The 70,250-nt window shown below is 46.9% G+C and overlaps 4 protein-coding genes across 4 annotated transcripts; 1 reads left to right on the top strand and 3 right to left on the bottom strand.

Moving 5' to 3' along the window:
- Positions 1-7,509: 7,509 nt before the first annotated feature.
- On the bottom strand, positions 7,510-17,739 carry LOC142017631 (uncharacterized). Its single transcript, XM_075002713.1, has 4 exons — positions 17,670-17,739; positions 16,081-16,203; positions 15,572-15,688; positions 7,510-13,368 (listed from the first exon to the last, which is right to left on the bottom strand). The coding sequence occupies exons 2-4, from the start codon at positions 16,145-16,147 to the stop codon at positions 11,870-11,872; spliced, it is 1,683 nt and encodes a 560-aa protein (XP_074858814.1). The 5' UTR covers positions 16,148-16,203; positions 17,670-17,739; the 3' UTR covers positions 7,510-11,869.
- On the top strand, positions 17,115-25,175 carry LOC142014454 (uncharacterized). Its single transcript, XM_074997067.1, has 3 exons — positions 17,115-17,145; positions 17,783-18,279; positions 24,078-25,175. Exons 1-3 carry the CDS (start codon positions 17,115-17,117, stop codon positions 25,173-25,175), a joined length of 1,626 nt encoding a protein of 541 aa, XP_074853168.1.
- An 11,497-nt stretch (positions 25,176-36,672) lies between these two features.
- LOC142007110 (C-type lectin domain family 4 member E-like) lies at positions 36,673-49,841 on the bottom strand. Its single transcript, XM_074983648.1, has 6 exons — positions 49,805-49,841; positions 47,407-47,505; positions 39,956-40,054; positions 38,205-38,356; positions 37,829-37,959; positions 36,673-36,820 (listed from the first exon to the last, which is right to left on the bottom strand). The coding sequence occupies exons 1-6, from the start codon at positions 49,839-49,841 to the stop codon at positions 36,673-36,675; spliced, it is 666 nt and encodes a 221-aa protein (XP_074839749.1).
- Positions 49,842-56,568: 6,727 nt separating this feature from the next.
- On the bottom strand, positions 56,569-68,409 carry LOC142007109 (C-type lectin domain family 4 member A-like). The gene is made up of 6 exons (XM_074983647.1): positions 68,343-68,409; positions 67,531-67,635; positions 65,533-65,634; positions 59,704-59,855; positions 58,657-58,790; positions 56,569-58,364 (listed from the first exon to the last, which is right to left on the bottom strand). Exons 1-6 carry the CDS (start codon positions 68,407-68,409, stop codon positions 58,205-58,207), a joined length of 720 nt encoding a protein of 239 aa, XP_074839748.1. The 3' UTR covers positions 56,569-58,204.
- Between the last annotated feature and the right edge of the window lie 1,841 nt (positions 68,410-70,250).

The raw sequence follows: 70,250 nt of genomic DNA, 5'->3' as shown, positions 1-70,250 counted from the left end.
CATTTCAGTATAGCTTCTACTAGATGCACATTTTGAGTGGAGGTAAAATGAAAAAGTCCAGGGTGCAACACTCCATCATTAAAAAAAAACAACAACCACCTGTTTTTATGATTTGAATGATCCAAAAAAGGCTATTGGAGTAACTGGAAAAAAAAGATTAAAGGTCAGAACCATTATCAAGATTAAGAGCAATAACCAGGAGCTTATGGTGGAGGGAAAGGTATGCTGTCAGTGGAGAAAGGACGATTTTGTGGGGATGGTGTCTTTCTTATTTGTTGGAGGGGTAGCTGTGTTAGTCTGGATCTGTAACAACAACGAAGGGTCCTGTGGCACCTTATAGACTAACAGAAAAGTTTTGAGCATGAGCTTTCGTGAGCATCTGATGAAGTGAGTCTTTGCTCAGAAAAGCTCATGCCCAAAACTTTTCTGTTAGTCTATAAGGTGTCACAGGACCCTTCGTTGCTGTTTCTTATTTGTGTGTCTCTCTAAGTCTTGGAAAAGTCACGTATTCCCTCCATTTACCCTCCATACAATGGGAATAAACTTTCTTTTCTGTATTCCTTGTTCATTTAGTTCATACTTTCATCAGAGTACAGACCACCTATTATTTTGTGTATGTACATCTCCAGCCTAGTGTGGCCCTGATCTCAGTAGGTGCCATAGTCTGTGCAGACTGAAGGATGCCTACTGGTAATGATACTGGAAATCCCATCCACTAATTTTGAAGGACAATCTCATGGTTATTTACTGGTAACACAGCCCCACACTGATAATATTTGAGCCTCAATAGGAGGATCAAGCCACCAAATTCCATTTGTGGGGGGCCAGGAGATGGACCAGAGTATGGACCACTCAAACATGGACAGTGGAGCATGTTTGAAGAGATGAACTGTCATCCACTTTAGTAGTAGGCATCCTTCAGTCTGCATAGATTATGGATCGCGCCCTTTATAGTTTCAATTGAGGACTTCATTTACAGCGTCTACTGTGACTATGAAGACCCACATGAGAGTGACAGTCCTTGCTGCATCTGTTGCAGATGTGGTGGGTGTCTGGCAAGTCCTTAGTGTGCTTTCTGTGCGCTCGCTTCTCCTCTGCTAGCTGTCTGATCCTCATCTCGCCCTTCTGAAGGCCCTTGTGTAACCCCTGCCTCCATCTGCTGCGGTCATCTGCTAGTTCTTCCCAGTTGTCCAGCTCGATGTCTGCCTCTCTGAGGTCTCTCTTGCAGATATCTTTTTAGTGCAACTGGGGGTGTCCGGGAGGTCTTTTGCCAGAGGCTAGCTTACCATACAGGATGTTTTTTGGAATCCTTCCATCATTCATCCTGTGGACATGGCCAAGCCAGTGGAGCCGACGCTGCCTGAGGAGGGTGTGCATGGCTGGGATTCCAGCTTGCTCAAGGACAGTGGTGTTGGTCACTCTGTCCTTCCATGATATTCCAAGGATGCGCCTGAGGCAGCGCAAGTGGAAGACGTTCAGCCTCTTTTCCTGGCGGGCATACAGGGTCCAAGTCTCGCTGACATAAAGGAGGGTGCTGAGGATGCAGGCTCTGTAGACTTGCATTTTGGTGTGAATGTACAGCTTGTTGTTATTCCACACTCTCTTGCTGAGTCTGGACAGAGTTGTGGCTGCTTTTCTGATCCTCCTATTTAGCTCAGTGTCCAACGACAGGGTGTCAGTGATGGTGGACCCGAGGTAAACGAACTCGTGGACGACCTCTAACGTATAGTTGTCAATGCTGATTGATGGGGATTCAGCAACATCCTGACTGAGTACGTTTGTCTTCTTTAGGCTGATGGTAAGCCCAAAGTCCTTGCACACTTTGGAGAACTGATCCAGCAGTTTTTGAAGCTGGTCTTCTGTGTGACCCCTTTAGGTAGATATAAATGAATTAGAACTTGAAAATGAAATAAAATTTGATGTTAGAAGTTAACATTGTTAGTCTCAACGTTTTGGAATCATGTAGCTTAAAAAACTATTGATTGCCAAAAGAAAAAAATATTGTACCCTGTGGGAAAGTGTGGAGTTATGTGATTATTTTGTTAATTAAAATAAAACTCAGCACTATCTCTCATAACTAGCCCCTTGTGTGCTGAGGTTATCATGGCACTTTAGCACGGTTTTGAGCACTACAACACTGCCTTTCATCCTATGTTTTCAAATATTTCCTACAGCTGAAAGTGGGGGGCTGACACAGAGCCAGCGGAAGCTAGTGCTGGTTGTGGAACGTGTGATGTACTAGGAAAAGATCTGCAATAAAGAAACAGCCACTTTGTCACACACTAGGATAGCTAAGAAATTATTCATCCAGTTCAGTACCATGCTGGCGTTGCAGAGCTGATGCCTATTTTGGTTTGCCATATTGCACAGGAGTAACAGCAGGGCTCCTTGCACTCCATTTTTGCATTGCATAGCTATCAGTAACAGTAGGAACTATATTCTGTTTCAGCATCGTAGTGCTGGCATCACAGACTGTAATCCTGTCATGTTTGCCACAAACCAATTTTATTTCCCTGAGAGTGACCCAACACCCCATTATACTATTACAGGATCACTACACTGACATCACACAGATATGCCATCACCTTGACACCAGTACAGTGGCTGGTTGCAGCATTCTAGTGCTGATGCTGAGGACTAGCACAATAATCTATGCTGTGTCATTGCATGGACAGAAGTGTGAGCCACTTGTCAGAGTTCAGGGTAACTGCACTTGTATTTTCCCTCTGTGGCCAGTAAAGGCAACCGCCCTGGCTCTTCAACCATCACCTCTCTTGGGTGGGGACTCACATCTCTCTCCATCTTGATCATGTGTTTTTTTTTTTTTTTTCAGGCTGCACAGCTCCCAGCCTATGCTGTGGTTCTTCTCAGCAAATTCTGGCTGCCTAAGCTGGTCTGCTTTACTTTTCTCCTCTGAGTGGAATTGCCACAGCTAAGCACATTCTTGAGTTAAAAGTTTTAGACACAGCCCATTTTAAAACATCAGGGGTGCATCTACATTAGCTGGCTACTTTGAAGTAGCCAGCACAACATCAAAATAGCACACGTTGCATCTACACGCACCATGTGCTATTTCGACGTTGAAATCGACGTTAGGTGGTGAGACATCGAAATCGCTATTCCCATCCGAAGATGGGAATAGTGCCCTACTTCAACATTCAATGTCACAGTAGGGTGTGTGTAGATGATCCGCGTCCTGCTACTTCGAAATAGCGGGGTCCTCCATGGCGGCCATCAGCTGAGAGGTTGAAAGACTCTCTGTCCAGCCCTGTGGGGCTCTATGGTCACCGCGTGCAGCAGCCCTTAGCCCAGGGCTTCTGGCTGCTGCTGCTGCAGCTGGGGGTCCATGCTGCGCGCACAGGGTCTGCAACCGGTTGTTGGCTCTGTGGATCTCGTGCTGTGCAGGGCAAGTGTGTCTGGGAGGGGCCCTTTACGGGAGTGGCTTGGGGCTTTGCTGGCCCCTTATTTTGACAGGGAGCACTTGTGTGTGTCGACACTCCGCATTTCCTTCTGGGGCGGCTCCTTTCAACGTTCTCCATCACTACTTCGACGTTGAACGTCGATGGCACGAGGCCTGGAGGACGTGTAAATGATACACGTCGAAGTAGCCTATTTTGATGTCCTTACTTCAAAATAGGCTACTTCAACGTAGTATGCTGGTGTAGACGTAGCGCATGCAAATGGCCATTTCGAAGTTTACTAATGAAGCACTGAAATACATATTCAGTGCCTCATTAGAATGCCGGCAGCTGCGGCCCTTCGAAATCGATGCGGCTTGCTGCTGCACGCTCGCCCAGACAGGGCTCCTTTTCGAAAGGACCCCACCACCTTTGAAATCCCCTTATTCCTTTCTGCTGTTAAGAATAAGGGGATTTCAAAGTTGCCGGGGTCCTTTCGAAAAGGAGCCCCATCTGGACGAGCGTGCGGCAGCAAGCCGCATTAATTTCCAAGTGCCGTGGCTGCCGGCATTCTAATAAGGTGCTGAATATGTATTTCAGTGCTTCATTAGTAAACTTCAAAATGGCCATTTGCATGGCCATTTTGAAGTTTTGGGCTAGTGTAGAAACAGCCCAGAAGATTCTAAACATATTCTAATAAGCTCACCCTCAACTCCAACAACGGCTGGCCAGTGAACAGTCCTTCAAGCCCCACCCAGGGCTTTTCTGGTGGTCACAAGCTCATCACAGCTTTTACTCAAAACTAGCACCACAGGGTTATGCCAGTTACTCCTTTAAAGTTGGCTTTTGAACTGTCTGCATGTAGCAGGTGTTTTGCAGACAAAGCTTTGGCTGAGTCTTAGTGCAGGTTTGCTATCCCCTCCTCCCCAGCACTCCCTGGGAACGCCACTTCACGCCTATTGTCCCAAAGGACCACTCCCCTTTACTACATTCTTCAGCCTCATCTTTTGAAGCCCAGAGTATTTCCCAGAGCCTGCATTAATCTCGTCTTCTTCCTAAAGAGGTTCCAGCCAATCTCACAATAGCACATGACTTATGTATTTTGTCATACCACGAACACCTAAAATGCTGAAATTTTATCAAGGACAGAGCCTCTCGATCATTTTCTTTTTGACCCCCTCCCTCCCCATCCCCATGCACTAAAAATTCCAGGTCTTCTTGGGGCTTCAACCACTAGATGGGGCTTTGGCCATCGGTGGAGAGAGAGAGAGAGAGAATGTGTGTGTAGGACACGGTGGGGTTCAGCCAGCTCTGGGTGGCAGGGCCAAAGGAGTGAGCACCACTTTCACCCCTGATATGCATAGCAGACCACCCAGCCTATCTGCTTTGGAAGAAGTGCAACCAAAAATGATAGGTCAAAGAGTGGGAGCACCTCAGCTCACAAAGTCTGGAAACCAACACTGGGGTAGCTCTGAGTGCAAGGAAATCGGTGAGGTGCTCCCTGAGAGCTCTGCTAGTCCCAAAGTTAGGTTCTTCTTCCCAGCCAGCTCTTACTGGGTGCGTAAGCAGTAAAAATGACTGGGAGCTGAGGAGCAGCTGCAGCCCAGGGGACCACCAGCAGTAGCTGATGGGGGGACACTGTAAGCACCCACTCCATGGCACCAGTCAGAGCAGCTGCCGCCCTGCGTTACTTGACTCAGCTTTCTGCTTCCAACCTGGAGTGAGCAAGGAAAAAGTGTGTGTGTGTGTGTGTAGCTGCCCCTGGGTCTGTGCTGCTTCAGTTAAGCGCACGGCACTTGGACAGCAATGCTCTCCTATGTTGCCCTCCAACTCTGACCAGGGGCTTAGAGCTTCTGCCTTATGAGTGCCAGGGCTTGGAGCTTATGGACCCCCTGAAACTGCACATCATGTCAGAGATCCCTAATCCAGCTGCAGAGTCTACACAGAGCTCACTGTGCCCCCACAGCCAGGACATCAGCCAGGGCAACTCACTTCCCCACTGCAGGAACTCCCGTTTCCATCCCCACCCCGCGTGCTCCACAGAGGTGGGACACCAAAAGCTGAGAAGCTGCTGAGGCCCAAAAGCTGCCAACTCATGTATTGCAATGATCCCTGATAAACTAATCGCTGGTGGCTGTGGGAAAGTGTCCTAACACAAAGGGAGAAATAAGGCTGCCACTCCTGGAAACCTTTGGGAGAGGACTGCACAGTAGCTCCATGACAGTGTCATCCAGAGCTCTCAGGAGGATTCAAGGAACATCCTTTTCTACATGAACAAACTGTTCTGCCTGCCCCTCGCCTAACTCGACAGGGGAGTAAAAAGCAGAAAGCAATGCTACCCCACTGTGCTGTATCATCACATCTTCCAGCAAACGTACATTAATGCTCAGTGGAAAACTGCCCTCTTAGGCACCATCATTATAATGGGAAATGAATGTATACGCTTATCTAGAGAGCCTTGCTCTGCATCAGGCTCACCCATGCTCAACTGCCAGGACTTAGACTTGCAGAGCCCCAAACAAGTCCTGGCTCATGGCCTAGCTGGACCCTCATCCCTCATTCTGCATCTTTCTCCTTTCCCTACTCCATTTCCTGCTTTTTCTTGCTGTTCAGCGGTATCCATGACGAGGGTGAGTTGTCTGTTGATGATGGCAAACAGCTCTCCGTAAAAGTGGCGGGTTTGTGGCTAAGCATGCCATCAACTGTTGACCTCCTCAGCCTTCTGGTTTCAGATTTCAGCATCGCCCTAAAGTCCTTTGGCTTTGCTGCCTGTCATCTGTCTGCACAGAAAAGAGCAAACAACCGTCAAAAGGCAGATTCTGTATGGTCTGTAAATCTACAGAAGGTACATCAGGAGCTTCTGCTTTCCTTATCCCGTAACACAACAAAGGGAACACTCAATGAAATTAAAAGATGGCACACTCAAAACCGATAAAAGGAAATTCTTTGTCTCCTGTAATTAAACTATAGAACTAACTGCTCTAGGAAATCATTGAGCTCAAGAACTTAAGATTCAAAAAGGAACTGGATATTGATATTGATGTCAAGACTATCCATTGTTAATGCTAACAATGCTTTGGAAGGGATATTATACCTCCTGTTTGAGGATATATGTTAATCTCTAACAATTAGAGCTTAGGAAGTGACCTAATGTGTGTAGGGGGGCAGATCACCCACATCTGCCTGCTGCAGGATTCTTACACTTTCTTTTATTTAAAGTACCTGCTGCTGGCTACTGTCAGAGACAGGATCCTGAAATAGATGGACCCTGGGACTGATTCAACCTGGCAATTCCTATTTTCTATGGAAATTCTCACTCCTGCTTCTGCAGAAGCCAGTGGTCTGTCAGAAGGTAGATCTGACAGTTGCTGGCCAAATGTCTTTTCAGAGAATTCCAGGCCTATGAATCCAGGTGCATCCAGGAGGTGAATGCCTGACTACTGATAAAGAAACAATAGCTGCCAGTACCAGGCACAAATGGTTCAGAATTGCTCGGGAAACTGGCACTGAGAGACTCAGAAGTCCCCATGCTGCTGAAGCTACCTCCAGAGTAGATGGTATTGGAATAGCCTCTTGTGGCTGAGGCATCAATATCATTACTGAGAAAGCAGATGGAGACACTTCACAGTCAATCTCAGTAGGGCTGGGGCTGATGCCAGACTTGACTCTCCCCTCAACTGACTGTGTTAGTGTGTGTCTTGAGTTCACATAAATAATAAAAATAATAATAATAATAATAATAATGACATCAGTAATAACAAAAACAATAGATTTAGTACCTAAAGGGCAATTCCCCTAGGGGAATACAGTGCTAAATTTTAATTCTTTAAACTCTTTTTTTGCTATTTACTCAGACACAAACAAAATATGAACACACATCACACAACTCATATTTTTATATCAGCAGGGGTCTCTCCCGCACCACAGCAGCCAGACCTGAGGCTGGGAAGGACGGTTCTCTCTCCCCAGCAGCTGCAGCCCTATAGCTAGGGAAAGTCACCTCTTTCTCGCCTGCTGAAGCCCTGCAAGTCCCAAATTCTCCCCACCCCCTCTTTTCTCTCCCCTGCCCCTGTAATCAAGAGTGAAGCAGCAGGTCTGTACAATTTTTGAGGTTGCCCAGTCCCCCACTTGTTTTGTAAACTGATATATATTTTTAAAATAATGTAAAAATGGACTGGAGACAGTAAGCATTAAACAGTTTCCCTATACTGCACAATATCACCATTGTAAGAAAAACATATTTAACTCAGGATATCAATTTTATTAATGCTCTTCTGAATAGGAAAACAACCACTCTTGGATCAATAACTCTCAAAAGCAAATACTTCCTAAAACTAAAACCAGTATAGACCCATCTTTTGCAATGTTCTTCAGAAGGCACCAAATACTTTTTGTCATTATTCACTTCTTGACATGAATTCATTCAGGAAATTTGCAATGTCCAGTTCAGAGGTAGAGTTCTTATGAACGTGCAGAAATGCTAAATAGTTCAAATGTCCTCGGCACGTTATAGTTCACAAATAATTTCTCAGTCTGTGCAGCTAACTGAATGACTGCTCAGCAGTGCAGGTTGTAGTCAGTATTGTGTAGAATAATTTCAGAATTGTAACTTTTGGCGCCATGTCACTCAAGCCTTTGTTTTGTTTAAAAAATGGCTTCACTTTGCTCACCAAATTAAGCTGTTAGTGTGAAGTATGTTGAAAAAAACCCAAAACTGTAGTGTCCTTGAGGACCCAGTATACTTTGAGTCAAGCTAATCTGGAGAGTGACTAAATTTAGCTAGACAATTCATCATAGCTTTGTAGTTGCTGAGCACTGATTTAATACTGCTGATCATTCATGACCATAATTGGCACAATGATCATAAAGAAGGCTCCACTATACTATGCAGCTCTCTGTATGAAGCCATATGCTTTCGTGACTCCCTGAAGACAAAGATGAGCTATTTTCCCACTTGAAGCAGGGGCCTGGTCTCAATGACCTCCTGAGGTCCCTTTCAGCCCTAGGATTCTATGATTCATCATCACAAACAAAGCACAGCATTCTGGACTATTATTCAGGTCAAACTCTGTGGCCAGGCTAAAGCAACTTGTAGCATGGTGCACAAATTCCGCTCTCAGCTCTTGATCTTTCACTCTGGCATAGACCCCAGTAAATCTGCCAGACACATTACTGGCTTCATCATAACACTACCCCAGCAATCAGAAAAGGGCAAATGACACCTGAGAAGTGTATCTTCCACAACATTAAGAAGAGAGGCAGCGCCCACTGCATTAATTTTGTAAAACCCAACAAACTTCTCATAAATCTCTGTCTTCACTAGAAAAGAACTTTAAAGAAGAACTTACTTGTTCTTTCCTCAACAAATCAATAGTCTCATCCCTTATAATGGCTTAAACTTCGAAGCCTTTATCTTTTGTATAATTTGTCTTAGCACCCTCATTGCCCTAATTTCAACTATTTCATTAACAACTTCATGGGACAGCCATTTTTACTTTGTGTGACTAAGCCACTGCCTCAGTTACTCTGATTCTGTTCTGAGTACCAACAATGGCTGCAGCAAATTTGAATCACGCTTATTATGTCTATGTAATGCTCATCCTAGTTGAGCTAGGTACTGAACACTGGTAAAAATTATATGGAGTGCCTTTTTAGCTGATTTTGCTTCTTTTCTGCAACTGGTCAACAATAGTGCAGAATCATCTACTTGAGACTGCAGAGCAGCATATTTCATTAACACCTCTTTGCAACAGGAGGATTTTTTATGTAATGTAAAACCATGCAATGAAATAAATATTGGTTTGGCCTTCGGAAAAAATATTAAGATCTCCTTTCCAGAACAATTTTTGCAGACTGAGCAAAAAGCTCTAATTCACTACTGTACCCCAACCACATAAATCTTGATAGTCATGATTGCGGAAAACTCCTTACCTTGTAGATATAATTGCCTCTCTTTTTGTATAACTTGAGTTTGCAAGTTGGATGTCAAACTCAGGCCATCATTTTATGAATCACTCTTTTCTTCTTTTTGTCAGGGTACCTTTATTAAGAATTTGTCATTGTTGATGATTACTGGACCTACAAACCAAGATTTTTGTTGCCAGGATAAAATCTTGGTTTGGTGCCAAAAGATTACAAGAGCCACTTAAAAGTGGAATGTCAGAAGCAGCATTCACCTGTTACAATACCCTAGAGGTTTTTAAGTCCTGGCTTGACAAAGTCCTGGCTGGGATGATTTAGTTAGGGTTGATCCTGCTTTAGGCAGGGGGCTGGACTAGATAACCTCCTAAGGTCCCTTCCAGCCCGAGGATTTTATGATTCTATGAATACTTTATATTTTGTTGTATCTGTATACAACCAATTATGTACTTTAAAGGGTATTAAGTAATCAAGTATTGTGCGAAACATGATCATACCCTAAACTGACAGTTGAATTGAAGTTGAGTGTTTGTTTCTTGAGGTGAGGGTGGGGATGAGGGTACAGAAGGGGGCTGGGGGTTGAAGTTAGTTTTCCCTGTAAGATGAGCACTTGGGCGACCACCTGGGAGAGAGTCAAATGCTGCCCAGCTGATTAGCAGAGGACCCACAATGTTTCTACTGATGGTGCACATTTGCACATGCCTCAGTGTGCATAACATTTAATCCATGCATGGATGGACAAAATTAAGAGGGATCACTGGGTGAAGTGCACGGGGGTGAGAGCTCTGGCTGTGGGGGTTGGAGGCTCTGGGATGGGGCAGAGTCAGGGATGAGGAGCTTGTGCTGTGGACAGCGTGCCCCTGGGCTAAGGTGAGAGAGAAGGACTCCTCCCAACCCTCACTCTGCTGTCAGCAGCGAGATCCAGGGCAGGTGCTCCCTTCCTGATGCCCAGCAACATACTCACCCTGCATCACTGTCATTGCATGTGCTCGTAGGGCTCCTCTCAGAACCATGAGGCTGCCTCCCCTGTGCAGTAGGGGGTTGTCATTGCACGTGCATCACCTCCTCCACTGCTGCCCCTTACCAGTTTCACACTGGGGGTCGGGGACAGAGCTGCCCCTTCGCCATTGTGGGGCAGGAGTGATGGCTGCAGGCAGGGGGTGGTAGAACCAAGCTGCCCATATCCATACACTGGGGATGGGGAATGGGGCTGGATTGATGGCTGTAGGCAGGGTGGGTGGGGAAGACACCGCAAGACACGCACCCAAAGAAGCCCACCTGGCAGATGGTTAGGTGAGGTCCACCCCTCCTCACTCCGCGGGAAGCCCCTTCACCATTGTCTCCTGGTGGGTGCTGGGAGAGGGGGGGTGCCATTCATGTTGCACCCTCTTCCACTCCTCCCTCTGACCACACAGGTACAGCAGCTGCGGGTCACCCACTGTGAGCCTGCTGCCACCGCTGCTGCTCTTGTGTGTAGCAAGCAGCATCACCCAGCCAGGCAGACAAGGACACACATAGGCAGCTGGCAGCTCTCAAACCCAGTGGGGACAGAGGCAGCAGCCACCCACAGGCAGGGATGCTCTGGAGCCAGGGGAATCCTGTGAAGGCAGTAGAAGGAGGCACAGGGACGTGCAGCAGACAGGACCCGGGAGAGACCCAGCTCTAAATATTGCTGGAGCTGGGCCACTGGCCTGGAATATTCATGGCGTGTGGGCACACGGGCCCATATGACTTATCACCTAAGCCTGCAACTACTTCCTATTTTCCCCCATCTTGCCCCACTGCCCCCTCTCATTTACCTCCTCATTCCTCCAAAGCCACCACCTTACTTTATGTGTGAAGGCTCACGTCCAGACCACTAACTAACGGAGCCAGGCCTGTGAGCCACTAATTAGGTGGACAACTCTTCATTCTCTTGTGTGCGGCTGTCCAGGTGTGCACCTTAGAGGGAACTATCTGTGGACCACCTTAATGGAGCTCACAGACCACTGGCCGTCCACAGATCATAGTATGAGAACCTCTGAGTGAGAACACCCATCTTTTAACTTGTAAATGGAGGAAATTTGATCTCAAAGCACTGAAAGACAATGAGCACGGAACCTCATAATACCATTTTTACACGGTTACTTTCAGCGTAGATCAGATTTGAAATAAAAACCTCCACTGACATTTTCACTTATGCCTCTCCCAACACTGGGGGAATGCCAAGCATGCCTTGGCAAAACTTGTCAACTCAATATGGAAGCCTCTCAGGAGGCCAATCCCTGCCACACAGAACAACCACAAGAAAGCTGGAGTAAGGTAACAGAATGAGTTTGGAGGTAGGATGGGCATAGGATTGCACCCTCCAGACACTTTTCCAGGACATCATGGTAAGGATATGGCCACTGGTGAAGACCCTGCATGTTATTCAGAAGCTTGTCCACTGGACCAGGGAGGCTTTGGGAGAAGATAAGCTGAGTGGATTTCTCAGATTCCTTATAACCACAGTTCCCTCCCTTCCACTTCACATCACTACACACACAGGTGATAGTGAGGAGTGTTCCAGCCTCCTACGGTTTCAATCTCTGATGAAGCCTCTGACATTTCACCAGAGAGGACTTCTGGATGGAACCCTTGTTGCTGTGGACTTTCATATGCTCCACCAGGTCCCACTGCTCGCAGAAGATCTTGTCACACTCGGTACATTTGTAGGCCCCCTTCTCTGCATGGTTTTTCTGGTGCACAGAGAGGTGAGAGATGCGCAGGAGGCTCTTCTTTCTGCGGGGCCAAGGGGCAGACCTCTCCCCAGGATGGGTTCTCAGATGCTTGGCCAGGTTTGACTGCTCACTGAAGCTCTTGCCGCAGTGTGGACAGATGCACGGCCTCTCACCTGTGTGGGTTCTGCAGTGGGTGTTGAGGTTGGAGAGCTGGCTGAAGCGTTTCCCACAGTGGAGACAGGGATAGGGTCTCTCACCGGTGTGGGTCCGGTGGTGCTTCCTCAGACTCGACTGGTCACTGAAGCTCTTCCCGCAGTCAGCACAGACGTAGGGCCTCTCCCCCGAGTGCATCCTCAGGTGGGTGGTGACGTTGGAGAGCTGGCTGAAGCGCTTCTCACAGCCAGGACATTTGTAAGGTCTCTCCCCAGTGTGGGTGCGCTGGTGCGTAATGAGGTGGGACCTGTGGATGAAGCTTTTCTTGCAGCAGGGGCAGGGGTAGGGTCTCTCTCCTGTGTGGGTTCTCCGGTGCTTGACGAAAGTTGATTGGTCGCTGAACCTCTTCTGGCATTCAGGACAAACGTACGGCCTCTCCCCAGTGTGGGTCCTCAGGTGGGTGGTGAGGTTGGACTGGTCACCAAAGCTCTTATCACACTGGGGGCAGGTGAAGGGCCTCTCCCCTGTGTGGGTCCTCAGATGGGTGGTGAGACTGCTCAGGTTACTGAAGTGCCTCTCACACTCAGGGCAGCTGTAGGGCTTCTCCCCTGTGTGGGTTCTCTGGTGCCTAGTGAGGTTTGAGAGGTGGCTGAAGGGTTTCCCACACTCGAGGCAGGAGAAGGGCCGTTCCCCTGTGTGGGTTCTCTGGTGTACAGTGAGATGGGAAAGCCGACTGAAGCTTTTTTCACACTCAGCACAGGCGAAAGGCTTCTCAGCTTCATGGAGCATCATGTGTGCTGAGAGCTCCTGCGTTTGTCTGAAGCTCTTCCCACAGGCCCTGCATTTATACGTTTTCTTTCTTGTGTGAATGCTGCTTTTGTGGCTGTTCAGGTCTTTTTGCCCCTCAAAGCTTTCCTCACACACAAGACATGTGCATGGTCCCTCACTCATCTCTGGCCTCTCTGGCACAGGTGGCTTGCTCAGTTCCCTTAAAGTCCTTTCCCGTTTCCTTGTGGTACCTTCCTCTTCTCTGGCTGTGTTTCCCTTCTGCTTTTGTGGCTTGTGCTGCCCCTTACAGGCAGTTTTCTGGTCAGGTCTCTGGGAAATTCTCTCTTTTGACTTCCCCAATAACATTCCTGGCACCTTCACGTTCTCAAGACCTCTGTGTTGCTTTGTAGTTCTGCTCAAGATCCCACCATCTGCAGGGATGAGGAGAAAAGCTAGATGTGACTTCCTGTGCTGCTGGCAAAGGAAACCACTCACCATTTTCTGCAGTAAAATCTGATTGTGGGAGTTCCTCATGCCCTGCTTCCTCCCAGAATATTACCCCAAACAGCACTTACTCCAGATGGCAAATTATGCAAATGGCTCAATGATCCAGGGCTGCTGCTGGTGTTAGGACTGGTGAAACTGTTTTAACGGAGAAGGAAATATTTCACCATAAGCACAGATGAGAGAAGAAAAAAGAAAATACCCAATTTTTCAAGAGTCCACTAACTTAGGGTACCCAACCTGAGGCTATGTCTACACTAGGCAAAATAAGTTGACTGCAGAAACACAATTGTAGCTGTGGCAGTTGCTTAGCTAAAATCGATGCATCTGTGCTCAGCTTACTTGGCTGTGCCTACTGAACAAGGTCATATTTCTCCAGTCAATCTCCCTTATTCCTCACGTCTCACGAGGAGCACCCTGAGAGGTTGATTTCACATGTCCCTACAAGACACGCGAAATCAAACCCCAGAAGATCAACCCTGAGTAGGTTGATCTTCTGGGCTTGTGTAGACATAACTTTAGGGCTAGATCTTCCAGAAGCCAATGGGAGCTGTGAGGATTCAGAACTTCTGAGCACCAAGCCTCAACTGCTTGGCTTTTCAATCCCCATTTCAGAGTTTGGGAACAGCAGTTTTGTTCTGAAAGAAAATTTAAAATAAACTCTCAGGATTTACATATAGGGAGCACAGAACCTCATTCCCACTATGCTGCTAAGAAAATCGAGGGCCATTAGAAAGGGCTTTGGTTTCCAGACTCAACAAGAAGCCCTGTGGCACCTTATAGACTAACAGATATTTTGGAGCATAAGTTTTCATGGGCAAAGATCCGCTTTGTCAGATGCATCAGATGACAAAGCGGGTCTTTGCCCATGAAAGCTTATGCTCCAAAATATCTGTTAGTCTGTATCTTCGAGAACAACAAGAAGTGCTGTGGCACCTCAAAGACTAATACGGCTACCTCTCTGATACTGGTTTCCAGACTGGGATCCCAGTTGTTTCAAGGGGAACTGCACTGAGAAAGAAGCCTCATTTCAGCTCTAAAATCTCCACTGATTGTTTAAAAATCTCTGACTGCCTGCTCAGTCTCATGGCTTGGTGCCATACGGGCTCTTGTGGTTATGGGGAATTTGAGGATATCGAGGGAAAAGTTTCATTTTAGTAATAGTTGAACATGCTCTTTAACAGAGCAATCTGTACAGTGTGACTTCACCTAAGGAGAAGAATTCAACACGTACAGTTAGGAAGAAACACCTGGATTGTTACAACCCTTTGATCAGTATTTTTGTGCATAGGAAAGAGTCTCTCAGCAGCATGCAATAAGAAGGCAGCCTGGCTTCTTTGCAATGGGAAAGAAACAATGCTGAAGGTCTAAACATTACAATGGGTCATATGACTATTTAAACTGCATTGGCTAAGTTAACAAAGATATTGGAATGTAAAGCTATATACTTCATGTGATACTTCACAGGTATGCTGCCTTCCCTGTTGGAAGTCTTTTGTTCAAAGGGGAGATACGTTGCGTGACAATGCATGCTGTGATACTGGTGGGAGTAGATGCATGATCTTAGATTTCACTTTTGTATTAGCTGGAACTAGATTGCAAGGGAAAGCTGTGTCTCTTCAAACTAGCTGTGCCTGGCTGCTTCTTCTGCCAACAGTCTTCAGGGAATGCAGCATGCTCTGAGGGAAGAACTATGTTGCCTCATATGCTACATAGATATCTTACCATTGGGAGACATGACCAAGAGGCCCATCCATTTTGATGTTATCTGAATTGTTCATTGTTGTGTTACAGCATAAAAATTGGATGAAAGGAGAAAACAAATGTTAGAGACTGAGAAAGATGAACATTGTCTCTATTCTCCAAATGATATAGTCACAGACACAGGAAGTCAGAAAGATGAAATCTGATTCTCTTTTGGCATGATGCTAACAATATCAATCGAATTACATCTGATGACTTAGACTCACTAGGGATAAGGAGGACTGAATTGAAAGAGAGAGATAGGAAGCTTGTCCGGCTTTGACCAAGGCACAGCAAATCCTATTAAGGAAATCCACTTCAGCAGCTTAGAAAGGATTTACTCTTTTACCTGAGTATTTTGAAGACACTTGGATTTTCTGCACTCACCTGGGGAGGGACTTTCAGAAAGAGCTTCATCCACTGAGTCGTGAAGGTGCACAGCATAGAGCTCTGAATCCCTTTCTTCTATTGGAGATAGCAGTTTTGGTTTGGGACTTTTCCAGCCTGTTTGTGGGAAATGAGATTGGGAGACATTATGCTTTGATTTTGGGTCCCAAGAGCTTGTTACAACAGTATGTAAACGGTCTTACACCAACACCCTTTGTTGGAACAAAGTGTGTTCTCTTCACAAAGCCAAACATGCTAATGGAGGCCATGAGGATAGGGGAAAGGATGGAAGGGCGCTAATCTAGGATTCTAAATCTAGCCTCTGTTCTCCAGCTCTACAATGGGGATAATAGCACTGTCATGCCTCACAGACTATTATGAGGCTACACACAGTAAAGCTTGTAGGGCACTCAGATACTACATTAATGGAGAGGCATATAAATACTGAAGAGAGACAGAAAATCCAGATATTCAGAGCTGTGTAAACTCTGAACTAAAAGAAAGCTTACATTTACCCAGTGAAGACAACCTTATATATTCTTCCCCATCAGGCGTTGACACAGCTCCTTCTGCCATTCTCTAAAATCTCACTCTTCAGAGGAGAGGCAGATTTCACTTGATTTCAGCAGGATCTGAAATCACAAGCATTGCAAACTGCATTTTCTGCTTCAGCCCCATCCTGACATCTGCAGCTCTGAGTCTCAGCTGGAGAAATGGTCTCTATTGGAGTAGTTCTCAGAGATGACCCAAGGTCAGCACAGCAGGTATATGCTAGGGGATTTATTTGTCTCAGATATTTCATCTCTGATGTGGGTACCTTCAGCAGTCACATAGGGAAGAAACAGCAGCTGCCCTTTAGTTTCTATGCAGATCAATCAGTGAAATCTGAAGAGCTCTTGGTGGTCTAGATGAACAAAAGGAAACACACTCCTTTTTTCCCCTTTTCCTTTCTGATTCTCCATTTCTCAACTAGTTTCCATCGCTTTGTGGTTGCAATTCGTAGTGGTGGTTTTTATTTGTAGAGATCTACGTGTTTGGAACCTAGCTAACCTAATGGCTGTCTCTGTCCATGAGCCACCACAATAGCTCAGATCATCTCTCTCTTTGCTTTGGTTACACTTGCATTCCTGGGGACAGGGAGCAGGATGTCTTAGGGTGAAGATCTGGATGTTTTTTCTAAAAGCTAAGCTTAAATAGGAATTATTTCGGCCAAGTCCTATGCCTATGGGTTACACAGGAGGTAAGACTAGATGATTACAATGATCCCTGCTGGTCTTAAAATCTATGAATCATTGAGAGTTGGCCGGGTCCATACAAGGGAGAGTGATGCTGCACAGCATGGACTGTGGACAGACTGATGTACAGACCAGTTTTGGTGAGTATAACTGCATGCATTTACTACAACTATGTACACCAACAGAGCATTTGACAGTGGAAATATCTGTGTTTTGCAAATCATAGTTATATAAACTGAATGAGGATCTCAGTTTGTACAAGGTCTTGGGCTTCTGTCTATTTGAAAACCAGACTCTTAAATGTCAGCATGAGTTTAATCTATGCTGTGAACCGAGGCGGTATGTTGCTGTGCACATACTGGAAAAATAATCAATAAATGCATAACATCATATTTCTGCATTAGTATTCTTGACTGAAAAAAGAAAGATCAAAGTGGAAGAGAAGGAAGTGGACACACAGAGCCCTAGGCATGAAGTGGAGGGGGAGAATGGAGCACAATGGTATGTGGGGATGCAGACATGGGAGGTGCAGATTCCTTGGCATGTGGCAAAGGGTAATGGGGGGCCCAGCATGGTGAGAGGTGAAGAAAGGGGGACAACCAGAGCCCCAGGCTTGAGGGATGGAGTAAAGGGGTTGCAGCAAGCACCTGAGACATAGGTGACTTGTGTAAGCACTTGGGAGATGCACTCCCCCCATGCCCCTGCCACAATTTTAATTGCTAAATGGGATGTGCACACATGCCTTCTGCCCCTCCTGGCAGCCCCTCCCCCCCACAGGCACCAGTCTCTCCTCCCCCCCACCCCCGAGGTAGAGGGAATGGGAGGGTGCAGAGCCCTTGAGATGTGCAATGAGCTCGGCCTACCTAAGACCCAAGTCTGCAACCCTGCAGCTACCCTCGTCTCCCCTGATCCAGGTCGTCTCGCCGCCGAGGTCGCTGCCCGGGTGGGGCACTGGCCTTTCCCCTCACCTCCGCAGGAGGCAGCCTGCTGAAGGCCAGGCCCGCTCAGCCCTGCCTCTGCACACGAGCGGGCGGAGATGGGCCGCAGAGGACCCCGCAGAGGCCGGGGGATGGAGACCTGAGGGGCCGCAGGAGACACGTGGGGGTGGGGGGCACACACAGCAGGTCTGTCCCGCAGCACTGGCTGGGACACAGCCTGCGGGTGAGCCAGCACGCGGCGCGCAGGCCCCTCCGGCCCAGGGTGCGAGTCCCCCCCGCCCCCACGCCGCTGCCCGACCGCGCTGCTCCCGACCCGTCCCTGGCGCGCGGAGGACACCGGGCGCTGCGACCCAGGGGCCGCCTGCGAGCCGGCCGGAGTAGCGCCTCCCCGCCGCGCACAGCCCAGGGCGCCCGAGCCGGGCCCGACCTGCAGCGCCACCGCCGCAGCTCCCTGCTGCCCCGAGAGGCGCTGCCTGCCCGGCCGCTCGCTCGCCGCGCCGCCGTGGGGGCCGGGCTCGGTGGCTGGGGCGGGCCGGTGGCGCGCACGCCGGGTCGCTGCGGGACCTGCTGCCCGGGAAGAGGAAGCGGCTGCGCTCGGGCCTCTCTAGGAGCGGGCGGAACTGTTAACCCTCCGCTCGCCAGGCGGGAGACCCCGCCCGCCGCGGGCGCTCTCCAGCACTGCCCAGGCAATCGGCACTACCCCCCACTCCTCCTCAGTGAAACCCCCAGGCCCACACCCGGCTCCGGGGCGTGGAAAGGGGTTATCAGAGGGGCCCAGAAACAGCCTTGAACAGCTCTCCGTTCCAGCCACGGGGGGGAAGTACCCCCAGAGTTACTGGAGTAAAAGTATAGCTGCTTGGGCGGGTGGGGGGTGAACTTAAGTACATATCACCGGTGTCGCTCTGGAAAACTACTGAGTAAAATCCCACACCTGACAGCTTGGTTGTACTCAAGTATCCGGAAGTGAAAGCAGCCGCACTTTTACTCAAGTAACTTTTGGGTACATTTTGCACCTCCAATTCCATCCTACGCAGAGATCAGTGTTCCCTGTAAGCTGAGTGCTCTGGGTGGCCACCCAAGAGAGATTCGCCTGCTGCCCAGAGAGAGCCCGCAGCCAAGAGCACATTTCTACCCATGTACAGAAAAAATTGAAGGGAAGATTGCCTTTGATGTTTGCCAAGGTATGTTTAGTGACAGGGCTTGCCTACAGTTAAAACACAACAGTCAGCACCATGGTAGTGCTGCTGTAGTGCTTCTGTGTAGACGTTACCAGTGCCAACAAGAGAGGTTCTCCTGTGAGTGTAGGTAATGCATCTCCTAGGCTACGTCTACACGTGAACGCTACATCGAAATAGGCTATTTCGATGAATAACGTCTACACGTCCTCCAGGGCTGGCAACGTCGATGTTCAACATCGACGTTGCGCAGCACCACATCGAAATAGGCGCTGCGAGGGAACGTCTACACGCCACAGTAGCACACATCGAAATAAGGGTGCCAGGAACAGCTGCAGACAGGGTCACAGGGCGGACTCAACAGCAAGCCGCTCCCTTAAAGGGCCCCTCCCAGACACAGTTGCACTAAACAACACAAGATCCACAGAGCCAACAACTGGTTGCAGACCCTGTGCATGCAGCATGGATCCCCAGCTGCAGCAGCAGCAGCAGCCAGAAGCCCTGGGCTAAGGGCTGCTGCACACGGTGACCATAGAGCCCCGCAGGGGCTGGAGAGAGAGCGTCTCTCAACCCCTCGGCTGATGGCCGCCATGGAGGACCCCGCAATTTCGATGTTGCGGGACGCGCAACGACTACACGGTCCCTACTTCGACGTTGAACGTCGAAGTAGGGCGCTATTCCTATCCCCTCATGGGGTTAGCGGCTTCAACGTCTCGCCGCTTAACGTCGATGTTAACATCGAAATAGCGCCCAACACGTGTAGCCGTGACGGGCGCTATTTCGAAGTTAGTGCCGCTACTTCGAAGTAGCGTGCACGTGTAGACACGGCTCTAGAGAGACAGTAGCTGGGTTTATGGAAGATTTGTTCCACTGACCTAGAGCTGTCTGCATAGGGACTCCGTTTAGCCTAAGTACCCCCTTCAGCAGTGTAGTTAGGCTGACCTAATTTTCTAGTGTAGACCAAGCCACACACTGGGAAGCATTTTTGTACCTGCAGAATTTAATCTTTTTCAATTAAAACAAATATGTTAATGTTTTCAGCCCTGGCCAAGAAAATCTTCAAAATGTGAATTATTGCTGGGCTGTCTGTGGGCAGGTCTGCACTTAAAAGCTGCACAGGCATAAGACCCTCAGATCTGGGTCCATCTAACCCAGTGCCCAACCTTCTAAGAATGCTTTAGAGGGAATGGAGAGAATAGGTGATCATAATGTGTTAAGAGAAAAATCCACACTCCTGACCTAGCTATGCCAACCTAGCCCTTGGGGTAGACTGTTTGGTGGAAGGGGGAATTTTAAAATCCCCCTGAGAAGGCGGATAATCTACAGCAGTGGGAGAGTTCCCCCCGGTGGGTATAGGCACTGATAGGAATTTCCTGTTCCCAGTCAAATATCCCTCCCAGTGCTGTGGTGTCATCCCAGAACCTTCATTTCCAGGGAAAACAGCAGCCCTCTGTGAGCATGCTAAAAGAATGGATCCCTGGGGAGCAGTGGGGAGTGGTAAGTCTAGGTCGGGGCAACAGTAATGAGAGAACAGGCAGATCACAGCAGTACAATAGCTTCCAGGGAGGGAGAAAGAAAACAGTTCAGAAACCAGGAGTTGCCGGACCACGTTCAGCACGCAGGAGTTGAAGCCTGAGCTGCATCTGCAGAGCAATCAGATCATGAGAGATCATCATGAACAGTATCAGAGTCCATGGGCACTAGGTTTATATAGTTTTGGTGGCTGCCAGAAGAGGTCCAAGACCTCTTTCCCTCTCCTGCCTTGTGAAAATGGGCTGGAAACAGAAAGCATTTAACAGCTTCCTGTGTTGCACAATGTGAATGGGGGGGAAGAGAGGTAGAGTCTCTGGCTGAGGTGTGCAGGCTGGGACTGAGAGGTTTGCATGCAAGAGAGGGGCTCGGAGCTAGGGCAGAGGGTTGGAGTGTGGCGCTGAAAGGTGCTGGGGTGGTAGTGAGGAGAGGGGTTTAGGGCATAGGAGGGGCTCAGGGCTGGGGCAGAGGGTTGGGTACAAGGGCAAGGGCTCTGGTTGAGGGGCAGTCTTGGGTGAGACTGGGGATGAGGAGTTCAGGGTGTGGGCAGGCTGCCCTGTGGCTGGGGCCAGAGGGAGATTCCCCCCAGCCCTCTTTCCACCACCAGAATCAAACTCTGGGGTATGGGCCCCCTCTCTCTGCCTCCCAGCCTACTGATGGGGGTAGCAAAAGACACAATTGCCGAGGGCCACAGGTGATTGAAAGGCCCTGGGAGCCCTAGCTGCTGCTATGGTAGCTCTGCCTGTGGTGGAGAAAAGCATCTCTTGATTCAAAGATGCCTTTGTATGCCCCATGCTGCCTCAGCTGCTCTGGAAGCTGCAGGGGGCATATCAAAAGCCTCTTTGAATCAAGAGAGGCTGTGGCTTTTCATCAGAGCAGGTTGGGTCAATGCAGCAGGACTGTGGTTGTCTTGGATCGCCTTTTGGGGTAAGGAGTGGGTATTGTGGTCTCAGGTGAGGGATGGGGGCAGGGAGTGCCAGCCATCTGCTGCCCAGGGTGCAGGGATGCTCCAGGGGAGGCACATAGAGGTGGTGGGTGGGGGCTGGGCTCCAACTATTGGTGGGGCCAGACTCCTTTGCTCTGTATATTGTTGGTGCACGAGTGGCACAGGCCCATATAACTTGCTGTCTATGTCAGTGACTGAGGTCAGTGTATCTGTAGCCCAGCAGGGTCCCTGTTGCACCAGCCTGTTCAGGAAGGGCTGAGCAGCCACCCCCTAGGAGCCTCCCAGGTTTAGTTTAAAAGTCATTCAAGAGCCAACAGGGAAGGGAGGCTCAGGGGGCTCTACCTGGGGGAATATTGTAGTTGCAACTCTGTGTCAAGAACCCAGCCAATATCTGGGGCTTTTCACGTTTGTTTCTGTTGGGAGGAGAAATGCATTGTATAACTTGGTGCACTCCTGTTCAGGTAAAAAGAACATATAAGAAGTCCTGTTTCCCTGCACAGAGTAGGAACAAACAAAAGCAGCCTGTCCTTGCTTAGCTTTCAAGCCTGCGTTTCCAGTGAACCCTGTGCCCAAAGGAGCTCTGACTCTACTTCTTTTTAGAGTCACTCTCCCAACTGCTTCAGGGGGCGGAATAAAAACACCAGGATTCCAACCAAACATTGTGAGTTCACCTGTTTCTGTCTTATCTCTTCTAATTCTGCTAGACCCAGGCAGGAATCTTTTCTCAAAATATACTTTCAACAAAAACTGTGTTGTGAAAAAGATAATTTAAAAAATCAATATTTTTCAAGGGAAAAAAATCATTGTGCCAAAATTTGTAGTTTTTAAATCAAAATCATGCACTTTATTGTAATCATCCCATCATAGACCTGAAAGGGAGCCTCATGTCCAGCCACCTGTACTCATACAAGGACTTATCAACTTCCTTGACATATTATATTTTTAAATTGACCCTGCCCTGCATCCTTGAGAGGCCTCTTGAAGGCTTGAGCTTGTAACCTTAGTTTTACATGGCTCATGTGCTAACCATTGAGCTACCCCTCCCACCCCATAGGTTACCTCTATACCAGAAACCAGCATAGGCTTTGTGGTGTAGACATAATCTACGGCTGAGAATCCACCACACAGCAATTGTGGGCCCTTGGCTTTGGTTGTCTGTCAACTACTGGGCCACTGCCAAGGGACAGTGGATTCTTCTGAGAAGCCTGATTGGGAGCAAGAGTCTGGAATTTCTCATTTAGAGCACATTGGCTCAGAGAAATCCCACCTTCTTAAATACGGAGGGACCAACTGAAGCTTGAAAGACTGACCAGACCCTGGACTTGTGGGGTGAGAGCAGAGTAAGGGGGCGAGGTGGAATCACTGCCGGACTGTTTGTTATTTTGCAAGGATTTACAACTCTGCAGTGCTTTCTTAGGAGTAAAAGTGGCTGTGGTTCAGAAATACCCTGGTGAAGCCTGTATTTCTTATTTTCTTTCCATGTTTTCTCTGAAGGGGGTAGCTGAGCAGCGCAAAGTGTCCACACCTAGGCTATGTCTACACTAGCCCCAGACTTCGAAATGGCCATGCAAATGCAAATGGCCATTTCGAAGTTTACTAATGAAGCGCTGAAATACATATTCAGCGCCTCATTAGCGTGTGGGCGGCTGTGGCACTTTGAAATTGACGCGGCTCGCCGCTGCGCGGCTCGTCCAGATGGGACTTCTTTTCGAAGGGACCCCAGCTACTTCGAAGTCCCCTTATTCCTATGAGCGGATGGGGATAAGGGGACTTCAAAGTAGGCGGGGTCCTTTCGAAAAGGAGCCCCATCTGGACGAGCCGCGCGGTGGCGAGCCGCATCAATTTCGAAATGCCGCGGCCGCCCGCATGCTAATGAGGTGCTGAATATATATTTCAGCACTTCATTAGGAAACTTCTAAATGGCCATTCGCATGGCCATTTTGAAGTTTGGGGCTAGTGTAGACACGGCCCTAGATGGGGCTCTTAGGGTGAATGTCAGGCCTGGTGTACACCTAAAAAGTGGATCAACCTAGCTACATCACTCAGGGCTGTGAAAAGTTTTGTACCCTCTGCAACATAGGCCAACCTAGCCCTGCTCTAGATGCAGCTAGGTTAACAAAAGCATTATTTGTCACTCTCGCTACTGCCTTTCAGAGATGCAGATTACTTACATTGACAGGAAAAGTCAATGTAGGAAGCATCTAACTATGGAAGTACAAAGGGAAAGCTGCAGTGCTAGAGCTTTGCCACTCCACTGCAGACACACTATAAGCAAATAAGTGCTTGGGTGGCCTGAGGTGCTGATTTTGGGTTTAGCCTGCAGAGCCCCACATCCTGTGAAAGGATGACAGACACGGTAGCTGGGAACATTAACTAGTCACTACCCAGACCTAGGGTGGTTAGAAGCATGTGCAATCCAGTGGTTGGATCCACTCATAAGAGATCGATGTGTGTCCAGAGAGAGGAATTGGTTCCAGTTGTGATAAAAAGCTGAGGTAGTTTTTTCCTCCTGTTTTTGGATCTTATCAAAGGGTCTGATTCAGCACCCATGGATGTTTTTGGAAAGAGTGTTTTGACTTTGAAGTTTTCATATTTGTGCCAACTCTTTGTGGTTCCTTCAGCTGAGGCAGCCGTTCCCCGAGGCCCAGAGATTAATCATGTGTGATTCTCTCTTTATTTCAGCAGGTGAAAATGAGTGATAATGTGGAGATGAATCCACAGCCAGAGAGTCTTCAGACAGAAGAGCCAAATGTAGCATTGTCAGAACAAACCAAAGGAAAAGGTTCCCAGAGACCTGACAGGGAAGAAGAGGGTGAGTGGGAGACAGAAACTCAGGAGAGAAACTGTCCAGGAAAGAAATGGGGTGAATATCTTACCCAAGGGTGGAGCTTCAAGAAACTCAAAAACACTGCTGCTCAGCAGAGACCTGAGAAAAGTCATCAGTGTCCCCGCTGTGGGAAGAGCTTTAGCCGGAGATCAAACCTGATCCAGCACCAGAGGACTCACACAGGCCAGAGACCTTATGAGAGTCCCGAGTGCGGGAAAGCCTTCAGCCTGCACTCAACGCTTACCAGACACCAGTGCACCCATCTGCAGGAGAAACCCTACAAGTGCATTGAGTGTGGAAAGAGCTTCTGGCAGAGCTCAGACCTGATTGCCCACCAGCGGGTGCACACAGGAGAGACACCGTACCACTGCTCTGTGTGTGGGAAGAGCTTTGGGCGGAGCTCCAACCTGAGCCAGCATCAGACCGCACACCTGGGAGAGAGACCCTATCAATGTGCTGATTGCCTGAGGGGCTTCCGGAGCAGTTCGGCTCTGGTGCAGCATCAGAGGACCCACGCGGGAGAGAAACCCTATCAGTGTTCTGAATGCCAGAGCTGCTTCCTGCAGAGCTCGGACCTGATCAAACACCAAAGGGTCCACACCGGGGAGAGGCCCTACCAATGCCCCACTTGTGGGAAATGCTTCAGCCAAAGCTCCTCACTCGCAGAGCACCAGCGGACCCACACCGGAGAGAGACCCTACCATTGCATGGAGTGTGGGAAGTGTTTCTGCCAGAGCTCCACACTTATCCAGCACCAGAGGATCCACACTGGAGAGAAGCCCTACAGATGCACCGAGTGCGGTAAGAGCTTCTGCCAGAGCTCCAACCTAAATCAGCACCTGACCGTCCACATGATGGAGAAACCTCATTGGTGCACTGACTGTGGGAAGGGCTTCAGTCAGCTCACTAACCTTATTGTACACCAGAGAATCCACTCTCGACAGATACCCTAGGAGCCATGGAGACAGCTTTATGGACCTGCCTACACCAGAAAATACACCCCACACAGGAATCAGTGCTGTCGGCCTCCTGAAGAGGGGCCTACTGCAGGCAGTTCAGTCCGGGAGGAATTAGGGATCTCTTTCCCCACCTTTAAGAGATTTACCAGCTGGACAGTCTTGCAAAGAAGGGTCTAATCTGCTCTGTAGCTTTTGTTCCACTCACTGCAGAGTGAAACTATCAGAATCATGCCACTTTCATTCTGCTGCTGGGGTAGTCCTTTGTTGCAGTGTTGAGATCTGCAGAGAGGGGAGGGTGGAGGAGAATGACAGGGAGGGTGAGAGACACACAGAAGCAAGTGGGAATGTAATGTTTCTCAGGTCTGTTTCCGGCGACTGTCTTTATTTTTGACACAGGTTCCATGTAAAATAGAAGGTATGGCAGATATTGATAGATACATGCAACCAGGGTATATTGGTTCCACCTATGTGGAACTACTATCAAGAGGTGACTTACAGTAGCTTTCTCATATGCTATGGATTGGACAGCAGCACATCAAAATGGTCACAAACTGGGTCTCAGGTTGTGGTTGGGAAGGTCCTGGTTGAACATTAGGAAAAACTTTTTCACTAGGAGGGTGGTGAAGCATTGGAATGGTCTACCCAGGGAAGTCATGGAGTCTCCATCCCTGGAGGTGTTTAAGTCTCGCCTCGACAAAGCCCTGGCTGGGCTGATCTGATGGGTTTGGTCCTGCCTAGGGCAGGGGGCTGGACTTGATGGCTTTTTTTAGGTCTCTTCCAGCTCTGTTGTTCTATGATTCTATGAACACAGTATCTAGTGTCTGGATCCCTCAGGGAGAAAACTGAAACAGTGTGGTGTTCGCATGAAGTTCAGCTCACTAGAGGGGTAAGGTGAATGGGGGAAGCCCATAAACTGGTGCCATTGTCAGGTATATAATTACTAGGAATGCCTTCTAAGAACAGGCCAGAAAGCCCTTGGGGACTCACCAGAATACAAGTGGCTGTTGTGGCCATTGCATGCCATCCAACCTCTAAATATGTGGTCTTTCTGTCCCCTCTGCAGTCTTTCTGATAGTAACAAATATGTATTCAGCCATGCTAATGAGCAGCATAGATGAATTAAGGTATATTGAGGCCCTGGGCACAAAGAACATTTGGATCCCTTATATCTAACTTCCACCATGGGAGTCCACTCCCTGCTCTGCCCCTTCCCTCCAAGGCCCTGCTTTCTGGCACGGCCAGAAGCCAGACCACGGTAAGAGCTGCTCAGGGAGTCAGGGCCACTGTGGGCAGCCCTGGGTGGCACAGGCTGGGGGTGGCAGGGAGAAGGGCTGGGGACTACTCTAATTCACTCCTGCCCAAGGTGGGTGCAGGACCTGGTGCTCTTGGGGTCCCTGGGCAGCTCTTAGCACAGGCTAGGGCAGTGGTCCCCAAACTGTGAGACATGATGCCATAGAGAGACATGTAGGAATGTTGAGGGGTTGGCAGGTTCCAACTCTCGCCCCCAATCTGTGTTCAGGCCTTGCCCCCAGCCCCAGCTGTGGTTGTGCTCATGGATGCACCTCCACTCACAGCCCCCTTCCCTTCCCGGGGGGCATGACTGAAAAAGTTTGGGACCCCCAGCCTAGGGTGACCTTTTGGCCTTAGATGTCCTGACGTTTTTGGGGAAACTGGGCATTTCACTAGTTGGCAAGAGCAAATAGGACAAATGTGCAGTGTTTGTAAGAAGGAGCTCATGGGGGTGAGAGGTGGGGCGGAGGGGAAGTGAGTGATGGAGCTTGGAGGGGGCTGATGGTGGGGCTCAGTCCAACCCTTTGTAGGTTTGGGGTACAGAAAGGGGCTCTGGGTTTAGGCCAGGCTGCATGTGAGCAGCAGACTTCGGTGGGGCTTTGGCAAGTGTCTTGGGCCAGTTCAACATGGGAGACAAAGGGGCTCGGGTGAGCCCTTTGTGGGAGGAGAGTGGTTGTGAGCTTTCTACCGTGTGTAGGAGGGGGGAAGGGAGAAGGGGCTCAGAGTAGCTCCATGCTGGGGAGGAGGGGGAGCCCTTGGTCTAGTGTTGTGTGGTGTAATCAAGTGCCATGCTGCACCAGGTCGGGGTGATCTGAGCAACTCACCACGGGACTTTGGAAGCAGCACTCAGCCAGATCGGGCTGTACGTGAGGGAATTGCTCACCTCCCTTCCACAGGATTCCAGCTGGGCTGGAGGCTGGACCCCAGGGGGAAGAGGAGGAGTAGTGGGAGAGGAGCAGAGAGCAGAGCTAGAGTTCCAGCCACTTCAAATTGGCCAGAGCCCATGGCCCATATGGTAATCTACCACTGATGTGAAGTCTTAAAACCCTACTGACTGGCGCTCTCCAAAGCACCCTGTACAGTCTCAGGTTGAGATAATAAAGTGCCAGCAATGGCAGAACTAGACCATGTGCCTCGGCATAACTTTGTGGTAGATGATATTGTGCAACAAATACCCAAGGACTCCCTGTATAATGTTCTCTTAGTAATGCCCTTCACATAGAAAAAGGAACCTATGGCCTGATTCTCCACTACCTAGTAGTGTGTGACATCATTTACATCTGTGTGAAGTAGGTGTAAAACATTACTATTCTGAACGGGCTGAGTTTTGCACTCCACACAAGGATAAGTGGTTATACAAGGAAGAAAATCAGGTCCATAGTAAACTGGGGGACACGATACATTATTATTTAGCAAGCTATAAAAGGAGGAGGCAGAAGGAGTCTGGACACTATTGGAAATGGAGCCTGTGGTGACACTGAGCAGAGGTACTGTAGACTACAAACCTCCTCTTTGTCCAGAGTGCTCTGCAGAAGTAAATCCTCCCTGTGTAGTCACTTTTGGTGCAGCTCTAATTCATGGTAAACTGATAGTAGGAGTGGGCTGTACAAGTCTTTCACATTTCTAAGTGCTCATTTGTTACTGTTCAAGATAAATACAATCTTAATATTATTAATCTAAGTCTGGTCATTCCCCCCTCGAATCAGCAGTCCCTCATAGCTTGCTGATATTGAGAACGGTGTGAAGTGCAAAGCAACTCACTTGTATGGTTTCATGTTGTTGGTCTTGTACATAACTGCTTCTACTGAGGACAATCTGGGCATGCTTGTATCTCTGTACTTAACTGAGAAGGTAGATTCTTGTTTTCAAAAATGCATTTGGTTGTTTATGCTAAATACAGTTTTTGTAGCATTTGTAGTTATGGAATAAAGTAAAATAATTGTTTCCCATGAGCTGCATTATTTTGTATTGCAAAACTTCACTGGATGTTTAGCAGTGGAAAGTTTCTCGAGGGCCTTTAATCTGTTTCTATACTACACCCAAAAGCTATATTACAAGAACATTATTAAGGTTGCAGTTTAGAGCTCTCAGAACTTAAGACATTCCAGAATTAAGGTTGCCTGTGCAATTTGCGTATAACTTATGAGACCAGGAATTTTCCCACAGGACTTCTACCTCATTCAGAGCATAGGCTGGTACTCACTTTTCCCAGTCTACTCTCACCTTCTCCCAGCTTTTGTCCCTTCTGTTTTTGAATTAGACAGTTTTGTCTGCCTTCCTGGCTGAGTGCCAGCAGTGGGGCTGTTGAGAGCACAGGGCAGACAGAATCCCAGCTCTTAGTTCTGGTGCCTGGTTCCTTCCCACCTGGGAACACCTATAACAAAGAACATCCAGCTATGTCTGTGCAACCCTAGGCTGGAAGGAGCATGCTCAGTTGCCCGTGGGAATGGCTCACATAAGCTGCATCTACACGTGCACGCTACTTCGAAGTAGCGGCACTAACTTCGAAATAGCGCCCGTCGCAGCTACACGCGTCGGGTGCTATTTCGAAGTTAACTTCGACGTTAGGTGGCGAGACGTCGAAGTCGCTAACCTCATGAGGGGATCGGAATAGCGCCCTACTTCGACGTTCAACGTCGAAGTAGGGACCGTGGAGACGATCCGCGTCCCGCAACGTCGAAATTGCCGGGTCCTCCATGGCGGCCATCAGCTGGGGGGTTGAGAGATGCTCTCTCTCCAGCCCCTGCGGGGCTCTATGGTCACCGTGGGCAGCAGCCCTTAGCCCAGGGCTTCTGGCTGCTGCTGCGGCAGCTGGGGATCCATGCTGCAGGCACAGGGTCTGCAACCAGTTGTCAGCTCTATGTATGTTGTGTTGTTTAGTGCAAGTGTGTCTGGGAGGGGCCCTTTAAGGGAGCGGCTTGCTGTTGAGTCCGCCCTGTGACCCTGTCTGCAGCTGTGCCTGGCACCCTTATTTCGATGTGTGCTACTTTGGCGTGTAGACGTACCCTCGCTGCGCCTATTTCGATGTGGTGCCGCACAACATCGAAGTTGAACATCGACGTTGCTGGCCCTGGAGGACGTGTAGACGTTATTCATCAAAATAGCCTATTTCAATGTTGCTACATCGAAATAAGCTATTTCGATGTTGGCTTCACGTGTAGACGTAGCCATACCGTCCCCTCACGTAGGAGCTGTGAGGGGATGGAGCATGCTCAGGAAGGATGGACTCTGGAGATTTTAGCTGTTAAACTCTAGCAAATCTCTCCTGGGTATGAGTGAGCTGCAATTTTTCAAAGGCTTTGAGCTTGGCCCAATTTGGACAGATTGTCATGAGGATAACAGGCACGTCTAAGCTTGCCATCTTTCTAATACAGAAAACTGAGTGCACTTGCCCCACCTTGGACCCTTCCCTGAGCCCTGACCCCTTCTGCAAGGCCCTATCTCTCCCCTCCATCTATCAATCACTCTCCCCCACCCTTGCTCACTTGCTCATTTTCATCAGGCTGGGTCAGGGGGTTAGGCTGTGAGAGGGAGGGAGTGCTCTGGCTGGTGGTGTGGGTTCTGGGGTGAGGCTGGACATGATAGGTTTGGGGTACAGGAAGCGGCTCTGGGTTAAGGCCAGGCTGCATGTGAGCAGCAGACTTTTGGGCTGTTGGTTCCCCAGTAGAAATTATAGGAGGCCAGCTGATGTATTTTAACATAGTCTACTGGAATGCTGATGAGGACTGGAATTGTGTGCCCTCCTGTTAGCTCCAATTTTGGGGAGGTAGATTCCTTGCTAGGTATGTTAATGCAGAACTCTGGTAATTCATTTAAACTACAGTACAGAACCGTATTTCCTGCCACACATCAGAAGCTGTTTAAAGGCTGGTGGGAGTCAGGGGTATTGGAATAGCTGAGAGTGAGGGAAGGAATAGCTGGGAAGGAGGCTTGGTATGAACTTGATGGGTTGTTGGCTGCGGGTGGGAAAAGTATGGAGCATATATATTTTTTTTAGGGTGGCAGGGAGGGAATGCTAGGGAGCATCCCATAGCATCATTGAATTCTGGGGCTGGAAGGGACTTAGGAGTTCACTGAGTCCGACCCCCTAATTAAAGTAGGATCAACCCTAACTAAATCATCCCAACCAGGACTTTGTCAAGCTGGGACTTTAAAAAATCTTGAGGGATGGAGATTCCACCACCTCTTTAGGTAACACATTCCAGTGCTTCACCACCCTCCTGGTGAAAGAGTTTTTCCCAATATCCAACCTACGTCTCCTGCTCTATAACTTCAGACCATTGCTCCTCATTCTGCCATCCATCACTACTTAGAACAGCCTCTCTCCATCCCTTTAGAGCCCCCCTTGAGGAAGTTGAAGGCTGCTATCAAATCACCCCTCACTCTTCTCTTCTGCATCCTAAATAAGCCCAGGTCCCTCAAACTCTCCTCATAGGTCATGTGCTCCAGCCCCTTAATCACTTTTGTTGCCCTCCGCTGAAACCTCTCCAATGCATTTGCTTCTTTTCTGTGCTGGGGGTGCCCAGAACTGGATGCAACACTCCAGATGCCCTCACCAGAGCTGAACAGAGGGGAATAATAAATTCTCTAGCTCTGCTGGAAATGTTTCTCCTAATGCATCCCAATATGCTATTAGTTTTCCTGGCTACAAGGGTACACTGTTGACTCATATCCAGCCTCTCATCCACTGTAATCCCCAGCTCCTTTTCTACTGCACTTCTACTTAGCCAGTCTATTCCCAGGCTGTAGCAATGCTTGGGATTCTTCTGTCCCAAGTGCAGGACTCTGCACTTGTCCTTTTTGAACCTTATCAAATTTCTTTTGGCTCAATCCTCCAATTTGTTTAGGTCACTCTGGACCTTATCCCTGCCCTCTAATATATCTAACTCTCCCTTAGTTTAGTGTCTTCTGAAAATTTGCTGAGGGTACAATCCATCCCCTCCTCAATGTCATTAACAAAGATGTTGAACAATACCAGCCATAGAACTGATCCTTGGGGCATGCCACTTGAAACTGACCATCAACCAGACATTGAGTCATCGATCACCACCCATTGGGCCTGACCATCTAGCCAGCTTTCCATTCATCTTATGGTCCATGTATCCAATCCACACTTCCTTAACTTATGGGCAAGAATGTTGTGAGAGACTGCACCAAAAGCTTTGCTAAAGTCAAGGTATATCACATCCATTGACGTCCCCATGTCCACAGATTTAGTCACCTCATCATAGAAGCTAATCAGATTGGTCAGGCATGACTTGCCCTTGGTGAATCCATGTTCACTACTCTTGATCAATTTCCCCTCTCCCAAGTGCTTAAAAATGGATTCCTTGAGGATCCCCTCCATGATTTTTCCAGGGACTGAGATAAGGCTGGTCGGTCTATAGTTCTCTTGTTGACAATTCCCCATGAAAATCCTGGCTGACCTATAGTCTCTCCTATTCAATGAGGCACATCTGTTTCTGTCGCCGCGTGTCCTGGCACCCCGTCCATGTGTCTGTCCACTCCACTCAGACACCTACTTCTTCATCCCTATGTGGCCATGCTTCACCTTCCCTTGTCTCTGTGTGTCTCTTATCTCCACTCAGCCAACCCTTCCATCCTGTAGCTCTGCACCCTGTCTTCCATGCCCAGTGTCTCCCTCTCTCTTTGCCTTAGGCCTCCACGCCCCAGCCTCTGCCACAATCTGTCCCCTCAGCAAGACCTGTCTGATTCTCCCCTCCCCAAAAGCCCATATTGCCTGTCTCCTGACATTGTCTCTCAGAACTGGGAAGAAGCTTCTGCAGTCTCAGGTCCTTATCCTCACAGGCACTGGCCAGCAGAGTCTGCTGTATTCGAAGCCACAGTGTCCTCTGGTGGGCAAAATGTAGGACTACAGCAACTCTACAGCAAAAGCTATTTTCATGGGGAAAAAATGCATGGCACAGGAAATATGCATGTGGTGGTGCAGAATTCCCTAGTGATAACTTGCCTAGCCCCTTGCATATTGTGCGATCCCAAAATATTTACAGAATTTATATGCAGAAATTGTCCCTTTTTCCTGCTTTTGCTGGTGAGGGTCATGGTGGCACGATGGCAGGTATGGAGGGCCAGGTCTCCCTTTCCTCTGCAATAGATTCCAGCTCCTCCTGGGGATTCCCAAGTGTTCCCACGCCAGCTAGGAGATATAATCCCTCCAAGCATGTGCTGGGTAGGCCTAAGATCCTCTGTCCAGTGGGACATGCCCGTAGAATTCCAAAGAAAGAAAAGAATTAGAGATGGGAAAAATATTCAGTGTTTTATAATATGAATATTTTTTGTGAAAACTTTTCAAATTTTTTACAGGTTTTCAACCATCCCATAAAGTGACTGATGTTCACAAAAAAAAAAAAAAGAACCCTGAAAGTTCACTGGCTTTTTTGTGATGTTTCTCCCTTTTTAAAAAAACAAAACAAAACAAAAAACAAAAAACCAAAAAAACCAAAAAAACAGCTGTAAACAAAGCAGAAGCACAAACCAGAGGGAAATTTTTACTTCAGCATATTCCCTGGTATTTGAGTGTGTGACTGTAGACTGTGTGGTGTGTTTGTGTTGGTTTCTGGATCTATGAAGGTAGGTGAGATGTTGTGTATGACTAGCTGCAGGGTTCCACTGTCAAAGCCAATCATGGTGTCATAAACTCCCCAGTATTGTTAAGAACCTGAAATATGGTTCATACACAGCCTAAGATATGCAAAATCACTCCCATGAATATGTGCACTATGCAGTATAATTCAGGAGCACTAGCTAGAGAGCTACCTGCAAAGTGCCAGTCTCCAGACTTGTCTCCAGAAATGTGCATCTTGTACTGCTTAGTTCTTTCCAGATGTGCAGTGCAAGCTCTTAGAAAGCCCATTTCATTCATAGAAAATGATATGCACAAATCGTATCTCAGACTGAGGTTTCCAAACACTGGCTAGAGCTGTGCGAGGGGAACTCAAGTGATGCAGCAGATTGTGCTTCAGGACTCAGGTGCTTTATCAGAGTTGTATGGGGATCCAGGACTGAAATGGCAATAAGCTGGCAGCTAACAGTGCTGCCCCTATAAAGCAGCACATTGCTTATCTGAAAGATTTCACCTCAGCATGTTGAGGTAACTCCACCATGAAGCCTCTGTGAGCCCCATGCCAGTCCCAAGCCTGGGTGAAGGAGGAGGGTTGGTCAGATGTGCGTTGATGCACTGATCATCAAACAACAATACGAATGAAATCTGATGCCAGTACCACTAAATGATAAAAGATGCCGGCTCAGACATTGCCTGGATAAACAAGGTCCGCGATAACAATCGAGCGATCGGGGTTGGGTCATTAAGTTGGCTATCGAAGAAAATTACAACTAACACATATGCTATCCACTGCAACATGGAACATCCGAACACTGTGGGCAACTGGAAAATTAGAGCTGCTTTGGAAGGAGATGGAGAGGTCGGCACAATGGACGGTTCGAACAGGAGAGGCAGACCCCACAGAGTATGGGTAGATGATGTAGTGGATTGGTGCGGAGCTAGTCTACAGAAACTAAGCCACTCCGCACTGGAGAGGGAAAGATGGAAGGAAATAGCGAGAGAGGCATCTGACACCAACGGGCGCTGAGCCCACGGTTATTGATGATGATGATGATGATGATACTGAGGTCCTAGCATAGGGGTGGCCAACCTGTGGCTCCTGAGCCACATGCAGTGATTTGAGCCATTAAATGCCGCTCTTCCTCAGAGCTGTGCACCGGGAGTGCTGTACACCACTCTGCATGCATGCCCCAGCATTTGGCGGCTGAAGTGCTTGGTGACAGCTGTGGTGGCAGCAATGGCTCTGGGGTGGTGGCAGTTGCTCTGATGAGTCGCCAACATTGAGTTAGAGTATGGGGAGGGAGGGCCTGGGGATGCCTAGGTCTGGAGGAGGGGAGGGAGATTGGGTTAGAGTCAGGGGGTGGGGGTGCCTGGTTCTGGAGGAGGGCACTGAGCCTGGTGTTATATATATGTACGTATTTATCTACCAGTAAATATGTATTATATCTGTATACATAGACAGATAAAAATAAATATATCATAAGTGCCCTCCAGCCCTGTGACTCTTTGGCTACATCTACACATGCATGCTACATCGAAATAGCTTATTTTGATGTAGCAAAATCAAAATAAGCTATTTCAATGAATAGCGTCTACACGTCCTCCAGGGCTGGCAATGTCGATGTTCAACTTCAACGTTGGGCAGCACCACATCGAAATAGGCGCTGCAAGGGAATGTCTACACGCCAAAGTAGCACACATCGAAATAAGGGTGCCAGGAACAGCTGCAGACAGGGTCACAGGGCGGACTCAACAGCAAGCCGCTCCTTAAAGGGCCCCTCCCAGACACAGTTGCACTAAACAACACAAGATCCACAGAGCCGACAACTGGTTGCAGACCCTGTGCATGCAGCGTGGATCCCCAGCTGCCGCAGCAGCAGCCAGAAGCCCTGGGCTAAGGGCTGCTGCACACGGTGACCACAGAGCCCTGCAGGGGCTGGAGAGAGAGCATCTCTCAACCCCTCAGCTGATGGCCGCCATGGCGGACCCTGCTATTTCGATGTTGCAGGATGCGGATCGTCTACACGTGCCCTACTTCGACGTTCAACTTCGAAGTAGGGCGCTATTCCCATCCCCTCGTGGGGTTAGCGACTTCGACGTCTCGCCGCCTAACGTCGATTTCAACTTCGAAATAGCGCCCAACACGTGTAGCCGTGACGGGCGCTATTTCGAAGTTGGGGCCGCTACTTCAAAGTAGCGTGCACGTGTAGACGCGGCCTTTGAATGCTATCATTGGTTCTTCGTCCGTAACTGGTTGGCCACCCCTGTCCTAGCAGTTTTTGGGAGAGTGGGGCTCAGGGCCTAGGAATTAACCAGACCATCTTCTGTGTTTTGAAAATGACAATAGAAACACTCTGGTGTGAACTGAAAGCTGTCCTGTGCCGTGTGAGTCAAGGACCCTGGGTAAGAGTTTATTCCAGCAGCACCCTGGGTTCTCTCACTTTGTGGGAGGTCAGGGCTGGTTTCTTAGGAAACAGGCTTCCCTGAATGAATGGGATCAGAATCTATTGTTTACATCTTGACTTTATTAAGATAAACACAATGGTGGATACTGTCCTGAAATGAGCTGTGAATTCCTGGAAGGGAACAATATAGAGATGTAAGAAGTAAGAGATGGAATGGTATGAGGTGATACACATCCAGTGAGAACTTTATACACAGCTTCTGACATTCTGTCTGAACACCCATCAGCAACGAGATGTAGGGCTGTGGCCTCCTCCGAGGAAGTGGTGGAAGAGCCATTGCTCCTGCCATGCAAAACTAGGAGTAGACAAAGATGTGGCAAATGCATGACGAGAAACAATTTGTGAAAAACAAGAATCAAAACCAGAAAAGCCTTCTGGGCAATGGGAAAGGGCTGGGCTTAAAGATCCTTTCTAGTTCTAGAAAATTTGGTCTAGAATCAGTCTCTTGATTGAAAACATGTTCTCTGTTTTGGGTATGAATTGTTCTGTGTCATCACAAAAACAGTTACATTTGGATTGGGTAGAGAACTGTGTGGCATTTTAACAAGTCCCAGTTGGAAGCACAGACACCTGTTTTCAGTGTGGTTGGAACAACAAAGAGTGACGAGATTTGGACATTTACTTCTGCATCAGTCTCCTGAAAGCTGAATCTCTTATCACCCTCAGCAGACACCAGAGCCACATGGACATGACGAGACACTCCCATCACAGCCCCCATATTTCTGGGGACTGACATGTTGGGCCCAAGAGAAGTTATTACATTTAGCAACATTTGCTAAATTAATACAGAGAATAGCAAGTCTCCCTTCAACATTTTAAGGCAAATCCTGTGGCTCTCTCCTTCCCAGCCCACTTTCTGTACTGGACAGCTGACAGACATTGGATGCAGTTTTTATGATATCAGGAGCAGAGCCTGGCTAAAGTCTGCTGGTTTTCCTCTTTTGACATTTTCAGAAGTTTATATATTGGCTTGATTTTTTTTTGTGAGTTCACGCTACTGAGTTCAGTCACTTCCACTCCCACCTTCCTGCACATTTCATGCAGCCAGGACTCACAGTGCTACATCTGTCCAATCTGATCACATGGTGAGATGCCCACGGTGCGGGATGAGCTCAGTCTTGGGTCTCATGTCCATGGGAGAAGGGAAAATTGATTAAATATTTGTTGCTGCAGTTTCACAAATTCGATGAAAAGGTAAGACACAAGGGAAGTTATTCCAATTCCTGTTCCCCTTTTGGGATGTATCTATGGCAACACAATTTTCCACATTGAGGTTATTTGGTTCCCCAGGTATCCAGAACCTGTAAGAGAGAACATCTTATGTACCAGACATATCGTACTGAGTGACAGGGGAAAGAGTTGTAGTGGAAATGATAACCTCTGAATCATCCAGAGAGATTCCCTTAGCCCCCTAAAATGGTTTTGTATCTTCTGACCATGATGCTCTAAGAAACATTCCCTTTGCTGGCCCAGAAACATTCAGCTCCAGCGGGTGACAGAGGTCTTTGTCTGAGACACACACCCCTCCACTGTATTGTCTGTCCAAACAAAAAAGCAGTCCAGTAGCACTTTAAAGACTAGCAAAATAATTTATTAGGTGATGAGCTTTTGTGGGATAGACCCACTTCTTCAGATCACATGAAGCTCATCACCTAATAAATTCTTTGTTGGTCTTTAAAGTGCTACTGGACTGCTTTTTTGTTTTGATGGTATATAAACTAGCACGGCTTTCTCTTTGTTTCTGTTGGGAGGAGAAGTGCATTGTATAACTTGGTGCACTTCTGTTCAGGTAAAAAGAACATATAAGAGGTCCTGTTTCCCTGCACAGTGTAGGAACAAACAAAAGCAGCCTGTCCTTGCTTAGCTTTCAAGCCTGCCTTTCCAGCGAACCCTGTGCCCAAAGGAGCTCTGACTCTCTACTTCTTTTCAGAGTCACTCTCCCAACTGCTTCAGGGGGCGGAATAAAAACACCAGGATTCCAACCAAACATTGTGAGTTCACCTGTTTCTGTCTTATCTAATTCTGCTAGACCCAGGCAGGAATCTTTTCTCAAAATATACTTTCAACAAAAACTGCGTTTTGAAAAAAAAATAAATTAAAATCAATATTTTTCAAGGGAAAAATTCATTGTGCCAATATTTTTATTTATTTTTTAAATCAAAAATAAAATCTAGCACTACTGGACTTCTTTTTCTTTGTTTTGATAGAATACAGACTGACACGGTTATCTCTCTGTCACTGTACTGTCTGTGAATCTGTTGGAAAGAGAAGGAGGATGGCAAACAGTCACTCTCCCAAAAGGCACTCACGCTGCTGTCTTGTTATATGGAGTCATATCCACCCAACCCCACTGGTCTTTCTCCCGTTGAATCAGACCGATATGGTAATTCTCCACTTGAATACCAATAACTGTTCTTCTTGCATAACCGGAAATGAAAGCCTGGATTGAAAGAAAAATCAATTTAAACTTCCCTAGATCCAGTTACTTCGCAAACAGTAACAGGCAGCAATCTCTGCGGAGTGTGAGTCTGGTTGAGGTGTTGATGGCTAAAGAAACCCAGGACTGTGTGAACTGGAACCAGAACAATATGGTCAATTCAAAAGCAAGTGTGTGTGAGTGCGTGTGAAGATCTCTTCTGGGGCTGGGCACTCAATTCCCAATAGAACCTGACCCCAGCGAGTTACCTGCTCAGCTTCTGTGGTGATCACTGCCAGGTGGGAACCCATCCCTGTGCAGTTCCTCTTACTACCACTCCAGGTCATGATGTCTCTAGAAAAGTAATAGCAGCTAGTCTGAAAGAGCTCCCATCCACGTGGGCAGCATGTCCAGACTCGCCCTGTGAGGGGAGAGAAATCCAAGGAGAAGGAGTCAGAATAATTAGAGATGGAAAATCTCCACTAGGTGACATTTTTGCCATTGCCCAAGAACAATGCTGAATTGTTCCCTCCAGTTTATTCTGAAGGGTTTGACCTCTCCCAGCTGTGCAGCTTTGTTTAGACTAAGATGGATGATGAGTTGTTCAAAGATGTTAACTAACACCATCAGTAAGCCTAATGTGGACAAGACAAGGTAGATGAACGTGGGCTAGCTGATGTGTTCTAGCCATGCACCTTTACATTTTCATCTGGACAGAGCCAATCATGACTCAGTTAATACAATGAGGAGTCCCGTGGCACCCTAAAGACTAACATCTATTTGGGCATAAGTGTTCTTGGGTAAAACCCACTCCATCAATTAATACAGGTTCCTCCCCTTTGGTTGGGAAGACATCCATAGTCTAATACAGACAAGATCACTTTTTAAATTTCAGGGCAACCCGGGATCTATCGTACTGCTTTCCTGAGGCCCTGTCCCTTCTCCAAAGCCCTGGCCACTACATTCCCGCCTCTCTGGCTCTGGGATGGGCATCAGGTCTGGGGCAGGAAAGCAAGAGGGGATATAGGATACTGGTTCTGAAAGTGGGTTCCAGGCTGGGGCAGAGTGTTGGGGTTTATGAGGGGGTGCAAGAGGGCGTGCTGGCTCTGGGAGAAGGCTCCAGGCCAGTTCAGAGTGTTAGGGTGACAGACAGGGTGAAGGAGGGGGTGCTGGTTCTGGGAGGTGGTTCTCGGTTGGGTCACAGTTTTGGAGGGCAGGTGAGGTTATGAGATGCTGGCTCTGGGATGGGGTGCCAGGGCTGGGACAAGGCTGAAGAAGGGGGTGTGAGGTGCAAGTTCTGTCTGGGAGGCGCTGAGCACTGGAAGTTCCTGCCAGCAGCGCAGCAGGGCTCAGACAGGCTGCCTGCCTGCCTGCCATGGCCAAATGCCAATCTCTGAAGCAGCAGGTTTGTCTCTATGCTCCCCTGGGGAAGAAGGGGAACAGTATGTCTCCCTGTGCTTTTCCCACCTCCCACACCCAGCACTCTCCTCACAGCTGCCCTGCAGCAGGAATCAGGTAATAGGAGCTGTGGGCGTGGACCACTTGCAGAGACATGCTGTTCCCCTCCCACAAATGGGAGCACACAGACGAGTCTGCAGCTGGCAGGCAGGCAGCTTCTCTGAGCCCTGCTCCACTTGAGTGGCCCAGAGATTGTGATTGACTGGCTGAGGCTCCAGGATTGACAGGTTGGTGACTCCTGGCATAATGGGTATGGGAATGTTAGCACTAGAGAATATTTCTTCATCCTCAACCTGAATTGCTCTTCTTTTTCTCCCTGTATATCTCCCACCTCTGACCATTCTCAGTTGGAAACCGCCCCCACCATCCTTTTTGTTCATACCCTGCCTGCCCTTGCAGAACTTTGCTGTTTCTCTCCTTGGCCTTCACTTAGATGCTGTAGTGACTCCATTTCCCCCACAGTCACTGTCTGATGTCAGTCCAGACCTTGGTGTGAACCAGGCCACTCACCCAGAACCTGGATACAGAGGTGATTTCCTCTCTCTCTTTCAGTGTTACTGACCTTTTCCTTCATCTCGCCCCACGACACATTGCCAGTCTGTGGAACTCTGGGGCAAGGCCTTGTGCACCTCACAGCTTGGATTTCCCTTGAGGAGAGAGACTAGCATAGGAGAGAAAAGAGAGAATGAATCCAATATTTCTCTCCTTTTGCCTCCATGTGCAACATGATTTCTTCTCCCTCCTAGCCAAGCACTGACACAGTGTGGTCACTCCTACCCGTGTTTCGTTTATTTTCACACAGACCAAAACCAATCTCCCATAAGAGGAGAATAGGGCAGCTCAGCGCCTTTCATCTCTCTGCTGGTGCTACAGACCACTTCTACTGACTGAGTGGTGCAAGGCAATCTTTCTCGATCAATGAGGGAAGAAAAGAATCTGGCTCACATGGGAAGTGTTGAGGTGGAAGTGTCCAGGAAACAGTTCATTAACATTGTCATCCCTTGCTGAGCAGTTGCAGATGTTGGGGCCTTGAGTGTGTGGAATCTGGGTATTTTAGCCTCTTTACAGATGTATACAACTCCCTGGCAATCACCTTTCCCAGGCCCAACACCAACATCATGTCATGAAATGTTAGAATTCATAGAATCCTAGGGCTGGAAGAGACCTAAGGAGGTCACTGAGTCCAGCCCCCTGCCTAATGCAGGATCAACCCTAACTAAATCATCCCAGCCAGGATTTTGTCAAGATAGGACTTATAAACCTGCAGGGATGGAGATTCAAGCACCTCTCTAGGTAACACATTCCAGTGCTTCACCACTGTCCTAGTGAAATAATTTTTCCTAATATCCAGCTTACACCTCCTACACTGTAACTTGAGACCATGGCTCCTTGTTCTGCCATCTGTCACTATTGAGAACAGCGTCTCTCCCTCCTCATTAGAACCCCACTTCAGGAAGGTAAAGGCTGCTACCAAATCACCCCTCACTCTTCTCTTCTGCAAACTAGATAATCCTAAATCCTTCAGCCACTCCTCATAGGTCATTTGCTCCAACCCTCTAATCATTTTCTTTGTCCTCCACTGGACCTGCTCCAATGCATCAACATACATTTTATACTGGGGGGGCCCAGAACTGGATGCAATACTCCAGATGTGGCCTTACTAGTGCTGAATAAAGGGGAATAACAACTCCTCTAGCTCTGCTGGAAATGTTCCTCCTAATGTACCCCAATATGACATTAGACTTCTTGGCCACAAGGGCACACTCTTGACATATCCAGCCTCTCATCCACTGTAATCCCCAGGTCCTCTTCTGCTGCACTTCTGTGTAGCCAGTCAGTTCCCAGCCTGTAACAATGCTTGGAATTCTTCTGTCCCAAATGCAGGGCTCTGCACTTGTCCTTTTTTAACCTTATCAGATTTCTTTTAGCCCAGTCCTCCAATTTGTCTAGGTCACTTGGGACCCCATCCCTACCCTCTAGTGTATCTAACTCTCCCCCTAGTTTAGTGTCATCTGCAAATTTGTTGAAGGTATAAGCCATCCTCTCATCCAGCCTTTAATAAAGATGCTGAACAATACGAGCCCTAGAACCAATCCTTCAGGCACCCCACTTGAAACCCACTGCCACCCAGACATAGAGCCATTGATCACTACCTGTTGATCCCAAACATCTATCCAGCTTTATGTCTACCTTACAGTCCATTTATCCAATCCATGCTTCCTTAACTTGCAGGCAAAAGTATTGTTGGATACCATACCAAAAGCTTTGCTAAAGTCAAGGTATATCACGTTCACTGACTTCCCCATGTCCACAGAGCCAGTTACCTCATCACAGAAGTTAATCAGATTGATCAGGCATGACTTGCCCTTGGAGAATCCATGTTCACTATTCCTGATCACTTTCCCTTCTCCCAATTGATTAAAAATGGATTCCTTGAGGATCCCATCCATGATTTTTCCAGGGACTGAGACAAGGCTGACTGGTCTATAATTCCCTATATTGTCCTTTTCTTTTTTTAAATATTGGTACTATATTTGCTTTTTTTCCACTCATCCATGACCTCTCCCAATCTCCACGAGTTTTCCAATATAATGGCCAAAGGCTCTGCAATGACATTTGCCAACAGTCCCTCACTATCCTTGGATGCATTAAATCCAGACCCACACATTTATGTATATCTAGCTTTTTTAAATGGAATTATAGAACACTAGGACTGGAAGGGACCTCAAGAGGTCCTCGAGTCTAGCCCCCAGCCCTCACGGCAGGACCAAGCACTGTTTCGATCATCCCTGAGAGATGTCTAGCTAACCTGCTGTTAAATATTTCCAATGCTGGAGATTCCACAACCTCCCCAGGCCATTTAGTCCAGTGTTTGACCACCCTAAGCGTTAGGAAGTTTTTCTTAATGTCCAACCTAAACCTCCCTTGCTGCAGTTTAAGCCCATTGCTCCTTGTCCTGTCCTCAGAGGACAAGGAGAACAATTTTTCCTCCCTCTTCCATGTAACCCTCTTTTAGGCACTTGAAAACCAGTATCATGTCCCCTCTAAGTCTTCTGTTTTTGCAGTACTCCTTCCTAGGCAGTCACTTCCCATTCTGTATGTATGAAGCTGATTGTTCCTTCCTAAGTGGAGTACTTTGCATTTGTCCTTATTAAACTTCATCCTGTTTACCTCAGACCATTTCTCCAATTTATCCAGATCATTTTGAATTCTGACCCTATCCTCCAAAGCAGTTGCAACCCTTCCCAGCTTGGTATCATCTGCAAACTTAATAAGCATACTCTCTATGCCAATATCTAAATAATTTATGAAGATACTGAACAGAATCGGTCCCAAAACAGATCCCTGAGGAACCCCACTTGTTATGCCCTTTCAGCATGGCTGCAAGCCATTAATAACTACTGTCTGAGAACAGTTATGCAGCGAGTTATGCTCCCATCTTCTAGTAGCCCCATCTAAGTTGTATTTGCCTAGTTTATTGATAAGAAGATGGTCCCAAATGCAAGACAGTATCAAATGCCTTACTAAAGTCTAGGTGTACCACATCCACTAATTCTCCCTTATCCACAACACTTGTTATCCTGTCAAAGAAAGCCATCAGATTGGTCTGGCATGATTTGTTCTTTACAAGTCCATGCTGGCTTTTAGCTATCATCTTATTTTCTTCCAGATGTTTGAAGATGAATTCCTTAATTACTTGTTCCGTTATCTTTCCTGGCATGGAAATTAAACAGGCTGGTCTGTAGTTTCCTGGGTTGTTCTTTTTCCCTTTTTATAGATGGGCACTATATTTGCCCTTTTCCAGTCTTCTGGAATCTCTCCAACTTCCAGGACTTTTCAAAGATGATAGCTGAAGGTTAGATCCTCCTCTATCAGCTCATTGAGTATTCAGGATGCATTTCATCAGGTCCTGGTGACTTGCAGACATCTGATTTTTCTTTTTTTCATTTTTCCTTCTCAGCCTGCCCCCTTCCCACTAGCATTCAATATGTTAGGCATTTCTTCACCCGATTTCTTGGTGAAGACTGAAACAAAGAAGTCATTAAGCACCTCTGCCATTTTCAAGTTTCCTGATATTGCTTCTCTCGCCTCACTGAGTAGTGGACCTGCCCTGTCCTTGGCCTTCCTCTTGCTTCTAAAGTATTTATAGAGTATCTTCTTGTTACCCTTTATGTCTCTAGCTAGTTTGAACTCACTTTGTGCCTTGCCCCTGCATACATGTATTGTTTGCTTATATTCATCCTCTGTAATTTCTCCTAATTTCCACTTTTTATATGACTCCTTTCTGTTGGACTCCATTAACAGCATTTTTTATTTCCGAAGGTGGACAAAGCTACTGGGGGAGCAGTTCTAGTTCACTCACTGGACAGCCTCTTCAGCGGCAGGATCTTTCTCTCCCTCTTTAAACTGCCCGGCCTGCAACCCACTGTCCACTTCACTCTTAATCTGTTCTTTCCCCACCAACAGCTGCCCACCTCCTCCCCATACTGCATTGTCTAGTGCCGTAGCCAGGGACCTGACCTCGTCTGTGAAGAGAGAGGCAAAAAAAGCACTGAGTACTTTGGCTTTTCCCACATCATCTGTCACCAGGTCACCTCCCTCACCCAGTGAGGGCCACACACACTCCCTGATCACCCTCTGATTGTTCACATACCTGTAGAAACCCTAAATGTTACCCTTCACATCCCTTGCCAACTGCAGTTCCAATCTGTGAAAATGATAGATGATCGTTTTCTAAGAAAAGATGCATTCCATATTTTGAACCACATCATGAACAGATAAAGATGAATTAATCACTTGACTGGGACTTGGTGGCTGTGTAGGGATCAGTGATCGTGCCCCAGTTACATTCCTTAGGGGTAAACAGAAGACAGTTCCAGCCAACTATGAGAGAGAGAGAGAGAGAGAGAGAGAGAGAGTGTGCATATGAGTGGAACTGACTGGGAGGAGCAATTTAAGCAGAAAATGGTGATTGCAAATTGGGAGCTCTTTAAGGAGAGTCTATTATGCAGCTTAATGCTTTATTGGAAGTCTCTCATATCAACATTTTAAATATTTTTCTGGGATCAGTGTCAGGCTAACTGGCCCATAAGATATAACTTGCCTTTTGAATACAGACACAATATCACTCTTCTGGTCTTTTCTGAAATTTTCCTGGAATTCCAAGACTTACTGAAAATTAACACTAGTGGGTTAGAGACCTCAGACACATTTTTTAGGACTTTTTGGTGTCTATTGTCTGAGCCTTTGGATTTAAAAAGATGAATCTCTATTAGCTACTGTTTAACATTCTCTTCAGTCACTAATGCTGATATATTGAAGAGGTTGCAGAGAACAGACATAAAAATGACTCAGAAGTGCGAAAAAATGCCTCACAGAAACTTTAAGAGCTCAATCTCTTTAGCATATCAAAAAGATGAAGAGATGACTTGATTATACTGTCTTTATCTTCACAGAAAGAAAATAACATTAATAAAGAGCTCTGTGACCTCATGGAGAAATGCAGAACAAGAACCAAGTAAGTTAATGCTGAGCACAGTTAAGTTAGACATGAGGCACTATTTTTAATAGAGGGTGATCAACAATTGGCACAAACAACCAAAGGAACCAATGGATTCTCCATTTCTTGTTGTCATCGGATCAAGTCAAGATGCTTTTTTGGAAGAGAGGGTTTAGTCAAACACAAGTAATTTGTCTCAATTCCAGAATAACTGAGTGAAATTTGATGGCTTGTGATATTCAGAAGGTCAGCTGATCCTTTTTGGCCATAACATATATGAAAATCATTTCTTCTAAACCTGAATGATGATATATGACATAAAAAGAACTTGTACAACTGTGAATAACAGCATCACCTGAGCCCAGCTATAGCTGCCCTGCCATATTAATCTGAGCGTGCACTTCTCTGGATAGACAAAACATATAGTTTGCTCTGACTTTTAGGCTATGTCTATGCTAGAGAAACTTGTTGACATAAGTTCCTGTTGGACCATATCTTTTGTCAAAACTTCTGTTGACAGATTGTGGTCAGATTGCAAAGTGTATCAAAAGAGCGATTTACTCCGTCGACAGAGAGCAGCTGGATTGCCCAGATGCTTTCTCAACGAAACAGCCAACTGGAAGCACAGCCAACAGGACTTCCTGGTGTCACGGAAGCCCTGTCTGTCGACAGAGGCCTTCCCTCCTCCGGAATGTCCACACTGCCTTTCTGTTGACAGATCTCTGTTGACAGAGGTGTTTTGCTTTGTGGGGAAGCAGCAGAATGCTGTTGACAGAAGTGCCATGTTCTGTTGATTTTCAGTCAGCAGAATGCATTGGGAAGGTGGACGATCCGTGGGTTTTGTTGACAAAACTCTCCAGTGTAGACAAAGCCTTACAGAGGAGTGTATCCACCCATAAATTCCAAACACTCCTGGAGCTGGGAGTAGGACGCAGAGAGCTTTATAAATATCTCAAGTGCTCTAATAGACAAGCAGAATTGGAGTGATTAGAGTAGAACTTTCTTATGCATAGCTATGACCCATATGTTATGCTTGGTTGGAAGTAGCTGACCTGTCTTGCTGCTTGGCAAGAAGAAAAAAATACATCCCATTTTTTAAAATGTTGAGGCCTTTTTACTCAGGTAACTTGAAACTGGGCTAACTGAACTCTCCACCAGTGTATGATGATATCTTCTGATGTCTGAAGCACCTTCATTCCTATTGAAGTAGGAACTGAAAGGGCCAAGTACCTGCAGGACTGGTAAATAATGATATCCTCAGTGAGGACAAATGCTCTGGATATATTGAAAGAAATCTGGTTAATTAAAAACATTGTAAAATATTAGACATTGCAGCTGGGAACAGGTGCCTGGCTGCAAAAAGGCTCATATGCCAGTTCTCCAGAGCCGTTGTAGTCCCCTGGAATGAGGACAAATTGGAACCAGTGTCCAACCGCTGAAAAGCTCTGTATCTCATCCTCTAGTTATCATGCTGATCTCCACAGCTTGGGGTCAATTAAAACTGATGCCCATAGAGAGGAAGGGCTCAGAACGGATCCCTTTAGTCACCCACTCTCCTGAATTAGAATTAATACCCTCGAATGGCTCTGTTTATCATTTTCTCATCCTGCGGAGCCATCTCAGTCTCCACCACTGCTAGTTAATAGCTACGATTTTCTGGCCCTGTACCCTTGCACCATCTTGCCTGCTGTCCATTCCAAATCTCCTCCCCCATTCCTCTTTCGCAGCTAAGGAAGGATTGGTCCCTATACTCTATTCTTCATGGCTTGCTCCAGGCCCAAATGTTTGGACTCTCGCCCAAATCTCTCCTTGAGATGTTTCTTTCTCTCCTCATTGTTAGGCAATGTTTCCTGGCTGTCCAGCAGGGTGTTTCCTCCAGTAGGTGTGCGTGAAAGCAGAGGGAGAGCCAGTGACATCACAGCAATTTTAATTGGCTTCATTCTATTTGGGATGGAAACCACCCAGAAACACATATGTGCTGCAGGAGTGGCGCTGGTGACTCAGAAGGGGAAGATTTTTTTCTCTCTATCAGTGGACACAGTGGGGGATGGAGCAGTGGAAGGGAACAGACTATGTTCCATCCAGCTCAGCATCAACCTTCTGGCAGGGGCTGTGTCAGATGCTTCAAACGAAAATACGATATTTACCTATTTGGCTGTCTGCCCCACTTTATGTTTGGAGGGAGGTTCTTCCTGACCCCTGAAGAGATCATTTGACTCCCAATGTGTGAGGGTTTACTACCTTTCTTTTAATTATGCTGCCCCTTTTATATCAGCCATTGCACCAGACTTGGCTGATTCCCTGAAGCAGGGAGTTCCACATCTTAACTTTACAAGCATTTCATTTTTCTGATTCTAAACTTACCAGCCACTATCTTACTTGTGATCCTTTTGGGGTCTGTAAGATAGGGAAGAAGCAGGGGGAACAGATCCTAAAGAAAAACAAAATCCCTTTGGGTTATACATTTACTGTTCCTTTCCAGTGCATCCAAATAAACAGAATCCAAAACCCACCTGCGCAGATGGAGATGACACAAGCCTTGAGGACTAGGGCACAAACAAGAATGATCCAGGGGCTGAGCCAGCGGCAGAGTTTCTTCTTCTCAGCAGGGTCTGAAATACACAAGGCAAGAGCAGGAATCACACAACTTTTCCAGAGATAAGATTGAAGGAGACACAATGAATGGGACGGACACAAGAGGGAGCACCAGCTAAAGGGTGCCATGTGACCTCCCCATGTGACCCACCATGTGATCCACCCCCCATGACACCTCTCCCTGCCCCATTTCCCCGTCCTTTCCCTTTTCCCAGCCCATCCCATGTTATGTGGATGGAGGATCTATCCTCCTCCCACAGCATTTGGGACTCCTGAGCCACAGGGTTGTCCAGAATAACACTGTTGAGAGGAGCAGAACATCGGGCCACTGGGCTGCCCCATCCTGGTAGTTCTTCTGGCTCAGATGTTCTGCCCCCAGCCCTTCCAAGCAGCTGCATGTCCTGGGGTCTGTAGAGCCCTGCCAGAGGACATGTCGGAGGTGGTCTTGGTGGGGTGGTGCACCTGGGATTGTCAGCCCCCTGCTGTACTGCTTTCACTACTGCAGTTCCCAGGAGAGCCTGCCCGCAGCCCAGTCCTCCAGCACCAGAAGATGCAGCTGTGGGGAAGGTCTGGGGTGATCCAGCAGTGTTGAAGGAACTGGGGCTGCTCCTTTTGCTGCTGCAGGTCCCTTCTGAATGCACCCCCCACCTAAGCCTCTGGGGAGGGGCATGTGGGATCTTTCTGACCTGCCCACGACCCTCTTTTTCCAAGAGTGTCCTGAGACAGAGGCAAGAGATTTTCCTGGAATTATACCTGGACCCGGGCACCTATAATTAAAAGCGGCTCATACACAGGAGCTGGGATTCAGGCAGTACCCCAGCTCTTCTCCCTTTTTTCTCCCTACCCAAGAAACCCAGCTCTCCTCCTCTCTCCCCTTTCTTCCTTCTCTTTTCCATGGCTTGGTCCTCCAGCACCTCCTGTTCTTCACAGAACCTCTCGCCTCATATCTCGCAGCTCTTAGCTCCCCGCCCGTTCCTTCTTTCACTCACTGGACGCTCCTCCTCCACCTCCGTCTCTGTTTACGCCACCTTTCAACCCCTGTCTTCTTTACTTCCCTTTCCTTCCCCTTTTCATTCCCTTTGGTTCATTGTCTGTCCCCCTTTCTCTCTCCGCACTCCACCTTTTCTTGCTCCTTGGGGACCTGTCCACACTTTGATCCAGGGGAGTGATTCCCAGCTTGAGGAAACAGACCTTCGCTAGCTTTGATCAAGCTATCCTGCTTAATAGGTGGCAGCCATGGAGCCGAGCGCAGGGAAGGGTACAGCTGTCCTGATGAGATACCTAGCATCTCTGATGTGCGTACTCTGGTGGCAGCCAGCCCCTCTTGTTGCTTGCACTTTTATGGGTACAGTCTATTTTTAGGGCACTTGCTCAGCCAGAGCTAGCCTGGGTATGTCTCCTTGAATCACGCCCCCAGCTCAAAGTGTAGACATTTCCTTCTGTGCTCATGCCTATAAGACAAAGGGAGGCGCAATTGCAGTGTGGGTAAGGCATCCCTGTGCCCCTTTAATATAGCTGGGGCAGGTAACAGAAGTAATGAGGACAGGGTGGCACGGGCTTTGGCATTGGCTACCTGTGCCAGGGCATGCTCTCTGGGGCCTCCGTGTGGGTGCTTGCATTGTTTACCTCTGCTGGGGCCCCTGCTGCCGCATCTCTGCTGAAATTGTTGTCCACATTAGTGAGATTAAAGCTAACACAGGTCTGATTATCTGGGCTACAATCCTCCCTTCATTTGTGGTGTGCACGTAACCTGTCTCTCTTCTTCACCTTTCACACTAGGTCTGTGCCTGAAGGAATGAAAGTCCAGCTCTGCCCTTTACAGACGATTGCTTATGAAAGTCAGTCAAAGCTGGAGACAAATTGTACAAATTTGATTGTTTACACTGAAAATAATCGTGATTGGGCGTCAAAGCACCTGGTCAGGTCAGAGGTTGGCATGGTAATGAGATGAAAGTTTATAGAAACAGGAATAAATGTTTAGGGTTCAAATCAGCCAAATGTGGTTCAGTTGGTTCATTTAATGGGGTGTATTTGCCACCTCTCCTTGGTCATGGCTTCTCTGGGATCATAGGAGGTCACTGCATCTCTCTCCTAATTTCATTCTTCCTTCCTCAATTCCCTTGGGCCCTTTCTCCAGCCTCCCACATCACCCTTTTCTCTGCCCTTCTATCTCATCCTTTCCAACTATTGCTCTCCCATTTCTCCATGGTCTTTTCCCATAACCGATCTCCTCCATTACTCCTTCGTCACTGCCTTCCCAAATCCTTATTTTAACTCACCCCACCCCGCAGAGTACAATGAAATCCCTTTTCTCACCTGCAGTTCCTGGGCGGGATTCCTTTGTTGAGCTCATGGTCTCTCCCAGAACCTCACTGTCCCCACTAGTGACTCCAGGGTATACACGTAGCCACTAACACAAGGGGCCAGTCTATGGAAGAACTAACTATATTCTGAGCTAGTCAAATACAAATGAGGAGCCTTAATGATGTGTGGTGAGATGGTGAGGAGGAGAGCCAGAGCCTGTAGATAGATACCCTACAGAAGGGAGGAAAAGGGAAGTTCTTAACCAGATGGGTCATTTCAAACCAGAAGTACATTATTATGAGAAATTACAGCAACTAATCTGCCTCCTTAACCCCTCCCCCGCAAACACATACATAAAGTGAAGAAAATGAGGATGGAAAAGAGGAACCATCATCCATCCCTGAAATACTCAATTTCAAAAATATTCATGCTGTTTTGCAACATGTATCGTTGTGAGATTAACCCTCTGGCTGCTAGGTTAGTCCTGTGTCTGTAGGATAGAGGGAGGACCATTAGCCTGTCAAGACTCAGATTGCACATGCTGCAGACTGAGGCGTTTTGATACTGGCCTGGAAGATAGCGTTGGTGGGTTCTGTGTAAGGAACTAAGTTGGAACTTCAGGAAGACGAGAATATATTGTTCATTATTATAGATTCAGTTCTGTAACATGGAGTTTGGTGTTACCGCTTGGGTGGCTGTCTCAGAAGTGCTTGCAGCACCTGCTGCTGGAGCGATTCAGCTAAGCTTGCTACAGCCCTTACAGGAACATAGTCATGTGTAACCCCAGTGGCACTAAGACCACTGACAAGGGAGAGTGAAGTCTCTACTCTAGTGTCTGGGCTGAGAGCCAGTTGGCTTTTAGCACATGTGGTAAAGCATATGGCTTTAGCTCCGAAGGCTGAAGGTTCATTTTCTCCTGTTGACGACCTGGGTGTATCGGTCTTACACTCTTCCCTTTTTTAAACTAAAGAATTTATTCAACATTAATCAAAATGTTGGAGGGAGGTTGTGGAATCTCCATCATTGGAGACACGTGAGAGCAGGTTAGATACCATCTATCAGGGATTGTCTAGCCAGTGCTTGGTCCAGCTGGGAGGCCACAGGACTGGACTCGATGACCTCTCGAGGTTCCTTCCAGTTCTAGTGTTCTCTAATTCTATGAAAACCAAAAAAAAACGAACTACCTATATTCACTTAACTTGGCTTGTTACAACATCAGCAATTCTCAGTTAGTGTCTGAGGTTTCCCACACAGCCTGGTGGCTCTGAATGACAACAGGACTGTATCAGCACCAGCTGGACCAGCTGCCTGCTGCTCTTGTCTCCTGCTTCACTTACCTTTCCATTTCGGTCTTTGACGCTTCTTGTTATCTCCCCTTTTTTTGGGACTATATTGTGGATGTCTCCTGTTCCTTTGTAGGTCTGTCCTTCAGGAGGGGTTACGTCCTTTGACCTGGGAGTCACTGCATGAAGAACAATTGCCCATCAGTTTCCATCATACATACAATCAGTATCCTGAGACTCCACAGGCTCTGGTTCTCATGCCCTCCTGGCACAGGCGAGCCATTTGTCTGGTATTAAATGCCCTGCTTTTCTAGGGTTTGTCCCCTCTCCAGTACGCAGACAAAAGCAGAGGTGGCTTTGTTGGGAATAAGAGACTCAAGAACGTGTTGGTGGGATTGAGGCAGCACGCTCTTACGAATGGAGCCCCCATGTGAGGCGAGACCTTGCATTCACTGTGCAGGGGAAGGCCCAAGTGTTCCCAGAAATACTGGGATGTGTACTGTGAATGCAAACATACCACCCTGCTCTGCCATAACCCTTTTGTTTGTTTGTTTCTCTCTATCAGCTTTTTATTTATTTTTCTTTAATTATATTCATTCTTAACAACTTTTTCTACAAAATTAGGCAGTCTAGAGTTTAGCTCTCTCTTCGATGTTTCCTCTAATCACTTCCATCCATGTGCAGAATAATTTTTTATGTGCACGGAGGCATGTGTATGTGGACCAACAGTAAAAACAAAAAACTTAGCTGTGGGTGCTCTGCTAATCAGCTGAATGGCATTTGAATCTCTTCTGAGAGGCTGCATAAGCACCCAGTTTACAGGGACCACTGCCAACAGAAGAGAATCCACAGTTCAAGGGTACTGCTTTATTAAGCAATTCTAAATCAGAATTTGAATTACTTTTGTTTAGGTGTATTTTTAGTACTTTTTGAAATTTTTACACCATTGTCTACTAGATCTTTTAGCTGTGGCTATCTAGGACTTGCTATAAGATGCTAGAACCCATAGCATCTGGTACAATATTTGAATTCATACCCTGCAGATCGTGGACCGCTGTCTAACATTACCACTGAAGGACTAGCATATCCAGCAAATATTGATTGAATGCATGCTGTTACATGTTTTAACATGGTATTCTCCAGTACGGCAATCTTCAAAAAGTGTGAGTAATAGTTTAAAATCAAAACATTGTATTGGCATGTGTATTTGAATAAATCAATGCCAAATTTATATGAAGCTTACAAAGCTTCCTGGTGTACCAACTTTGGTTCTTTCATGGGTTTAGGCAGAAATTTTTTATGACTCGCATTTCTTAACTGCAGTTTTCATTAGTTTGAGATCAATAGAACACATCCCTGGCTCTTCTTTTGTCTTTTATGAATTCTAAAAAGCACATCAGATTGTAATATTTTGGGAACAATATATGGTTACTTCTAAATGAAACACTGAAACCTCTGAAAGCTCTTATTTAAAGTGAAAATATGGACTAGATATATTTTGTCCAGGCCAACCCACTGTTATAGCTTTTATTACTTTTTGCAAGATCTCATTAGTCCGCATTTTGTCAGAGACAGGATAGTTTTACTTTATAAAATTCACATGCACTGTGTTGGATTCATAGTCATAGTCTGCTACTGTATTGTCAAAAGCTTTGGATAGAGTATCTGCTACCAATAAATCCCTTTCTCGTTTATATTCTAATTGCAATTCATATAACTGCAAGTGAAAACAAAACAAAACAAAACAAAACAGTCTCTGTTATGTGGGAGACTTGTCCGCCAGTCCTTTCTTTGCAACAGATATTAAAGAAGTTGTTAAAATCCCACTGATGCATCCAATGTGGAAAAACTTTTAGCACCAGCCATTTCTCCAAAAAAACACGTTTCCTAATGGGTATGGGAAAATGTGCTCTTAAGGGTTCCAGTTTTCTTTTATAAAATATTTATAAAAATACTAATGAACGAACCTATCCTGTGTCCCTCCTACTATCTTTATTATCTCTAGTACCCCTAATTTCTTTGGCTCCTCTTTTAGTGTCTTTTTTTTTTGCTTCTCAGAGCTAGAGGAACATTCCTAAAGGAATTTACAATGGGACAAGTAGCTCTGTCAAGTCAGTTTTGATATTCTATTGGCAGTTTTCCTATGCCTTTAAAGACATCCTAAAACTGTTCCCAGCTACCAGAGTCTCCTTGCCTCTCTCATGAACACGGTCTCTGTTGTAACCTTAGTATTGTATACATTTCAAGCCCAATATAGACACATTTTTTCCTAGGGCTACTGCAAAATGTATAATTTTTCAATCTTATTTTTTAGCTTTACCTCTAATTCACAAATACCCAGAGTAGAAAACCCTTAACTTTGTCTATTATCAATGTACCCAGTTATTTAAAATATATACTGTCATTGCATTTGTTTGCGCATTAGTATGTAGTTTAGAAGTAAAAAATTCTATTCATTGCCAGTGTGATAGTCCAATCGTTTGTTTTAGCTACTTCATTCAAACTCTTACAGAAAGGTCTTCTGTGCTGCTAACACTGTTTTCCTCATATTACACAGCGAGCATACACTTGTCTTTTTGTTTTTTTATTTTTGGTGTGCATCTGCTGTTGCTGCTTGAGCAATCTTGCAAAATGATGGAATTTCTTGAATGTCTTGCAATATTGTGCAACTGTAGGACATTGCTGAAATTTGCTTCCATGCCTTGTGAAATGCTTTATGTCGTCCTCAACAATTCCTTTCCTGCCATCTCACTTTTTACAGACTTGTTGAATGTTTCTTCTCTTTACTGCCTTTCCTGCTTTCCCTTTGCATTGAAGGTTTGTGATTCTGTCCATCCAAGCACTGTCTTTTTTTCCCATCCGAAGTGCCAATCTGTTCCGAATAAACTCTCCTGCTTGACATATTCTTAAAGTCTCATCCAGGTTTAAATCTGGGTCTTCCAGAGTCAATTTCTAATCTTTGGATCTCAAATACCCATTACTGGTTGATCTCTGGTTATTGAATCTGCGCACCTGGCACATAAATAACTTGCAACTCCTGCTGCAAAAGCTCCTCCTTTCATGTGACATTGGAAATAAGAGGTCCACAGCATCACAGGTCTCCCAGAAATGTAAACAAAGCTGGTCAGCTAATTCCTTAGACAAAGAAGAAGTAGAAGTGATTGGACCTGAGGGCTTGAAAGTGTTGCATTACAGTAGTGCCCTGACATATGTGAGGGGTGCAGTCCCACGCACCCTGGCGTGGCTGGAATTTTGTGTAAGTTGGGGGGGGCAGTTTTCTCCCTGGTGGAACGCACATTCTGCATCTGGGAAGCATCAGGGGGTGGTCTGTGGCTGTGGGGGTTAACCCTGCAGTGGGTTAGGGCTGCAGGGGGCCGGGGAGGGTGGAGATGAGCCAGAGCTGTGCATGGGGGACGGTTGAACCAGGGACTGGGGATTAAGCTAGAGTCACATGCAGAGTGGTGAGCCCGGCCATGGAGGGGGGTTGAACTTGGGGGCTGGGGGTTGAAGCGGGATTGGCGGGGGTGGTTGAACTAGGGCATGGGGTGGTGAGCTGGTGCTGTGCTCCAATCGTGAGCTGGCAGGGGTTTGAACTGGGGCGGGGGTTGGGGGTGGTGGGTGAGCCGGATCTATGCACAGGTGGTGAGCCAGTCCCTGGGGGGCTTGAACCTGGGACATGCGGGGTCTGGGGGGAGGGTGTTGAGTCAGGGCAGGGGGAGCAGGATTTTGAGTTCTGCTTAACTCGTGTTTATTTGAGTTAATCTCCACTCTAACTCGCGCATGGCAAGGGTTTAGTGTATTTGTTTTTGAGTTCAGTTATACGATGAAAAAAGGGCACGTTTGTAAATTCAACTTTCATGCTAAAGAGCTTGTATTACAGTCTTTGTATGGGGTGAATTGAGAACTACTATCTTCTACCTTTTTACAGTGCAAAGTGAGCTCTGTGTGCTGCATGTTCTGTGGTGTAATTGCAATCAATACATTTGAAAATGTAGAAAAACCTCCAAAACTATTTGTAATACATTGCATTTGATATTCTATTTTATTTAAGTGTGATTACAATGGCAATTAATTGTGATAATTTTTAACTAATTTGATAGCTATGAATTTCTAATTGCTGCTGTTGCTTACCTTTCATACACATAACCAATGGAAAAAGGGAAGATAGCATTTAATACAAATAAATAGTTAAGATACATAGCAAACTGATAAGGGAAACTAAAGACACAAGAGGAATATCAGCTGCTTGCAGGGCTTATGACAAGGAAGATTTTTTAAGTATATTAGTAATGAGGGAAATTGTAACAACATGAAGGTCCAGTACTTGTAGACTGGATGAGGAAGTATTTTCCAGTCCATTTGAAACAGGTATCAGGGAGGTGACAGCGAAGGGAGGACAACTGATCACACCAGTGTGCTCTCTATTGATCAGATCTCGCAGCAGAGCGGAGATAACGTTCCTCTTGTCACCTGCATTCCCAGACCTGATTTCCCCCAGGCCTCTCTTGGACTTTGTTCTCTCCGTTAGTGACCTCGGGTTTCACACGCAGCCATGAGCACAGGGACACTGAGCTGAGGAAGTAGGTTTATTTGGAGGTGGCAGACCCAAAAAGGAGAATATAAATTCTCTGCTGGGACAGGCAAGCAACACCAGACATTGGGGAACCCCGCTGTGTGGGCACAAGGGAAAGATGAGAGTTTGCTGTGTCTCATGTCACTTCTTCCCATATTGAGAGAGGAACATGAGGTCACACTCCAGTTTGTTGGCAAAACTAAGCATCTGATGATCAGCTGGCAAAAGCAAACAGGAAAAATGCCCGGCATGAGGATTTCCTTGGCCTCTTTAGCTGATGCATCATTTGTGACAGCTGTTTGCTTGTGTTACATAGGGCCTGTTTCCAATAAACCCTGACAATGTCTATCCATTCTAAACCATCCATCTACTGACCTTAAACCCTATGTGACAAAAAGAAATAGGAGAAATAGGAGTACTGTAGGTACTGATAAGGGTGCAGTGGTAGAGCTGCGGGGGAAGCACTTGACTAAAACAACAGATTGTGCAGCTGGGCAGGGCTATGGGGCACTGGCAGAGCTGTGAGGGGAGCCCAGGGCTGGAACAGCAGAGGGGCTGCAGGGCAGGGCTGAGGGGCACTGGCAGAGCTGTGGGGGGAGCCCAGGGCTGGAATAGCAGAGGGGCTGCAGGGCAGGGCTGAGGGGCACTGGCAGAGCTGTGAGGGGAGCCCAGGGCTCGAATAGCAGGGAGTGACAGAGAGGCACTGGCAGATCTGGGACCAAGAAATGAGAGGTTGAGTGAGAGCCATGCTGTTCAGTGTGGATGAGGGAGACTGGGTAAGAGTTCACCCCAGAACATTGGGGAACTTTGCAGGCAGTCAAGCATGCCCAAAAATCAACCATCTGAGATTCTGTGTATTAAAATGTGACTTTATTAAGATAACATTGATAGATACAACCTCGAAATGACCCCACATGAAAGGAAACTTTGTAGAATTAAGAGGAAAAAACCAGATAGGATTCCACTCAGCAGAGAACCATCTACACAGTACAGTACACCCTTGAGATATACACAACCAAGTTGAACGTGTCTTGGGTTAACATGGCTGCCTCCCCTGGCAGGAGTGGGAAACTGCTCCTGTCAGGGGCAGCAGCAGCATGGCAGGCTGCCATCCCTGACAGGAGCAGTTTCCTGGTCCTCAGAGCAGCAGGGAGCTGGGAACCAGGTGGCAGCCTGGCTCCCTCTTCTCCTTCACTTGCAGAACCAGGAAACTGAGCAGAGCAGTCGCCCTGGTTAATTTCTTGGCTCCAAGGAGTGCTTCCTGGTTTAGCTTCTCCTCTCTGCAAGTGGAGGGGAGCAGGGACTCAGGTTGCTGCCTGGTCCCCAGCTCCACACTGCTTGCTGGACCAGGGAAACTGACCGGCTTGCAAGTGCCAAGCGGTGGAGAGACGGGAATAAAACTGCCCCCTGGTTACCAGGCCACTGCCGCTCTGGGAGCCAGGAAACTGGCTGGTCAGTTTTACAGCTCCTGCAAGCCCAAGGGAGCTGGGAACCAGGCTCCAGCCTGGTTTCTGCCTCCCCTCCACTCGCACGAAAATTCGAGTTATGCAGGGTGGAGGGGAAGGTAAATGTAACCCCATGTAACTTGAGGTTTTATGGTATCAGACATTCAGCCTGTACATCCATTAACAGGACTGAAACTACAGTCGAGGGAAATGGTGGTTTCCACAAACCCTCATTGCTCAAGTCATTCAAAGTGGGGTGAGATAAGCAAGTGTTAAATGTGCTGCAGGGAATGACTCTGTCCTGCCCACCAGACCTGAGTGAGATATGAACTATAAGATCTTTTCAGTACCTAGGAGATACACTAGAATCAGCCTCTCAGCTAAAATTTTGCCTCATCCTGCACCTCAGCACAGCACACTTGTAGCTATGACACCGTCACTGATTTGTTTTGTTCTAGTAAGAACATGTTTAAATTGTTGACAAGATTCAGTGGCCATAAAGTTTGGATTTTTACAGAGGTTTTATGGCCCTTCTGCTCATACAATACTTGTGAATATTTATCACTGACAAGAATGATTAGGAATAATAGCAATTTGGAGTACTGCAGAGGCCTTATTTACATTGCAAATACAGTCAGAGTAGGGGGCCCAGGTAAAAGAGGAATGTCTTCCAACATAGTCACAGAGAGGGAGCTGTGTTAGTCTGTATCTTGACAAAACAAACCAGCCCTCCTGTAGCATTTTAAAGACTAACAAAACAATTGATTAGGTGATGAGCTTTCGTGGGACAGGCCCCCTTCTTCAGATCTGGAAAATTCTGAACCTAGCGTCAGGAGGGCTGGATGCTGTTGATTTCTGCTGTGGGCTTGTCTCCAGGAGAAAACAGCACCAGTTTCACTAAATGAGTTCAGATGCTAATTGGGTTAAATTAGTGCAACCCCCTCTATGGGGACACTGCTATTTCTGCATAAAAGAGTCCAATAGTCGTTTAGGTTAGGTGATTTCTTACTGACTTGGTGTAAAGCATCAGTCCTAAACTGCAATAAAAGTCTCAACACAGTGAGAGACAGGCTGACTCTCCAGCCTCACATCCAGGATGAGGTTTCTTCCCTCAGAACCCAAGTGCTGCAGTTTCACAAATGCGATAACATGTAATCGTGCATGGGATGTTATTCCAATTCCGGTTTCCGTGGGCGTTTTGTTCTCCTGGCACGTGCATGACAGTACATTCCTCAAAGTTTTGTGGACTGGGCTCTCCAGGTCTCCAGAACCTGCATGAAAGAGACGCTCAGGTGTTGGAGATACATCGTTATAAATGTGGCAGGGGCAGAGCGTTAGCTGGCAGTGAGAAGAGAAGAACTGCAACACTTGAATCAGCCACAACCCTCAGCTTCTCCCAGTACAGGGCTCTCTGAAATTCATACATAGCCTCCATCCATGTTCGCACTCTTTCTGTTTGTCGCAGTCACTCACTCACCCATACCCCTATCTCTCTGCGTTGCACACTGATCCTGGCACTTAAGTGGAGGATGGTAGCTGGTTTCGGTGCCAGGAGATACTCACGCTGCAGTATAATTATATGGAGTCTGATCCACCCAGCGCCACTGATTTTTGTTCTCCCGATCAGTCAGACCAATGCAGTAATTCTTTGTTTCTGTGCCTGTAACTGTTCCATTTACCCAAGTGAAGATGAAATCCTGGATAAATATAAAATAAAATCTCCACCAGATGCAGTCACTGGGCAGGCAGTGGGAGATGGGACCCTGAGCAGGGCAGAGCAGAAGGTGCTGGATGTGATGGATGAGGAAGCCCAGGACTGCATGAACACAGATCCCAAACATCCTCTCCAGGGCTGCATTCTAAAGCTACGTCTACATGTGAATGATACATCGAAATAGCTTATCTCAATGTAGCGACATCGAAATAAGCTATTTCGATGAATAACGTCTACACATCCTGCAGGGCTGGTGCCGTTGACGTTCAACGTCGATGTTGGGCAGCACTACATCGAAGTAGGCGCTGCAGGGGAGCATCTACACACCAAAGCGGCCCACATCGAAATAAGGGTGCCAGGCACAGCTGCAGACAGGGTCACAGGGCGGACTCAACAGCAAGCCGCTCCCTTAAAGGGCCCCTCCCAGACGCACTTGCACTAAACAGCACAAGATCCACAGAGCTGACAACTGGTTGCAGACCCTGTGCATGCAGCATGGATCCCCAGCAGCAGCAACAGCAGCCAGAAGCCCTGGGCTAAGGGCTGCTGCATATGGTGACCATAGAGCCCCGCAGGGACTGGAGAGAGAGCATCTCTCAACCCCTCAGCTGATGGCCGCCATGGCGGACCCCGCTATTTCGATGTTGTGGGACATGGATTGGCTACACGTGCCCTACTTCGATGTTCAATTTCGAAGTAGGGCGCTATTCCCATCTCCTTATGAGGATAGCGACTTTGACGTCTCGCCACCTTATGTCGATTTCAACTTCGAAATAGTGCTCGCCACATGTAGACGTGGCGGGCGCTATTTCGAAGTTGGTGCGGCTACTTTGAAGTAGCTGGCACGTGTAGATGCGGCCTAAGTGTGCTGGGGAACATGACTCCCTGCAGGTTACCTGCTCAGCTCCTGTGGTGATCACCACAAGGTGGGAGCCCATCTCTGTGCAGTTCCTTTCGCTGTGATCCCAGGTCATGGTGTCATTAGAGAAGAAGTAGCAGCTGGCCTGGAAAGGCTCCCAGCCCAGGGGGCAACATCTCCAGACTTGCTCTGTGAGGGAACAGAAGAGCGAACCAGGCAAAGCACTTGTGAGGTGATATCCAGTTCAATCCCAGGGCCATAGAGGCTACTTCCACCCACTCCATCTTCACTTCAGGCATATCTTGGCTATATCTACACTAGCACATTATATCGAAATAGCCTACTTTGAAGTAAGGACATCGAAATAGGCTACTTCAATGCGTATCGTCTATGCGTCCTCCAGGGCTGGTGCCATCGATGTTCCACGTCAAAGTAGCGACGGGGAACAACGAAAGGAGCCGTCCTGGAAGGAAATGCGGAGTGTCCACACACACAAGTGCTCCCTGTCGAAATAAGGGGCCAGCAAAGCCCCAAACCACTCCCTTAAAGGGCCCCTCCCAGACACACTTGCCCTGCACTGCACGAGATCCACAGAGGTGACAACCGGTTGCAGACCCTGTGCACGCAGCATGGACCCCCAGCTGCAGCAGCAGCAGCCGGAAGCCCTGGGCTAAGGGCTGCTGCATGCAGTGACCATAGAGCCCTGCAGGGGCTGGAGAGAGAGCTTCTCTCAACCCCTCAGCTGATGGCCACCATGAAGGACCCCCCTATTTCAAAGTAGCGGGACACGGATCGTCTACACAAGCCCTACTTTCATGTTGAAGTAGGGCGCTATTTCCATCTTTGGATGGGAATAGCGATTTTGACATCTCACCGCCTAACTTCGATTTCAACATCGAAATAGCTCACGGTGCGTGTAGACGTGACGCATGCTATTTTGACGTTGTGCTGGCTACTTCGTAGTAGCCGGCTAGTGTAGACACAGCCCTTGAGTTATGGTGACTAACAGAGTTCTTTGTGGTGAGAGTGATTCATGACTGGCAGACTGAATTATTTTTTCTCTTATTTCGTCTTTTTTATCCCTAATTCTTCTCCTAAACTCCTCCTGGTCAGTTCTTTTCCTCTGTGTGGTGTGTACCCTCCTGCTAAGTGTAAGCAGTTAATACGCACACAGGTAGTTCTGTGCTGGACCGTTGCCCTTTCTGCTCCTGTGTTTAACCTGACAGCCTCTCCTACCTGTGCCTGACTCAGGTCTGCTGAACTGGGGGTGAGGGAGGCGGAAGGGTGGACATTGGCATCGGGGCCTGGAGATTCAAAGGGGTCGGGAGCTCCCAGCTGCCACCACTGCCATTGTGGCAGCCGGAGCCCCTGGGCTCTTTTGAATTGCCATGGGAGTGCAGCTCTGCACGGCTCTGAGGTCTGTGGGGAGGGCTGCTATGATCTGGGGGGAGCTAAGGGCTGACAGCCCTTGGCCGCACACTTTCTGCCCAAGGCTCCATCCCTTCCAGTGGCCTGGAGCTGCTCCTCCCCACCAACACAACTTGCCCTGGGGCCTGTGGTGGCTGTCAGCCCCACTGGCCTGACCTCATCTACTCTAGTGACATCATGTGTTGTCTCAGCTGTGACAACTCTCATTCTTACCAGCCATTCACTCTCACGTCACTCCACTGGAGCCCTGAGCTCTTTTCCTCTCTCATTCAATCCCCACTGCCAGTTCCTCAAGCCCTAACTTGGCTGTCTCTCTCCAGTTTTGACTATAGGTCCTACCCTCCACCCCCTCCGGTCTCCTCTGGTTTCAAATTTTGCCTCTCAAATCCATCCAGCTTGCTGGTTCCATTCCATTTCCTGATCCTCCATCCCATTCGCCATCCCTAGAGGTTTTTAAGGCCCATCTTGACAAAGTCCTGACTGGGATGATTTAGTTAGGGTTGCTCCTACCTTGGGTAGAGAGCTGGACTTGATGACCTCCTCAGGTCCCTTCCAGGCCTAGGATTCTATAATTCTTTCCCACTTGAGCCTCTTCATTGGCTTTTGGTCTCTGCCAGTGTTAATTTCTCTGCATTTGAATTTGTAGTAGAGTAATGTGCTTAAAAATGTTTTGGGTATAGAAATGTTTTTCTATTGGATCCCTGGTGTCTCACTTTTTGAAACAGCCTTTCGCAAGAGTACCAATGGAGAATTTACATTAAAGTTCCAGTGTAAAGATAAATGTACGTCCTGCGTATGTCTATGAATGGATGACACATTGCTGGGCATATCGATAATTGCCACAAATGCTGCTTTATATTTTTTCCATTTTGGAATTTCAGAGAAAAATATTTTTGATTCGTAACTGATGTGCGCTGTACCAATTAGGAAGCTCTGCACTAAAAAATAGGAACCTGGCTACTAGCCAGCAACTTTTGGTCCTCTACAGTGACTTATATCTGTACATGTAGGCGGGTTCATCAGAGTCTAATGACCCTATGGACTCGAGTGTCCATGTTGATTTCAGCACATTGCATATTTGAAAGCACCACACTGACTAATTAGGACATATTTACTCTATAATCCTTCGTCTTTCATGCGTGATAGCAGGTTTGCCGCATTGCAGTGGCAGCGTTTAATCAAATGGCATTTCTGTGTAGCTGTGAACACTTACTGCGGCTGCCATGTTCTTCACTATCTTGGCACCAGTCTTTGGAAGGCCTTGTATTATCTGGTCTTTATTTTGCGTGTTTCGTTCACAGACTTTCTTTTCAAAGTAGGAAAATTCACATAGGAAAAACATTGCTTAATGTTACTCTCTTCTGGTTTAATGACATTCTCCTCAAGTGTTGAGACGTTAACAAACAAATAATTGAGGTCACCTCTGTACTGTCCTACTGAGTTAACGCAGGCTTTTACCTGGTTTTATACCAACCCAGCCCCCCAACCATTCCCATCCACATAGAAAAATCTCTGATTTGGGTTTGGAGAAGCTTTAAATCTGGGCCAGTGTGTCTGGCTGCGGGGTGGGGATTAGACCACAGGCTTTATTTTCAGTAGCGATGGGTCCTCACCACTTTTCAGGGAGGACAGGGGCAAAATGTGCGGAAAGTCCTCCCTGCACTGTCCCACAAAAGGAGAAACAAGTTCTCCTAACGGCAATCCAGTTGGCTGGGAAGTTGTCCTATGGCAGGGGTCAGCAACCTTTCTGAGGCGGAGTGCGGAAATGTTACCCTTTCACCTCTATGTGCAGTCTGACTGCTGGCGCGAGACACTAATAGTTCTACTTACAACAGCCTCATTAATGCAGAGCTTTACCGTTTAGGTCATGGTTGGCAGCATTAGCTGGTCTTTTGTTACTACACACGTGGCACGTCTTTGAGCAAGCTCCCGGCTGCAAGAGGAAGAAATGCCGCTGAGCTCCAGCCTTGCCGGCTCATGTGCCACTCTTAGCACCGGCGCAGGGGGTTACTGACCCCTGTCCTTGAGCATCTCAGTACACGGACCCATGTGATGTGGCCCCAGCCACACATAGATGAGAGCAGACACAGTGATGATACAGTAATTCAGGCCCGGCTGTACACACTGGCTAGGTCTACACTAGAAGCATCGGTCGACAGAGAAACCTCAATGGAACCGCTGCTGACATAGTGCCGATACACTCAACCTGCACTGTCGACAGAAGTGGCTGCAGTGCACTTATGTCGATAGTACTCTGTCGACAGAAGGTGACAGAAGGCCCCTGCTTTTGACAGAACTCTCCAGTGTAGACACAGCCACTAAGTCTAGACTCAGACCTGGCCAAGGCTAGGCTCATATCCAGGCTAGACTAACCAGGATTCATGGATTCAGGTAGTGAGCAACCTTGATAGCTGTAATGAAGCTTCTTACTATTTTTATCCACTCCTGCTAAATGTATAACTCCTTAAAAATATGAGTCTCTTTTTGTATTTCTTTGGGGTGGGGGGAATAATTTTTAACAGGTGTCTTCTTCTTGTAAGCTTGTCTGAGTTCAGGCTGTACAGAAGTTCATTCAAGTTAATTCTCTAAAATTGAGACGCTCCATCCCACAGAAAATGCTGATATTTTGACATTTGTCTTCATGCCAAATCAGCATGAAAAGTCAATATACCAAAACCTTTTGTGGAATGAAAAGTTTTGAAAAGATGCGATTTGGAAATGTCAAAATGTGTTCTAGAAGTTTTGACTGATATGAAATGTTCTGCCATTCCCAAAGCAAAACTTTTCATTTCAATATTCCTGATGGAACATGCCATCAAAATATATATTTCCATATGGAATTTTTGTAGTTAGATGAAACTTCATATACTGTTCAGAAAATATTTAGTCTGAATTTTTTCAATCAGCCCTATTATTCTCTTTTCTTTAAAAAAATCCAATCATGAAAGCTTATGTTAAAAGAAGGATATGTGCATTAAACATATGTATTCTCGTATATATGTCAAGAGTAAAGCTGACGGTAGCGTGTGAAGCCTTGGGATGGAATAAAGCATTGTGAAAGGATGACTAATAAATAGAAATGGTAAATTTTTTAACTGGTGTGGGTAGAGAATGGAACTCCGTTTGTTAGCCTGAACTACTTATTTTCTAGCTTTTCAAAGTTTGAGGAGAATAGTCGTAAAGCAGAACAGAATAACCCTAATTCTACACAGAATAAATTTCATGTAATGTTAGTTACCTCAAACAATGAAACAAAAACAAAACTAGATCTAATGAGAGAAGCACTTACCATTAAATCCATCTCTTGACCTTTCACTGGTATAAAGTTCATCTATCCCTGGCCCTGTTCTCTAAGTATTCTTCTCTACCTGTATTCAGTCTAATCCAGAGTCTGTCTAGTAACAGAGAAGGAGCTGTGCTAGTCTATATACTATCAAAACAAAAAAGCAGTCAAGTAGCACTTTAAAGACTAACAAAATAATTTATTAGGTGAGCTTTTGTGGGACAGACCCCCATTAAAGCTCACCTAATAAATTATTTTGTTAGTCTTTAAAGTGTTACTTGACTCCTTTTTTTTTCTTCAGGGTATGTCTGCGTTTCAAATTAGAGATGTAATTTCCAGCTCAAATAGCCAGACTTGTACTAGTTCTGACTGAAGTAGCATACCAAAAAAAAAAAGGGTGGGGGAGGTGTAGTCACTGTGATGTAAGGCCTGGGAGGGGACGGTGCCCTAGTATGTACCTAAGGACTGTCTTGGACAGACACATACATGGGGTGGCTAGTCTTGTCTGCTGCTTTTGCCGCCATAGCTAGACTTCTGTTCACAGTGCACTAAGGGTGCTACGTGGGAATGACAGCCCACTGTCCAGTTTAGATCCTTGTAACCAGTCACAGGTGACAGACTTGGATCCAGGCCCACTGGAGCTTAGTGCAGGAGCTGCAACTGCTTCAGCTGAAAGCTGGCTTGCTCTGAGCTAAGGCTTCGGAGGAGGCTCATTCTTTCTCTCTGTAAATGGTCTACGTGCCACTACATGGGACAGTGAACCACACCGCTAGGTGTGTGGGTTACATAGACTCACAGACCGTAAGGTCCTCGGAGGAAGGACCTGTCACTTCATTTTGAAGTGCTGTGTTCACTTAAGGTGCTGTATAAGTAGCAGATGCACCTCTCTGCATAGTTATCCAATCAATGGATATGCAGTAGTGTAATCGTAACAAGAGAAGTAGGCAAATTAACTTAACCTAACCCTGATATTCCTCGAAGTCTCTATTTGCCAGCATTTACCCTCAACTACAGTACTGTGTCTGTGCCATTATTTCATCAAAAGATGATGTCCCCAAATGCCTCATATTTACTCTTCATGTGTGTCTGAATACGAATGAGGCTCCAACCCCAGCAAGCTCACTCTGGGGCATGTTCTCTTTTCACATTATTGACCTTTCCCTTGAGATCCTTCAACACAGTTCCTCTTCTTGAGATACTGCCTCACCATCTCGTACTCTTCACAACTTTCATTTGTTCTTAGGCCAGCTTGGGCAACTGTAAACAAACAGAGAGAGAGAAAGAGAGAGAGAGTGCACAGGCTGTTTCCCTCCTTCTTGCCATCTTTCCCATGCATCATGACTTCTCCTGGTGTTAACCAGGGACTGATTCTTCTTGGTTTGTTTCCTTTAATGTCACAAATGCCATCAGAAGCCCCTCCAAAGATTAGAAAAGAGCAGTTCTCTTGGGTGTTGTTATTCTGGATACATCATAGGGACAAATTAACCTTGTTTGGCTGAAGAATAGAAATTATTGATGGGTGTTATGCTGTCTACTGAGGTACCAGCTCAGGACAGGGGTGCAGAATAATTTATTTATCTGTTAATAGAAATCAAAGAAATACCAAAAGATATTGTAGTGTAATCAGGCCAATTCACAGTTAGTTTAATTCAAAGGAAATTATGATGATATTCTCTTCAGTTATCTATAAGCTGTTGATTGTTGTTGCATTGCATTAGGTATATCCCTGTAATACATGAACCTAGATCAAAAGTGTGTGTTAGTGTTAAGATGAGAATGAAACTTCATGAAAACTAATGAAGGATTGTTGTTGGCTATTGCATTACCTTTTGCATAGTGTATATCCCTGTAATTAAATTCCCAATCAAATGTGATTGGAGCCTTGGAAATATAAATGAAGAAAAATGCTAATTTCACAGTAAAGGCCATTGTGTTGCACAAAGGAAATTAATAGGCTCAGTTTGCATTTCTGATTCGTCATAACCCACATGGTTAGAAAGACTGTCAGATTGTCTTCTGTGAGAAGATATAAATGTGAATTCAAAGAATATAGCTCTGACTCTTTGGAATCGTTTGTGGCATAAAACAGAGATTCCCCAGACACAAGCTGGGTACCCTAAAAAGATTTTTGGGAAACAGGCAGATTATTACATTAACAGTTATTATTTGGAATTACAAACTTTGACTCACTTGTTAATGCTTATGGCTACACTAGCAAGTTTTGCTGGCAAAACTGGGGTAGAGCATCCACACACAAAATGAGGTTTGTCGACAGCATGTTGACAAAAGTCAGCAAGTCCACCGACACTCTTCTGTCTCACCCAGATGAGGAAGAGTGCCTTTTTGTCAACAGGTTCTGTAGATAAAAAGGCTATGTGGATGCTCTGGGGGTGCCTTCTCTTGACAGACAGGGCATCCAGAACAATGGGCAGCCTGGGCTGCTGTGCTTCCAGCTGCTTGTTTTATTAAGAGAGTGGCTGGGCAGTTCAGCTGCTCTGTCAACAGAGCAGAGCGCTCTCCCAGTTGGTTTTAGTGTGTGGCCACACTCTGTCGACAGAAGTTTTGTCTAGAAATCTCTTTTGACAGTGACCTCTGTTGATAGATGGCTGTAGTGTAACCATAGCCAATGTATGTACCTCTTTAACCTCAGTGCCTCTCAATTCTATTTCTTAGCTAATAAATCTGTAGTTAGCATACTAGAGAATTGGCTGCCAGTGTTGTGTTTGGTGTAAGATCTGGAATTCCAATTGATGGCAGAGGGGTATGTGGCTGATCCTTTAGGACTGAGAGCAGCCTAATATGGTGTTATTTTTGGTGTATTTATCCATTATCACTACATCCAGTTTGTTAGGGTGGTAATATTGGCTAGAACACCTAAGGGAACTGTCCATGACTGCATAGTAAGGCTGGTGCCGCGATCCAGGAGTTCACATTTATTACAGGCTGGGTGAAATTTAATTAAAGAATATACAATTAGTTTGGAATGTCTGCCCTGTTTTCTGACAGCCTGACTTGAAAATGGCACTCACTGTTGTATGCCACTCCAGCCAGCATGACGTAAGGGAATGTTTCCTGATCCCCAGTCTGCACTGATCAACTTTTATTCCTGGTTTTTCCCCTCTCTCCTTGAATAATCAGCCCACCTGAACTTACCGATGAGGGCAATGAGGAGGGAGACAGCCAACAGCAGCAATAGGGCAGCAATCAGCCATGGGAGCCACTGGTTGTGCTTCTGGGGTGTGCTCTTTGCTGGGTGTGCTAAGGGTGAAGAAACCCCCATCCCCAGAACCATTAGTTCTACTCATATCAGCCCCTGTCGCTTAGGGCTTTGCAACCGAATGAAAACTTTCATGAAGAGCCTATATTCTGGGCAAGGAGAAGGCACTAATTAGCGCCCCAGAAGCCCCTTCCATAACTGCTGAATCCAAGCTAGTAACTGAGGAGACGCTGTGGTGCCATTAAGTATCTCAGGCTGTCAGGGCCCAGCAGCTTCCCCGGAAAAGCCCCTTTATAGGGTTAAGTCCCATCTTCTAGACCATGAAAGATCCCATTAACATTAGAACAATGAGAGAGGTGGGAAAGGGTGGACCTCAAGCTGACAGTGGAGGATTGGAGGACATTCCCTGAGGAACTGGCTGCACCAGGTGAAAATAAGCAGGAACACGTTAGGAATATGAACGTTTGGGAAAAAAGGGAGGTCACTTTAGACAATTGTGCTATTCACATCTGCAAGAGAGAAGTAAAGGGAGTAGAGTTCTGCTGCTGAGAGAAGGCCTCTTGCATGGCTATAGTTATTAGAATCAGAAAGATGCAATTTCACCCAAAGGCTGAAAGGCTCCAGAGCATGTTCCCTCATCCACCTGAGCTATCCAGTGCCTCTGACTCATGGCTGCCTGGGAACCAGTATCATATAGTCCATCCCACAAACTCCTTGAGCCCATTCCCTTAAATAGCTTGTTATTCACCTGTGACCTCTGCAGGTGGCGATGCCTTCTTAACCTTCACCTCTGCGTAGATGATCTCTGATGCCATTCAGAAGCTGTGTGGATTGTGTTCTTTATATATTTGTAATGCTATCACATTTAAAAATTGCACTTTTAATTCCCTAGATCCAGAGGGTGACACTTGCCAGTCACGAGACCTTCCTCTCAGAAAGCTCTGCTACATCCTCTCCCACCAGTGACGGAAAGGAGAGACAGGCAGCGGGAAGCCCCTTACAAGAGCTGGCTAATGACTGGAGACAGGGATCCACTCCAGACAGATACTGGCTTCTTCACTCAGAAACCCAGACTGAGGTTTCCAGAAGCACAACAAGGGAGCTAATGACTAAAAGGAAGTTGCATCCTCTCCCCTAATAAAAATACACACCCATCGCCCAGACAGAACAGCTTGTTTATCTTTCTTTCTCTTTGTGCTTTTTAAAACATTTTCTGGCTCTGTCTTTTATTTTTTTTTCAGACTTTCCTTCTTTCTTTGTTTCTGTCAGTTGTGACTCCACAGTCTCAGCTACATTAATCTCAGGTGCAGCCAAAGACAAGCCATCAGCTCTGCTTAAACCCTACCTCTAAGACAAAGGGGAAGGTGGGAACTCATAGTTTGTCTCCATCCCTAGGTGGCTTGCTCTAGACTCAGTCTCTCAGGGCTTATCTATGTAGGAAAATGTTAACAGACAGATTATTATTATTATATAACTTTATTCTGGGCTAAGAGCAGGATTTTTGTTGCTGTTGCGAAGCTTAAGTTCCTTACAAAATAGCATAAGCTAAACTAGAGTAAGACACACTTAAACCAAAATAAGAGTGCTCCCAAAGGGAATTGTACCAATGCAAAACAGCACTTTACATTCACTTGCCACCTTATTCTGAACTGGTATCATTTGCCAAGGAGACAAGCCCCCACACTTGAAAAATCTGTCCTCTCTGTGTCTCCTCACATCAAAGTCTCTTTTTCCTTTTCTCAGCTGGTAAGCATGTCTTTAAACTAGCACAAATCAGTGCTTGTAACTGTAACCGTCTGTGGTTTTACAGCAGACCCTGCTACTCACACAGCACTTGTGAATATTTATCCCAGACAATAATCATGAAAAGTACAAGGCAAGAATTATGCCATAATAACTACTCACGGGACTGCTTAGCCCTCGTCTACAATGCAAATACAACCAGGCAAGAAGCCCCTGCCATAAGAGCAACATTTCCCAGTACAGTTTCAGCAGGGCTGCATCTTACTGATTTTGATCATTGTCTCCATGAAAAAACCGCACTGAAACCAATACATGGGGTTTACGTGCCAATTTAGTTAACTTGGTGCTACTCCTTTGGGGCTGACACTGCTATTTCTATCTAAAAGTGTCACAATATTTGAGGTTAGGGTAACTCCTTACTGACTTACGTACCATTGAGTGAAAGCTCTTGGCATAAACCACAAAGAAGGCCTCTGCACAAGGGTGTTGTAACAACTTAACTCAATCATGAGTTACTCTATGGCTTCTCAAAAAAGCAGTTGCTCGACAGACTTACTTCCGATGTAAGTGCCCCAGCAACCTACTGATTTCACAGGTTTCCTGCCCTTTACTCTTCCTGGCATTGCAGAGAGGACATTAGAGTCTAGTCCTGCCAGTGTATCCTCAGCAGAGTTGTTGTTTGTGGTGTAAATCTGCCCTAAGTTACATGCCCATGAGCCAACACAGTCCACACAGCTCCTGAATGGCATCATAGATCATCTACACCAGCGGTTCCCAAACTTTTCAGCATCACACCCCCCTTTTGACTTTTGGGAAACCCTCATGCCCCCCCACCTCTTTACCATCATCCAACCCCCTTTTAACAAAAAATTCAAGTAATAATTTAAAATAAACACAAAAGCTTAATATAAAA

The sequence above is a fragment of the Carettochelys insculpta genome, chromosome 1 (genome assembly GCF_033958435.1).
Source record: "Carettochelys insculpta isolate YL-2023 chromosome 1, ASM3395843v1, whole genome shotgun sequence".
Lineage (NCBI taxonomy): Eukaryota > Metazoa > Chordata > Testudines > Carettochelyidae > Carettochelys > Carettochelys insculpta.
The sequence above is the reverse complement of the archived record's forward strand: the minus strand, read 5'-3'. Positions and strand labels throughout refer to the sequence as shown.

Excerpts from the sequence above, each read along its gene's own strand:
- LOC142017631 (XM_075002713.1), bottom strand. The coding sequence starts at position 16,147 with ATGGCAGAAGGAGCTGTGTCAACGCCTGATGGGGAAGAATATATAAGG. Across the intron at positions 15,689-16,080 it reads GTTGTCTTCACTGGGTAAAT|GCTGGAAAAGTCCCAAACCA; the intron begins GTAAGCTTTCTT and ends TCCCACAAACAG. Across the intron at positions 13,369-15,571 it reads TTCTGAAAGTCCCTCCCCAG|ATGGTGGGATCTTGAGCAGA; the intron begins GTGAGTGCAGAA and ends TCATCCCTGCAG.
- LOC142007110 (XM_074983648.1), bottom strand. The coding sequence starts at position 49,841 with ATGAGCTCAACAAAGGAATCCCGCCCAGGAACTGCAG. Across the intron at positions 40,055-47,406 it reads TGTCATCTCCATCTGCGCAG|TCTCTCTCCTCAAGGGAAAT; the intron begins GTGGGTTTTGGA and ends CTCCTATGCTAG. Across the intron at positions 38,357-39,955 it reads GGGGCGAGATGAAGGAAAAG|GGCGAGTCTGGACATGCTGC; the intron begins GTCAGTAACACT and ends CTCCCCTCACAG.
- LOC142014454 (XM_074997067.1), top strand. The coding sequence starts at position 17,115 with ATGAGTTTAATCTATGCTGTGAACCGAGGCG. Across the intron at positions 17,146-17,782 it reads CTATGCTGTGAACCGAGGCG|GAGGCAGCCTGCTGAAGGCC; the intron begins GTATGTTGCTGT and ends TCACCTCCGCAG. Across the intron at positions 18,280-24,077 it reads TCGGTGGCTGGGGCGGGCCG|CAGGTGAAAATGAGTGATAA; the intron begins GTGGCGCGCACG and ends TCTTTATTTCAG.
- LOC142007109 (XM_074983647.1), bottom strand. The coding sequence starts at position 68,409 with ATGGCATCAGAGATCATCTACGCAGAGGTGAAGGTTAAGAAGGCATCG. Across the intron at positions 65,635-67,530 it reads CCTCCTCATTGCCCTCATCG|TTGCCCAAGCTGGCCTAAGA; the intron begins GTAAGTTCAGGT and ends GTTTGTTTACAG. Across the intron at positions 58,365-58,656 it reads CCATATAATTATACTGCAGC|GTTCTGGAGACCTGGAGAGC; the intron begins GTGAGTATCTCC and ends TCTTTCATGCAG.